The 66,030-nt window shown below is 36.2% G+C and overlaps 3 protein-coding genes across 6 annotated transcripts; 2 read left to right on the top strand and 1 right to left on the bottom strand.

Moving 5' to 3' along the window:
- Positions 1-7,751: 7,751 nt before the first annotated feature.
- LOC124356053 (UMP-CMP kinase 2, mitochondrial-like) lies at positions 7,752-24,750 on the bottom strand. Of its 2 annotated transcripts, none has more exons than XM_046807214.1 (6): positions 24,486-24,749; positions 22,221-22,300; positions 20,838-20,967; positions 20,013-20,208; positions 9,836-10,030; positions 7,752-8,267 (listed from the first exon to the last, which is right to left on the bottom strand). In XM_046807214.1, exons 1-6 carry the CDS (start codon positions 24,685-24,687, stop codon positions 8,108-8,110), a joined length of 963 nt encoding a protein of 320 aa, XP_046663170.1. In that variant the 5' UTR covers positions 24,688-24,749; the 3' UTR covers positions 7,752-8,107. The 2 variants fall into 2 exon arrangements, with proteins under 2 accessions (XP_046663170.1, XP_046663171.1); XM_046807215.1 differs by having other exon boundaries at positions 8,161-8,287; positions 24,486-24,750.
- A 4,411-nt stretch (positions 24,751-29,161) lies between these two features.
- On the top strand, positions 29,162-49,634 carry LOC124356055 (UMP-CMP kinase 2, mitochondrial-like). 2 transcript variants are annotated; one of them, XM_046807220.1, is made up of 6 exons: positions 29,162-29,362; positions 30,374-30,453; positions 30,538-30,667; positions 34,739-34,934; positions 46,612-46,810; positions 49,395-49,634. In XM_046807220.1, exons 1-6 carry the CDS (start codon positions 29,191-29,193, stop codon positions 49,410-49,412), a joined length of 795 nt encoding a protein of 264 aa, XP_046663176.1. In that variant the 5' UTR covers positions 29,162-29,190; the 3' UTR covers positions 49,413-49,634. The 2 variants fall into 2 exon arrangements, with proteins under 2 accessions (XP_046663176.1, XP_046663175.1); XM_046807219.1 differs by having other exon boundaries at positions 46,612-46,806.
- A 2,719-nt stretch (positions 49,635-52,353) lies between these two features.
- Positions 52,354-57,291, top strand: LOC124356054 (UMP-CMP kinase 2, mitochondrial-like). Of its 2 annotated transcripts, none has more exons than XM_046807216.1 (6): positions 52,354-52,859; positions 54,248-54,345; positions 54,561-54,705; positions 55,659-55,854; positions 56,177-56,368; positions 56,906-57,291. In XM_046807216.1, the coding sequence occupies exons 1-6, from the start codon at positions 52,601-52,603 to the stop codon at positions 57,093-57,095; spliced, it is 1,080 nt and encodes a 359-aa protein (XP_046663172.1). In that variant the 5' UTR covers positions 52,354-52,600; the 3' UTR covers positions 57,096-57,291. The 2 variants fall into 2 exon arrangements, with proteins under 2 accessions (XP_046663172.1, XP_046663173.1); XM_046807217.1 differs by lacking the exon at positions 52,354-52,859 and adding an exon at positions 52,886-53,939.
- Positions 57,292-66,030: the final 8,739 nt, after the last annotated feature.

Below are 66,030 nucleotides of genomic sequence, written 5' to 3' on the forward strand. Positions count from 1 at the left end.
TCTTTAAGTCCATGTTCTGTGAGTATTAAGATCCTTGGCTGTACTTCTTCAAGAAGGTGGACTAATCTGTTAGTTTTATTCTTCAGTCCTTGGATATTTTGATGTAGAACAGTGATTTTTAGGTTAACTTGTTTGCAGGGTGATGGGGATTTACAAAGATTCTGGTTTTGTATTTTTGTTTGAATATAAAGTACTTTGTCTAGGTGGTGAATAGTCATTTGGAAAATGTACCTGCGCTTCAACAACTATCTTATTGCTATTTAGTACTGGAGTGTCTGGTGTTTTCAGTTTTTGTGACGGGGTTTGTCTGGCTCCCCCACTCTTCTGTTTATGCTGGTCAGGTATTGGGCCGGAACCCTGTGTCGCAAGAGAGCTGGATTTCAATTTTCTGTATATGTTTAATTTCTATGGCTGAGAGTTCTTCAACTTTTGCTTCCATACTAAGTGAGTTGGCTTCAAGTATAGAAATTCGACTATTTAGATAGTGGATGTTATTTTTTAATTCATTATTCTCCTGTAGTAAGATTGTTCCGGCCTCTGCAGCTAGGGTCAGAGATTTTTCTAAGTCCTGATCTTCTAGCTTTTCATGGTCAATCAGTTTAGATTTTACTTCGTCTAGTTTTAAGTCAGTCAGAGAGGGAGGGAGAGAGGGAGTTGTGCTTCCAAAACTAACACATTGAGTAAAACTATTTTCAAGGCCTTGAAAAGAACGGTCTGGAGTGATTGGAGTTGTATTTAAATTTGGATCACTATGTTCTTGATCAAGCTGTTGGTCTCTTCTACAGGTAATACATTGCCATTTTGCAATTTCAGAATCGGTCCATTTTTTTAAGCTTTTTTTCTGGAATGTTTTGGCATCCTGAGTGGTACCATTTTTTACATTTTCCTGTACATTTTATTCCTGAAAATCTGACACCTATATCACAATTGCCACAAGGATATTTTATGGGCATTTTGTACAGCTAGGTACAGAGTAGAGCAGGAGTATAGCTTAAGCTAGGTCAGTAAGTACACAGCTGCTAGCAGTTGTCAGCAGGTTGCGTAACAAGTGCTGAGCTGGTTGTAATGAGGTCAGGCGGCAGTTGTCAGTTCAACATATGTTGACGATAGACTGCACTTGTATTCATCATTAAAATTGTGTTTGTGATTAGTTGACCTCTGTTGTCATGTTATATGAGAAAAGATTTACTTTTAGCTTTGGTTTCTAGATATGATGTGGCTGCAATGATTCAGCCAGATTGCTATGTGGTATTTGTGACATCATCATCCAGGTCAGTTGTTGGAAATCAGTTAATTGAATGTTTCTCTTAAGTCTTGAAATTAAGATGTGAAATAATTGTGTGAGGATCACTTACAGTACTTCAGGTAAGGCGTAGTTTGTAGGTAATTTGTTGAGTTTACCTAAAACCATCACTATTTCACAGTTTCCTGGGATCACTTATCACTTTGAGTATTGGCAGGTAGCCATGTTTTTTGGATGTTTTGGAAATGCTGCTTGATCTTTGTTTTTGCCTGAAATTATTTCCAAGTGTAAAGATTTTTCAAACGTAACTTTCACATTTTTAATTAACATGAGTTGAAATATCTCCGTGGTACGATTAACTTTCCTATTTCATCATCAGATATTATGAGGTAATATAATACTCAAGTGAGACTACTCCTAGAATAATGTTCAGAACTTGAGTGTTGAGTTTCTCACAGTCGTTGAGCAGACAGATAATTAATTGCCTTTGTCGCTAATGCATCAATGTTTTCACTACCAAAATCCTTTCCATAAACATATAAACTCTTGTTTAATCTGAACCTAAGTCGGTACTCAGTTATCCATTACGTAATTGTATTAACCATTTAGCAAATTCTTTTCATAATCATTTGCTCACATATTATACTAATATCTGGCCAAATGTTGCTTCTTTGAGAATACGATTCAGTTATTTGAACATTTACTGAGTGTGAGATCACGGGTAAGTCTCCAACCATCGGCTTTGTAATGTGTTGAAGCCTCGTCAGTTACAGTTATTGACAATCTATACTCTGTCATCAAATGTTTCTGTTAATGCAGCAGAAAGTCCAGATTATCTGTGGATTATTGTAAAACTATCACAGTCCACGCTGCACCTAGCCCAGTCATACCTTGTATAAATAAACACACCTATTGTCTACAACCTCCAGATTATCTGTGCATTATTGTAAAACTATCACAGTCCACGCTGCACCTAGCCCACTCATACCTTGTATAAATAAACACACCTATTGTCTACAACCTCCAGATTATCTGTGCATTATTGTAAAACTATCACAGTCCACGCTGCACCTAGCCCACTCATACCTTGTATAAATAAACACACCTATTGTCTACAACCTCCAGATTATCTGTGCATTATTGTAAAACTATCACAGTCCACGCTGCACCTAGCCCACTCATACCTTGTATAAATAAACACACCTATTGTCTACAACCTCCAGATTATCTGTGCATTATTGTAACACTATCACAGTCCACACTGCACCTAGCCCACTCATACCTTGTATAAATAAACACACCTATTGTCTACAACCTCCAGATTATCTGTGGATTATTGTAAAACTATCACAGTCCACGCTGCACCTAGCCCACTCATACCTTGTATAAATAAACACACCTATTGTCTACAACCTCCAGATTATCTGTGCATTATTGTAAAACTATCACAGTCCACGCTGCACCTAGCCCACTCATACCTTGTATAAATAAACACACCTATTGTCTACAACCTCCAGATTATCTGTGCATTATTGTAAAACTATCACAGTCCACGCTGCACCTAGCCCACTCATACCTTGTATAAATAAACACACCTATTGTCTACAACCTCCAGATTATCTGTGCATTATTGTAAAACTATCACAGTCCACGCTGCACCTAGCCCACTCATACCTTGTATAAATAAACACACCTATTGTCTACAACCTCCAGATTATCTGTGCATTATTGTAAAACTATCACAGTCCACGCTGCACCTAGCCCACTCATACCTTGTATAAAAATAAACACACCTATTGTCTACAACCTCCAGATTATCTGTGCATTATTGTAAAACTATCACAGTCCACGCTGCACCTAGCCCACTCATACCTTGTATAAAAATAAACACACCTATTGTCTACAACCTCCAGATTATCTGTGCATTATTGTAAAACTATCACAGTCCACGCTGCACCTAGCCCACTCATACCTTGTATAAAAAATAAACACACCTATTGTCTACAACCTCCAGATTATCTGTGCATTATTGTAAAACTATCACAGTCCACGCTGCACCTAGCCCACTCATACCTTGTATAAATAAACACACCTATTGTCTAGAACCTCCAGATTATCTGTGCATTATTGTAAAACTATCACAGTCCACGCTGCACCTAGCCCACTCATACCTTGTATAAATAAACACACCTATTGTCTACAACCTCCAGATTATCTGTGCATTATTGTAAAACTATCACAGTCCACGCTGCACCTAGCCCACTCATACCTTGTATAAATAAACACACCTATTGTCTACAACCTCCAGATTATCTGTGCATTATTGTAAAACTATCACAGTCCACGCTGCACCTAGCCCACTCATACCTTGTATAAATAAACACACCTATTGTCTACAACCTCCAGATTATATGTGCATTATTGTAAAAGTATCACAGTCCACGCTGCACCTAGCCCACTCATACCTTGTATAAACACACCTATTGTCTACAACCTCCAGATTATATGTGCATTATTGTAAAAGTATCACAGTCCACGCTGCACCTAGCCCACTCATACCTTGTATAAATAAACAAACTTATTTTCTACAACCTCCAGGTTATCTGTGCATTATTGCAAAACTATCAAAGTCCACGCTGCACCTAGCCCACTCATACCTTGTATAAATAAACACACCTATTGTCTACAACCTCCAGATTATCTGTGCATTATTGTAAAACTATCACAGTCCACGCTGCACCTAGCCCACTCATACCTTGTATAAATAAACAAACCTATTGTCTACAACCTCCAGATGAATCCAAGACAACACTCAAATTATTATCACTATTAGTAGCTTTAATTCTGTATAAAATGTCAACAATATATTTTTGTTCTGCACTCAATATTTATACATTTATTCAACACTGTTAAATTGCACACAATTAATATAAAGAAATTGGAAAGTTTGCTTTTGAGTGCTCTACAGGGTATGTTTTGTGTCTTCTACATGGATTTAACGGTGGTGTGTGTTCAGCCATCGAGGCACATTCACAGTTACCCATTCTTGATTGGCATCTTTACAATTATGTACCATGGTATTTTCTATTGTAATATTGTAGGTCTCTGAGAGAGTTTGCTCTTTTGACATGAAACATTAGCATTCTAACGTAGAAACACTGTAAATCAACTGGTGCAATAGTATAAATTTCTCACTGTAATTTTGTTCGCACCTCTTTGCCTTTTGTCCATTTGTTACTCTTGAATGTGTAATGATTAGGAATATATTAATGAGCTTTTGGATCTTTTTTGTTAGTGGCATTTTCAAAAGCCACGGCCTCTTCTCCAGGTTTGAAATACAGGTTATGCAATTCCTCTTCCCACATCATTGTCCTTAAAACAATTCCATTAAGTTTTGGAAACTTGTGGGTTGAATATCTCTTGGCAAACTCAATTGTCAATATTCTGTAGTTTGTGAAATTTTGCACCGTCTTCAAGTATTAAAGACACGTTTTAATAAGGTAAACCTCTTTACTGATACTCAATAATGTACAAATACTCCACAACTTTTCCAAATACATTACATTTTAAAATGTTTAGTTTTATTTGGCTTAGTTCTAATTTAAATACTCTTAAGTACAATATCTGGTCTGTCAGATAGTGTTTCAGTGAGAGTAAATCTCAGTCCACTTAGGGTTGTAGGTAATCGTTATACAAATATCAGGTTTTCAATATTCACGTACTACAGACACAGCATCTTGATATCACTGCACACTGTACCTAAATACTCTTAAGTACAATATCTGGTCTGTCAGATAGTGTTTCAGTGAGAGTAAATCTCAGTCCACTTAGGGTTGTAGGTAATCGTTATACAAATGTCAGGTTTTCCATATTCACGTACTACAGACACAGCATCTTGATATCACTGCACACTGTACCTAAATACTCTTAAGTACAATATCTGGTCTGTCAGATAGTGTTTCAGTGAGAGTAAATCCCAGTCCACTTAGGGTTGTAGGTAATCGTTATACAAATGTCAGGTTTTCCATATTCACGTACTACAGACACAGCATCTTGATATCACTGCACACTGTACCTAAATACTCTTAAGTACAATATCTGGTCTGTCAGATAGTGTTTCAGTGAGAGTAAATCCCAGTCCACTTAGGGTTGTAGGTAATCGTTATACAAATGTCAGGTTTTCCATATTCACGTACTACAGACACAGCATCTTGATATCACTGCACACTGTACCTAAATACTCTTAAGTACAATATCTGGTCTGTCAGATAGTGTTTCAGTGAGAGTAAATCCCAGTCCACTTAGGGTTGTAGGTAATCGTTATACAAATGTCAGGTTTTCAATATTTACGTACTACAGACACAGCATCTTGGTATCACTGCACACTGTACCTAAATACTCTTAAGTACAATATCTGGTCTGTCAGATAGTGTTTCAGTGAGAGTAAATCCCAGTCCACTTAGGGTTGTAGGTAATCGTTATACAAATGTCAGGTTTTCCATATTCACGTACTACAGACACAGCATCTTGATATCACTGCACACTGTACCTAAATACTCTTAAGTACAATATCTGGTCTGTCAGATAGTGTTTCAGTGAGAGTAAATCCCAGTCCACTTAGGGTTGTAGGTAATCGTTATACAAATGTCAGGTTTTCAATATTTACGTACTACAGACACAGCATCTTGGTATCACTGCACACTGTACCTAAATACTCTTAAGTACAATATCTGGTCTGTCAGATAGTGTTTCAGTGAGAGTAAATCCCAGTCCACTTAGGGTTGTAGGTAATCGTTATACAAATGTCAGGTTTTCCATATTTACGGTACTACAGACACAGCATCTTGTATCACTGCACACTGTACCTAAATACTCTTAAGTACAATATCTGGTCTGTCAGATAGTGTTTCAGTGAGAGTAAATCCCAGTCCACTTAGGGTTGTAGGTAATCGTTATACAAATGTCAGGTTTTCCATATTTACGGACTACAGACACAGCATCTTGATATCACTGCACACTGTACCTAAATACTCTTAAACAATGTTCACACCAGCTGGCATATTTAAAACAGCCGATTAATAAACCACTCTATCGATACAAAATTTACTTTGAACATGTGACTAAAATTCAGACTGTTTATTCACCAATGTATTTCTTCAACTTTGAAGGCCAGTGGGGCAGAACCTAGTTAATTTTTGTCATTTTTTCCACCACCTTTGGTACCCCAGCTTTAAAATTAATCTAAAGCCATCTTATTTTTATCTTAAGAAATTTCTTGGGGACCAATTCACATACAGAACTAAATAATATACTGATAAAAATGAAAGTATTAACCATCCAATTGCCTTGTTGATATCTTAACACTCAATCCTAATGGTATAAATGCCTTTACTAATTATATCACAGTCATGTCTGTTTATACACAGAATTTTTCTCTATTTAAAATTATATCAAGCTCATTAATACCAAACATGTTTATTTACAAATAAAAGTATACAAAATGAACTGGGTTCAAGTCCTAAAAGTATTGTTGGTTTTTATTGTTTCCGACTCAAGTTTCAGCTTTTGTAAAAGAGAGTTCTGATCAGCTGACTTGGATTTTCACTAATCTCTCACAAGTTTTTCTTATGCTAAGATGACTGTGTTGGTGTAATTATTTATCCTGATGATACGGTACACTAATGCACCAAACAGTGGGGTGAATGTTTATCATTATCAACACAGTTAATATCAAATACATTGTAGTATCATAAGACTTTTTGTGTATAATCAATTTTATTTATGAAATGTGATAAATTATCCTAAATGATATGCAATTATAATAACACATAATTGTATTTGTTGCACTTGTTTTTGTCTGTTCACAGTATAAATGTAGAGACAACATTGTTATGTTTAACACTTTGACAATATCTGTAACAGCAATGACCTACATGTCTTTCTCCAGTGGACTGGACATATCATATTTTGCCCTGGAATACAAGCACAAAACTACTACACTGACAGAATAATGCTTAGACTGCTGTGGATTGGGGATTTAGATGTGGTTTATAATAATGATGTGAATATTTTTTCACAGTCATATATTCAAAAAGATGAATAACCACAGTAAATGAAAACATAATTATTTTGAAACCTTAATACAAAAATGAAAACATCTCAGTTTTGCTTTACAAATACTGACTTTATAATAAAAATATTTTGGTATTTACAAAGTTTTTAATTCTTATTCACCTCGGAAATTGTAGCAATTTATCTGTAATTGCATAATTGCATGTGGTTACAGTGAGTATTAAACACATGTCCTTGAATTTTTGAACTAAATATTAATGCTTAATGTTCAATGTTTTATGTTTAAATTTTATGTCTTAGCTATACAATTTATATTTATTTACATTTTAATGTAGGGTAAGTGGTTTTTACAAATTTTTATGTCATCTACCTTATGGTAATTAATTAATTATTGTACATGGTGTTATGTGACAACATGAATAAAATAAACCAAACCTTAACACATTAAAATCATTTATTGGAACACAATGATCACAAACAACGAATATGTACGCTGTTTTTCTTTAATATCAGAGACTAAAGTCTGTTTATATATCCATAATTAAAAAAATTTTAATTCTGAAATATCTTGTGTTCAAAGAGTTTCTTCTTTACCTGAATCGTGTTTGATAAGTTACTTTCATAATACAAAATTAAAGTCGAATGTCGATAAAGTTTTCATGACATTAAACAAATAATTAAAATTCTTTAAAAGTCCTATATGAATTTTGTAAGTAACACAAAAGTATATACCAGTTATAAAATCCTGTTGGATTTAAAAACTTAAATATAAAATCTTCAAAGAATCATTTATTAGTTTTCTATTGGTTTACGATCTGGTTTAGGGCAGAAGTTGCCTTTCATTTTTTCCTCTAAAATGTCCAGCATCTTCTGACCCATGACTTCAGGCATGCTAGGAGGAAAGATTTCAATTGGGGCAGGATTCCTCATCCTTCTGTAAACTTCAACCATTCTGAAAAATGTGTTTAACAACTGTTGTACAATTAGACATATGCTACAAGTAAGAAGAATACACATTTTAACACACATTTTCTGTAGTACCTGAAGATGGATTCATAGTAGAAAATAAAACCTAAAAAAGTGTTAAAAGCTGTATTCTTCTTATTTATATTAAACACTTTTTGAGACTACATTATTAATGTGTATGCTATAATTGTTCAATTTATCTAATACAATAATTGAATTCTATGCTACTAATAATTTAAATTGTACATTTTATTTGTTCTTACAACTAACTTATTTATAGGATAAATCTCAAAACAAGATATTTCCAGAATCAGAGATTCAACATTTTCTGGATAACACTTCGACAAATGTATCACTAGCGTTAGATCAATATTAGCCCTTCTACTGTCTTCCTTAACTATCATCAATCACTGTCCACAATGACTGTCTATTAGTTTATGTTCTCAAAGCCTGTTTACCAGTCAGTGAACATTAAAGCTAAATACCTTGAAATTTTCTTGTATAATATTTTGGAGTAATTTGGAGTTTTGTGCATTTAATTTAGTTGCTAATAGGGTTCAATTTTAATTTCATAGAATTCAATTATGCGCTCACAAAGTTGTTATGTTTAAAGAGGGCAAAAAGTAGGTTTTAACTTGAGAGTTTCGACAGCTAGAAATATCAGGCTTACCTTTACAATACTGAAATGATATTCCTCTTCTTAACATAGCATAAATATTTTGAGCTCTTTGGACACTTTAGAAATAAGTAAAGAGGTTCAGTTTGAAGTACCAACTTGAAAATTCAGATCATCAAACAGAAACTTGCCTTTGTAAAGGTAAACCTGACCTATCATAACTTATATGGACACACAAGGTAAAATGTAAACATTTCAGAACTAGTTTAAAATATATAACAATATAAAAACCAAATACAAGTAAATACACTTCTGGTTACATAAAAGAGTTTGTTTCTATTGCTAAGAAAGCGTATATTGAGTAGAATAATTAGGTATATATTGTATACAAAGTCAGCATTATTTTACAATAATTATTAATTATTGTTCTCGTAGTAGCACTTACAGTTTGCATATTGTGGAAACAACAACTAGGCCCAAGCAAGGTGAAAATTCATAAAAAATTGTTTTATAAATATCTTTGCTAAGTTCATTGGCCAGGTTGGTATACCATTATGGCAACAGTTTAAACTTTATACAAACTCTCAACTCCGTTATTGGGCTTAGAAGAAAGTTTCTTTTATTTGTATATTGTTACTACATGTATATAATAATAACTACATTTGTATGTAGTTAGAATCTACAGCACATTAACCACAAATGTTAAGATAATGGGATTACTGTTACAATGGGTGGGGCTACCTCAATGTTAAAACCTAAAAGTGAGGTACCCTGTCTGCTTGGACCGGAAGAGGCTAGAGCAGAGCTATGCTCCCCTTGCTCCAAGGTGATATGAGTGACGTATGTCCGTTATCCATCCTTAAGAGATCTCAATAAGATGGTAGCCCTGCCCACCATCTTGCCCATTCTGATAGGACTAGAGATAGGATTGTACTCACTTGACTGTAAGAGCATTGTGGATGTGACGACTTGCTGTGCTCTCGTTATACAGCTTAGGGTTGAGAGCTCCATTGATGAAAAATATGAAATCTGGCCGTAGAAGATCCTTGGGAAACTCGTAGACTGTGGACTTAGCCGGGATCAAGCCCTCAAAGCTTCTAGCCATCACATAGACTGCTTGGTCATGCCAGTATCTGCGATTATAACACAAAACACAACTTACTATTGTGAACGATATTAAGGTTTGGGATCAAGCCCTCAAAGCTTCTAGCCATCACATAGATTGCTTGGTCATGCCAGTATCTGAGATTATAACACAAAACACAACTTACTAATGTGAACGATATTAAGGTTTGGGATCAAGCCCTCAAAGCTTCTAGTCATCACATAGACTGCTTGGTCATGCCAGTATCTGCGATTATAACACAAAACACAACTTACTAATGTGAACGATATTAAGGTTTGGGATCAAGCCCTCAAAGCTTCTAGCCATCACATAGACTGCTTGGTCATGCCAGTATCTGCGATTATAACACAAAACACAACTTACTAATGTGAACGATATTAAGGTTTGGGATCAAGCCCTCAAAGCTTCTAGTCATCACATAGACTGCTTGGTCATGCCAGTATCTGCGATTATAACACAAAACACAACTTACTAATGTGAACGATATTAAGGTTTGGGATCAAGCCCTCAAAGCTTCTAGCCATCACATAGACTGCTTGGTCATGCCAGTATCTGCGATTATAACACAAAACACAACTTACTATTTTGAACGATATTAAGGTTTGGGATCAAGCCCTCAAAGCTTCTAGCCATCACATAGACTGCTTGGTCATGCCAGTATCTGCGAGTAGGACACAAAACACAACTTACGATTGTGAACGATATTAAGGTTTGGGATCAAGCCCTCAAAGCTTCTAGCCATCACATAGACTGCTTGGTCATGCCAGTATCTGCGATTATAACACAAAACACAACTTCCTATTGTGAACGATATTAAGGTTTGGGATCAAGCCCTCAAAGCTTCTAGCCGTCACATAGACTGCTTGGTCATGCCAGTATCTGCGATTATAACACAAAACACAACTTCCTATTGTGAACGATATTAAGGTTTGGGATCAAGCCCTCAAAGATTCTAGCCATCACATAGACTGCTTGGTCATGCCAGTATCTGCGATTATAACACAAAACACAACTTCCTATTGTGAACGATATTAAGGTTTGGGATCAAGCCCTCAAAGCTTCTAGCCATTACATACACTGCGAGTAGGACACAAAACACAAATTAGGATCTGAACTGGTAGAAAACGCCAATCTGGGGATTTGCTACAGACTGTTCGATGAACAAAAGAAGATTTGAGAAAATAAGAGAAGTGAGAAATATAAGAATGTTAATTTACCGTTAAAGTAATGTTGTCATATAAGGAACTTTAAAATTTAAAAAATGAAATAAAAATAAATAAATAAAAAATGATAAAGAGACTGAGACGAAAACAATATTTGTTGGCTTAGTTATACAGGGTGATTCAAAACTAAACGGCAATCTCTCGGGAGCTTATTCTATAGCTAAAAACAAGTAAAAAAGTTCATATAACCATATGCCTGGAAACGCTTCGTTAGCGAGTTACGCCTAGCGAAAGATTTCGCCCGGATTTCAGAACCCTTGGTGAAGTCAGGCCGTATAAAAATAGTAAAGGTAGTTACAAAGATACAAATACGATTGTTTTTTATGTTTTTATATCTGACAAATTTATTAAAATTCGTCCCTGAGCTGTAAATGCAATACTTTCAGAGATATCTTACGTAAAACACAAGAATTGGTGCAACGAAATAACACATTTTTGTGTTTAACGTAAGATTACTTCCATAAATGTTAAATAAAGGTCATTTTTTTCTTAAACAGATTTGTAGAACATTTAATTCTGAAAAGATTCATGTGAATTACTTAGGAAAAAAATTAATAATAGGTATTGAAATTTAGCTTTATTTAAAAATAAAACAGACGCACAAAAATGCATATTCTTATCTGCATAAAATAATAACTAATGTTTAGGTTGTGAGTAACAGCTGATCATTTATTCAACACCTTTTATCGTCATATTTTCTTTGCAAAGGTTGGCAATATCAGCTGATCAACAATTAAGTTCATGAAGTAATATTTGAATAACCTTTATGGAGGTTTTTGTATTGTGGCGTGTGAAGATTGTATTTTGTGAGATCCTGTGATTATTTGGAAATATTTTATACAAGTGTATAAAATATTTTATTAAATATTTATTTTTAAAATATTTTATTAAATATTTTTATAAAAGTGTATGTAATTATCTTAGTAAATAATGGCAGATAATGTAAATGGTATGTATTCGGTTGAAGAGTATACGGACATGATACTGATTTACGGCAAAGTTAACAAGAATGGTTTAGCTGCAGTTCAGGAATATCGTGATACTTTTCCGTATCGAAGAACACCTGATCGCAAAACATTTGAAGCTGTGGAGAGACGACTTAGAGAAACTGGTAGCTTTAAACCGAAGCGAATAGACAACTGTGCTTCATGAAGTGTCCGCCATACGCTTGACTGGCAAATATTTAACTGACGTGATAATCGTCTGGTGCTTGTGGTTGGTGATAATTCTACAGCATTTATTATTGCTTGTTCATTATTATAGTTCCTCGCGCTACGTTGACGACCAGTATCTATTCGCTTCGGTTTTAAAGCTACCAGTTTCTCTAAGTCGTCTCTCCACAGCTTCAAATGTTTTGCGATCAGGTGTTCTTCGATACGGAAAAGTATCACGATATTCCTGAACTGCAGCTAAACCATTCTTGTTAACTTTGCCGTAAATCAGTATCATGTCCGTATACTCTTCAACCGAATACATACCATTTACATTATCTGCCATTATTTACTAAGATAATTACATACACTTTTATAAAAATATTTAATAAAATATTTTAAAAATAAATATTTAATAAAATATTTTATACACTTGTATAAAATATTTCCAAATAATCACAGGATCTCACAAAATACAATCTTCACACGCCACAATACAAAAACCTCCATAAAGGTTATTCAAATATTACTTCATGAACTTAATTGTTGATCAGCTGATATTGCCAACCTTTGCAAAGAAAATATGACGATAAAAGGTGTTGAATAAATGATCAGCTGTTACTCACAACCTAAACATTAGTTATTATTTTATGCAGATAAGAATATGCATTTTTGTGCGTCTGTTTTATTTTTAAATAAAGCTAAATTTCAATACCTATTATTAATTTTTTTCCTAAGTAATTCACATGAATCTTTTCAGAATTAAATGTTCTACAAATCTGTTTAAGAAAAAAATGACCTTTATTTAACATTTATGGAAGTAATCTTACGTTAAACACAAAAATGTGTTATTTCGTTGCACCAATTCTTGTGTTTTACGTAAGATATCTCTGAAAGTATTGCATTTACAGCTCAGGGACGAATTTTAATAAATTTGTCAGATATAAAAACATAAAAAACAATCGTATTTGTATCTTTGTAACTACCTTTACTATTTTTATACGGCCTGACTTCACCAAGGGTTCTGAAATCCGGGCGAAATCTTTCGCTAGGCGTAACTCGCTAACGAAGCGTTTCCGGGCATATGGTTATATGAACTTTTTTACTTGTTTTTAGCTATAGAATAAGCTCCCGAGAGATTGCCGTTTAGTTTTGAATCACCCTGTATAACTAAGCCAACAAATATTGTTTTCGTCTCAGTCTCTTTATCATTTTTTATTTATTTATTTTTATTTCATTTTTTAAATTTTAAAGTTCCTTATATGACAACATTACTTTAACGGTAAATTAACATTCTTATATTTCTCACTTCTCTTATTTTCTCAAATCTTCTTTTGTTCATCGAACAGTCTGTAGCAAATCCCCAGATTGGCGTTTTCTACCAGTTCAGATCCTAATTTGTGTTTTGTGTCCTACTCGCAGTGTATGTAATGGCTAGAAGCTTTGAGGGCTTGATCCCAAACCTTAATATCGTTCACAATAGGAAGTTGTGTTTTGTGTTATAATCGCAGATACTGGCATGACCAAGCAGTCTATGTGATGGCTAGAAGCTTTGAGGGCTTGATCCCAAACCTTAATATCGTTCACAATAGGAAGTTGTGTTTTGTGTTATAATCGCAGATACTGGCATGACCAAGCAGTCTATGTGACGGCTAGAAGCTTTGAGGGCTTGATCCCAAACCTTAATATCGTTCACAATAGGAAGTTGTGTTTTGTGTTATAAATTGTTTTTAGCTATAGAATAAGCTCTCGAGAGATTGCCGTTTAGTTTTGAATCACCCTGTATATACAGTGTTCACAAAAGGGTGCCATAAACTCTGTAGCTGTTAGTACTCATCATTTGAAAAGAAAAATGTCATATAAACATAGTTTTGAAAAATGTCTTTTTTAGCCGCTTGCCACAATTTTGTATTTTTTTATAAAACAAAATATCTCTAAAACTTGTTAAGTAAATAAACCAAATTTGCCACATAGATTGGTATGGAGAGGGAAAGCTAGAAACAGATTTTACAAAATATTAACTATTTTCAACACAGATATGCTTGCACAAGCCAGGTGTGACAAACAACTGATAACTCTCAATTGTGCCATGTTAGATGTTCCCGGCTTGTACAAGTGTACCTTTACTCAGATATGCTTGCACAAGCCAGGTGTAACAAACAACTGATAACTCCCAATTGTGCCATGTTAGGTGCTCCAGGCTTGTGCAAGTGTACATTTACACAGGTATGCTTGCACAAGCCAGGTGTAACAAACAACTGATAACTCCCAATTGTGCCATGTTAGGTGCTCCCGGCTTGTGCAAGTGTACATTTACACAGGTATGCTTGCACAAGCCAGGTGTAACAAACAACTGATAACTCCCAATTGTGCCATGTTAGGTGCTCTCGGCTTGTGCAAGTGTACATTTACACAGATATGCTTGCACAATCCAGGTGTATCAAACAACTGATAACTCCCAATTGTGCCATGTTAGGTGCTCCCGGCTTGTACAAGTGTACATTTACTCAGATACGCTTGCACAAGCCAGGTGTACTCCCAATTGTGCCATGTTAGGTGCTCCCGGCTTGTGCAAGTGTACATTTACTCAGATATGCTTGCACAAGCCAGGTGTAACAAACAACTGATAACTCCCAATTGTGCCATGTTAGGTGCTCCCGGCTTGTGCAAGTGTACATTTACTCAGATATGCTTGCACAAGCCAGGTGTAACAAACAACTGATAACTCCCAATTGTGCCATGTTAGGTGCTCCCGGCTTGTGCAAGTGTACATTTACTCAGGTATGCTTGCACAAGCCAGGTGTAACAAACTACTGATAACTCCTAATTGTGCCATGTTAGGTGCTCCCGGCTTGTGCAAGTGTACATTTACTCAGATATGCTTGCACAAGCCAGGTGTAACAAACAACTGATAACTCCTAATTGTGCCATGATAGGTGCTCCCGGCTTGTGCAAGTGTACATTTACTCAGATATGCTTGCACAAGCCAGGTGTAACAAACAACTGATAACTCTCAGTTGTGCCATGTTAGGTGCTCCCGGCTTGTGCAAGTGCACATTTACTCAGATATGCTTGCACAAGCCAGGTGTAACAAACAACTGATAACTCCCAATTGTGCCATGTTAGGTGCTCCCAGCTTGTGCAAGTGTACATTTACTCAGGTATGCTTGCACAAGCCAGGTGTAACAAACAACTGATAACTCCCAATTGTGCCATGTTAGGTGCTCCCGGCTTGTGCAAGTGTACATTTACTCAGATACGCTTGCACAAGCCAGGTGTAACAAACAACTGATAACTCCTAATTGTGCCATGTTAGGTGCTCCCGGCTTGTGCAAGTGTACATTTACTCGGATATGCTTGCACAAGCCAGGTGTAACAAACAACTGATAACTCACAATTGTGCCATGTTAGGTACTCCCGGCTTGTACAAGTGTACATTTACTCGGATACGCTTGCACAAGCCAGGTGTAACAAACAACTGATAACTGCCAATTGTGCCATGTTAGGTGCTCCCGGCTTGTGCAAGTGTACATTTACTCAGATACGCTTGCACAAGCCAGGTGTAACAAACAACTGATAACTCCCAATTGTGCCATGTTAGGTGCTCCCGGCTTGTGCAAGTGTACATTTACTCAGGTATGCTTGCACAAGCCAGGTGTAACAAACAACTGATAACTCCCAATTGTGCCATGTTAGGTGCTCCCGGCTTGTGCAAGTGTACATTTACTCAGATACGCTTGCACAAGCCAGGTGTAACAAACAACTGATAACTCCTAATTGTGCCATGTTAGGTGCTCCCGGCTTGTGCAAGTGTACATTTACTCGGATATGCTTGCACAAGCCAGGTGTAACAAACAACTGATAACTCACAATTGTGCCATGTTAGGTACTCCCGGCTTGTACAAGTGTACATTTACTCGGATACGCTTGCACAAGCCAGGTGTAACAAACAACTGATAACTCCCAATTGTGCCATGTTAGGTGCTCCCAGCTTGTGCAAGTGTACATTTACTCAGATACGCTTGCACAAGCCAGGTGTAACAAACAACTGATAACTCCCAATTGTGCCATGTTAGGTGCTCCCGGCTTGTGCAAGTATACATTTACTCAGATATGCTTGCACAAGCCAGGTGTAACAAACAACTGATAACTCCCAATTGTGCCATGTTAGGTGCTCTCGGCTTGTGCAAGTGTACATTTACACAGATATGCTTGCACAAGCCAGGTGTATCAAACAACTGATAACTCCCAATTGTGCCATGTTAGGTGCTCCCGGCTTGTACAAGTGTACATTTACTCAGATACGCTTGCACAAGCCAGGTGTACTCCCAATTGTGCCATGTTAGGTGCTCCCGGCTTGTGCAAGTGTACATTTACTCAGATATGCTTGCACAAGCCAGGTGTAACAAACAACTGATAACTCCCAATTGTGCCATGTTAGGTGCTCCCGGCTTGTGCAAGTGTACATTTACTCAGGTATGCTTGCACAAGCCAGGTGTAACAAACTACTGATAACTCCTAATTGTGCCATGTTAGGTGCTCTCGGCTTGTGCAAGTGTACATTTACTCAGATATGCTTGCACAAGCCAGGTGTAACAAACAACTGATAACTCCCAATTGTGCCATGTTAGGTGCTCTCGGCTTGTGCAAGTGTACATTTAAAGTCGCGTTCTCACTTATTCGTTGAAAAAATATTTTTGGGATTGTAAAAATATTACAAAATAGTTAGTATCTTGTGAAATTTTTATAACTTATGTAAAACAGTTGATGCCTGTCAAAAGGCAATACGTTTGCTGTTTCTGCCTTGTGCAAGCCTGCCTTCAAAGTGGTCGTGCTTGCTCATACTTTGAAGGATTTCATTGAAAAAAAGGACCGTTGGAATTGTAATGAAATTGTTAAAATTGTCGTTGTCTAGCTAATGTGTTATGACTAGACTGATTTTTTCTTATTTAATTTTGCAACACACGCCATTTTGTTAATTTCAAAGAAAATAATACAATTCTTTTTCTCTTTTCTATTCAAACCTATGTGTCAAATTTGGTTTCTTTAGCTTAACTAGTTTTAGAGACAATAATTTTAAAAAAATACAAAATGGTGACTAGGAGCTAAACGAGACATTTCTTGATCTATGTTTACAAGACATCTTTTGTTTCAAATGATAAGTACTATCAGCCACAGATGTTTGTGAACACCCTGTATATATTACCAACAATAAGATATAGAATATAGAATTGAGGAATGTTAAAAAGTGTTCTGCTTGGTTCTCATCTCCATTGAAAAGACATAATATATCATCCACATATCTAAACCAATAAATTATTTTGTCTTTAAGTGGATTAGTGTCACTCATTATTTTGTTCTTTTCTAAATGTTGCATATATATTTGCAAGAAGGCCTGAAAGATCTTCTTGTTTGTAAAAGTCCTTATTGTATTGAAAATAATTTTGATTAACAGTTGATTTTGTCAATGATAAGATATCGTCAATTTCATTCATATATAGTTTACTGTATTTTATTAGAATATCTTTTAGGATTTGAATTGTTTCTTGTTTTGGAATGTTTGAGTACTTGTTGTTAACATCAAAAGAAATGAAGAAAGAGTTTAATGGAATTTGAATGTCTCGAATTTGATTTGCCAGATTACTTGAACTTGATATACTGTAATTATTTTCAAAATGTATGTGGATTTTTATTTTGTTATTTAAAAATTTACATACCTTGTAAGTAGGAGTTACAAAAGTTTACTACTGGTCTAATTGGATTATCCGGTTTATGTGTCTTTGGTTGACCTTTTAGTGTAGGAGCTTTTGGATTTGTCATTTTGAGTTGGTATTGCTCTGCTTTTGATAAACTTTTGCATTTAGTTATTGTGGCATTTTGTTGTATTCTTGAGTTGGGTCCTTATTTAATTTTTAAGTTTGTTGCTGTCAATGAATGTTTCACCTTTTTCTTGATATCTTTGACTGTCGATAACTACTACAGTATTCCCTTTGTCAGCCTTTGATATTATACAATTATTTTCTTTTAGTTTTCTTGATATGGATGTTACTAACTTGATATCATTGTTTGACGTTTTTATTGATTTAGGATTTTGTACTTTTAAATTATTTTTGTTTAATTCATGGGCAAGATTATATCGGAAAGGTTCTTGGAGTTCTGTGTCTGTTTTCTTTATGGCTGTTTCTACATTGATTAGATCATCTTTGATTGTTTGAATTTTACGGTCAAGATTTATAATTTGAGTGATTTGAGTTGGTTCAATAGGGCCAACTCATCATCATTAAATTGGATAGATGATAAGTTTTTATTCTTGGGCAGAAATCTTCATTATCATTAAATGTATAATTGTTTTTTTTTTAATTATTGTCTTCCTATGAGTTAATCAATTTATTAATCTTCTTAAGATGAACTTGTGTTTTCTTTAAAATGATAGGTTTAATCCATTACTGTGTATTAATATCAATTTCTTCAATGCTATCTTGGTGAAATGTTAATTTGATGTCTGTTCTAATTTCTTCAATTAATCTGACTATTACATACATTTTTGCATATAAACTGTTAATTTCTTCTTTTATCCATATTATTTTCCTTCTTTTTAATGCTTTTAGTGCAGCTCTTGATGTAGATTTAGTTTTTAATTGAACATAATTTGGAATAATATTTTCACTCAGGCATATCTTATTAAACTGTATATCTTCTCTTACCTTCGCCAACTTAAGTGAGAGGTATTTGTATTTGTGGACAATGGATTGGTTGTTAGTCATATTTGTAGTGTTATTAACTCCACTTATAGGGTTATCTATGTATATTAATGTAATGAAAAGTAACTAAAACCCTTTTAAAAATCTTTTTATTGACATACACGTGTTTCGGTTTTTAACCATCATTAGTGTACAAGCTTGGTTCTCATCTCCATTGAAAAGACATAATATATCATCCACATATCTAAACCAATAAATTATTTTGTCTTTAAATGGATTAGTGTCACTCATTATTTTGTTCTTTTCCATCTTTTTGTTTGTAAGAGTCCTTATTGTATTGAAAATGTGATTTTGAAAGCTATTATATTGGGCAAACTGGAAGAAATTTTAATAAAATGTTTAAAGAACACATACAAGCTTTGAAAACAAATAACATGTCTACAATAAAATCAAATGTTGCTGAAGACGTATTGGAAACTGACCATAACTACACAAATATTGAAAAGAACATGGAAATTTTAGATATCAAAAGGAAAGGAGAGAAATTAAACACAAAAGAAGAATTACATATCTATCTAAATTATAATAAAGATCCTCATAACATTTTAAATAGTAATCTGAAAAATAAGACAAATCCAATTTTTGAAAAAATTAAAATATTAAATACAGATTACTAATAAAAAAATTACAACTGTGTCATTTAAATTTAACATATGTTTAAAAGATCCATATGTGTATACTTAATTGTTTATTATTTATTTATTTATTTAGAGGTTAATGTACACTGATGGTGGTTAAAAACCGAAACATGTGTACAGGTATGTCAATAAAAAGATTTTTAAAAGGGTTTTAATTACTTTTCATTACATTAATGTATATATATATAAATTGTGTATGCAGTGTGATGAGAGTACCTCTCCAAGATAACAGGCGCTGTTCTACAATAGTGCATCGCAACATGGGCTCCCAAATACTTGGACAAGGAGTAAAAATGCTTCCGTAGAACATCATTGTTAAAGTACTTCCGTAATCGATTGATGTTCCTTGTCGGCAACTGAAGTCTTCTTCCATTCAGGCTGTTGGAGATCATCTTCGTTATCATGGCCCGACCTACAAATCAGTTCAAATTTGATTTTGTGAAAATAATGAAAATTTATAATTTTACTTTCATTAAATACTTAAATGGTGAACACAATATATATGTAATAAAAGTAAAACAAATTTTTTACTCTACGCTAAATATACGAGTATATTACACAAATCTAACTGAAACCCGATACTAGAAATGAAGATTCTAAGAGCAATCTCAATGAGCTTTTTCAGGGAATATTGGCTTATAACCACCTACTTGAATAAGTTCATGTAATTGACTTCATAACCTTATTAATTATAGGGGAAATCCAGTAAGTCGATACCAGCCACAAGATTTTCTAATCTATCAAGACTTTTGCATATCCATTATTCATTTTTGTGTCATTTTAATTTGTTAGTGTTTAGTGTTTAGTGTTTAGAATTCATTAAAAAGTTTTTATTTTTCAATACATTCTTACTTTCTATGATTTAATTATGTGATCAGTTCATTGAAATTATTAGGAAACTCTTCTCTTGTATATTAATAATTTTTTTCTGTATTACAAGTTTTCTTAACTTATTACTTTCCTTTGAAGAATTGTATGAAACCAATGTTGTGAACAATATTCTGACAGCCGTTCACCAGTGCCGACTGACCGGACAGTTACCGTGAGTGAAGAAGCCATCCACAGCGATGATGGGGTGTCGCCGCAGCGGCTCAGGCAGGAACTTGGGGGATACTTGCTTTGCTTCTTCGTACTTCAGCATCAACACTTGGACAGCTTCATCCGAACGGAACTACACAGTGTCACAGTGAATGTATAACTAAAATATAAGTGCACAAAAGTTCATGGAACATGATTCATACAACACGTATTATACAATTCAGATGATGTCTGGTTCATACAATAACACGCGTTATACTGTACACCAAGTATTTATGATATTGGAAGTGTCTTCTTGTTAGTTGGTTGGAACCCGCAGACTGCTGTTGGTCAACTTGGAATTCATGGCTTTTATTTGATGGGTATTCTGTAAGAGGTACCTCAGGTACGAAAATCTCCGCTGAAGAATATAGATTCAGTCATTAAAATTTCTACTGTATGATTTTTTAGTTTATATTACTATATAATTTGTATTAGATTATATATATATTATAGAGGAAAGAATTTAAAAACAAAGAATTAATATCTATTTATTTTAAATGACTAATATAATTTGCAAGCGATGATTGATTTTTTGTTCTTTCAATTCATTCTCTAGTGTTCATTTTTAGTGAAGGAGTCGATAACCAATTTGCCTTGGAAGTATATTTGTACACAATTTGGTTTTTTTAATCAATAGAAAACTTATCCAAATCGAGAAATCAACCATTTGCCTTGGTAACTTTGGTTGAAGTCAAAATGGCAGTACATCAAAAAGGTTAAAAATATAAAATGATAATTTTTGTCTCAGAGTACACACTTACACTAAACACCGACATATAGAATGGCAAATAACAAATGGCTATATTATCATCAGACACTTAGATAGAGTGTGAAACTGCCACTTTCAATGTCAGTGTTTGGTTGGTTTTCAGTTTGTCACGCTAAGAAAAGTTTGAATTGACACAAAAATGGCCAATTCATATTATTAACCCTTTTGATACTCTCCTATTTAATCCCTAACAAAATTAGCTCGGCTGATGATGAGATTTTTTTAAGGGAAAATTTCACTATCGGTTTCAAGCAAACCAGGTCTCAGTTCCTGGACCATTTGTGCATTTAACATCATATGGTACCAATACCCTTCATCTGCTGAAATGTGTACTAATACATGTAACCTCAACAGATAAAAGTTGAAAAACAGGTTCACATTGAAAAAGCTGCAAAACCAAATTAATCAGGTTATACATCCTGATGAGTGTATCAGGTACGAATATCTCTTGGTGTCTTAAATTCATCTAAAATACTAACAGATTGGCTCAATTGCTTAATTTAGATTGATGTAGCATGTTCATGTAGAGGTGGATTGTGCATTAGAATAGAAACTACGACCAAGTTGAATTTTACCTTAGAATGCCGTAAGACATCTAATACAGACTGGATGTTGTAGTGAACACCATACTGTTGGAGTCTATTCTTCAACACATCTGTAAAGATTACAAGTCGAAATATCTTGTGTTCTTTGAATGGAAGAAATCATCCAAATTCTAAAATTATTTATTTCTAGTTACAAATCCTTCAGTACCTCCACATTTTTTGCACATTCCATTTTCTACCAAGCCATATCTAGTTACCTACTCACATACCTCAAAAACGGACAGACAAAAAAGTTTCATACAGCTCAGATAATTCAGTTTCTCATATAACTCAGAACTTTTTGACATATACTCTATTGGTATATTACATATCCACCACAGTAAAAAAATTTGAAGAGTAGGAAATCAAAGCCCCAAAACTCTAACCAGCTTAAAACATTTTTGGACCATTCATGAGTGGTGTTTCTTATGCACAGTTTTACTGTGTCTGCAATTGACAAACTTCAGTCTTCAAGACGACATAATAATAAGAATCTCTAAAGCAAAAAACGAGAATCTTCGTTGTTGAAAAATCGGACAATCCATATAATAAGACTTAAGTTTCTTTAAGCCTCAAAATGACAGCTTAAGTTTTCAGAATATACCAGCTTTGATTCTTTGAGATTACTAGATCCTAGAAAGAAAGGATTAGTTGTATAGTAGTAACTATCACCCAGTTTCTGTGGTGTATGGTCAATTCCAGCCTACCCTACTAAAAAAGATCATTGATAAACAATATAAAACATCAGAGGTCCAAAATTAGAGCCTTGGGATACTACTAAACATTTTATAAAAATTTCAGATTCACTGTACTCCACCATATTCATTAATAATAACACAATTGATTGTGCATTTAACATAATATTCAAGTGACCATTGTGAATTTTTTACTTCAATAGTCTTTTTTGTCCTTTAGCTAACATCTAAGCCATTTCAAAAAATATTTTGATCTGATCTGTTTAAGTCAGTAAATAAATAGTTATAATACCTGTAGGAGCTTCCATTATCGAATAAGTATATTTTTTTATCTCGAAAATGCTCAAATTCTCTTAATTTTAGACATTTAATACAGCTCCATATACTCTTACAAAAAAAATGTTCATATCACAGTTTGCATTTCACATCCTTTTTAGCAGAACAAAATTTAAGTAGAAAAAATGCCAACCGTTTAAGTTTTGTGAATAATGGTTTTGGTATATTTCTTCCTGTAACAAACATGCCTGATTGCCGTACTTTCAACATTGCAATAAAATAAATATTATGGACAGCTAACTATTTTTTAAAGTAATCACAATGCCTGATGTAAAATCTTGCCAGTAGGTTTCCTACCAATAATTTTATCTGCACTTAAAATTAAAGAAAAGGCTATAAGCCTAATGTAATTGGTCATTTGAATAATTACAACTTCTTTAAATTAGGTTGCTAGTGGAATTTGTATATACTTACCTTATGGATATTTCAATGCATTTATTCATTTAAGTATACAGTTATTTTGTTTTGTGTTAGTTTATATTTTTATATGCAAATAAATTTACCATCATTTTTCATAACTACCTCTTATTTCGTGTATTACAAGATAAATTTAACTTTCTAACAAGTGGTTTATGAAAAAGTAAATAGTATTCAACTTACTAGCACTTTTAATTAGTACAAAAGTTGTCTGTTATTTTTTATGTTATTTATTTATTTTACCAAAAACTTATTATAACTCTTTGTCTTATGTTTTACTGCTTGTCAGTATGGACCTTACTACTTATACATACTAATACTGTAATTATGATAAAACAAAAAAGAAAAGTTGAAATTGAGTATGATTTTGTATCTAGTGACTTTATGTTAATCATAATAATTTAAAAGAGCGTATAACAAAATATTAAAATACATTTAGGCCTATAATAATGTAATATAAATGATAAAAAGTATTAACATATTCATTCTAAATATTACTGACTATATTTGATATGTCTTTTTCTTTAATTTTCAAAAACTTACATACATTTCTAGGACGTTTAGTGTATTTGTAAAACAACATTGAATGATAAGAGATTACTGTAACTTTTTTATGACCAGTTATTCCCTTAATACTTTTAAAATGTATACAAAGCAATTGCTTTTTCCAAATGTTACCTATAACATAAAATTTTATTGTTTTATATTCTATAATTTAACAATTATGTGATAATTTCAGACATTTTCCAATCTTATACTTTACAATGTTGTTTTGTTTTAAGATTAATGGAAAGACTAACTAACAAACCGTCTGAAAGATGAATCAAATTTGTCGAAGTGCAATTCTCAAATGGGATCGTGTCAAGTTCATCATAGTTAGTGACGGTTGCCACAATGATCACAAAACTTCCCCATAGTATAACAGATGGCAACATACAACGTCTGAAAATCTCCGGGCATATCCAACTTCTGATATGCTTGGCACGGAAACACAAATGAAACAATGACATGTCTCTGCTACCATCGTGGCAACATGGTATCCATCTGCAAAACAAACATTTAACTGATCACATTGATAACAGTAACTAATCAGTAGCCAGCACATTTATGTGTGACGATTGTCATGGACACTAAATAATACATCAACTTACCCAACAATAAGACAACAAAGCAATTCAGTTTATGAACAAATTTTCATTTTTTTTTTCAAAAATTGTATTTTGATATGTACATGAATTCTTATATGAAACATTATATCAAAGCGATTGTGAAAGAATAGATTATCGTACAACAAAAAACTATGACACAACCCTTAACAACAGTTTTAAAATGTTTTCATGCATTTTTTTATACAGGACATGGTATAATCCGGTCTGGGATTCAATTCTCAAGTATAAGTATAAACTTGTGTAATTATATACACATTGTTTTGGAGATCTTTGTGGGCCAAACATTTTGGAGAAAACGAAACTTGTCTTTTTTCATTTTGAAATCGCTGCAGAAAAACATTGAAATGTAAAACTTTACAAAGAGTGCAATTTTTTATATACATATTTTTATTTCCTTTCATTATTTTATGAAACAAAGGCTCACTGTGGTGTGCAACATGACCATTCACCTGCACATAACATAGCTACCTATCGTGGGAAGGGTTGATTCAATGTGAATGTAGAGTTTAACCTCACACACTGCATGTAACGTACCTATCGTGGGAAGGGTTGATTCAATGTGAATGTAGAGTTTACCCTCACACACTGCACGTAACGTAGCTATTGTGGGAAGGGTTGATTCAATGTGAATGTAGAGTTTACCCTCACACACTGCACGTAACGTAGCTATTGTGGGAAGGGTTGATTCAATGTGAATGTAGAGTTTACCCTCACACACTGCACGTAACGTAGCAATTGTGGGAAGGGTTGATTCAATGTGAATGTAGAGTTTACCCTCACACACTGCACGTAACGTAGCTATTGTGGGAAGGGTTGATTCAATGTGAATGTAGAGTTTACCCTCACACACTGCACGTAACGTAGCTATTGTGGGAAGGGTTGATTCAATGTGAATGTAGAGTTTACCCTCACACACTGCACGTAACGTAGCTATTGTGGGAAGGGTTGATTCAATGTGAATGTAGAGTTTACCCTCACACACTGCACGTAACGTAGCTATTGTGGGAAGGGTTGATTCAATGTGAATGTAGAGTTTACCCTCACACACTGCACGTAACGTAGCTATCTATCATGGGAAGGGTTGATTCAATGTGAATGTAGAGTTTACCCTCACACACTGCACGTAACGTAGCTATTGTGGGAAGGGTTGATTCAATGTGAATGTAGAGTTTACCCTCACACACTGCACGTAACGTAGCTATCTATCATGGGAAGGGTTGATTCAATGTGAATATAGAGTTTACTCTCACACGTTGCACGTAGCTATTGTGGGAAGGGTTGATTCAATGTGAATGTAGAGTTTACCCTCACACACTGCACGTAACGTAGCTATCTATCATGGGAAGGGTTGATTCAATGTGAATATAGAGTTTACCCTCACACGTTGCACGTAGCTATTGTGCGAAGGGTTGATTCAATGTGAATGTAGAGTTTACCCTCACACACTGTACGTAACGTAGCTATTGTGGGAAGGGTTGATTCAATGTGAATGTAGAGTTTACCCTCACACACTGCACGTAACGTAGCTATTGTGGGAAGGGTTGATTCAATGTGAATGTAGAGTTTACCCTCACACGCTGCACGTAACGTAGCTATGTGTGAAGGGTTGATTCAATGTGAATGTAGAGTTTACCCTCACACACTGCACGTAACGTAGCTATCTATCATGGGAAGGGTTGATTCAATGTGAATGTAGAGTTTACCCTCACACACTGCACGTAACGTAGCTATTGTGGAAGGGTTGATTCAATGTGAATGTAGAGTTTACCCTCACACACTGCACGTAACGTAGCTATTGTGGGAAGGGTTGATTCAATGTGAATGTAGAGTTTACCCTCACACACTGCACGTAACGTAGCTATGGTGTGAAGGGTTGATTCAATGTGAATGTAGAGTTTACCCTCACACACTGCACGTAACGTAGCTATCTATCATGGGAAGGGTTGATTCAATGTAAATGTAGAGTTTACCCTCACACACTGCACGTAACGTAGCTATTGTGGGAAGGGTTGATTCAATGTGAATGTAGAGTTTACCCTCACACACTGCACGTAACGTAGCTATTGTGCGAAGGGTTGATTCAATGTGAATGTAGAGTTTTTACACCTCACAACGTAGCTTCAACGTAAGTACGTATTAATGGAAGATTGAGTTTACCCTCACACACTGCACGTAACGTAGCTATCATGGGAAGGGTTGATTCAATGTGAATGTAGAGTTTACCCTCACACACTGCACGTAACGTAGCTATTGTGGGAAGGGTTGATTCAATGTGAATGTAGAGTTTACCCTCACACACTGCACGTAACGTAGCTATTGTGGGAAGGGTTGATTCAATGTGAATGTAGAGTTTACCCTCACACGCTGCACGTAACGTAGCTATGGTGTGAAGGGTTGATTCAATGTGAATGTAGAGTTTACCCTCACACACTGCACGTAACGTAGCTATCTATCATGGGAAGGGTTGATTCAATGTGAATGTAGAGTTTACCCTCACACACTGCACGTAACGTAGCTATTGTGGGAAGGGTTGATTCAATGTGAATGTAGAGTTTACCCTCACACACTGCACGTAACGTAGCTATTGTGGGAAGGGTTGATTCAATGTGAATGTAGAGTTTACCCTCACACACTGCACGTAACGTAGCTATCTATCATGGGAAGGGTTGATTCAATGTGAATGTAGAGTTTACCCTCACACACTGCACGTAACGTAGCTATTGTGATCATGGGAAGGGTTGATTCAATGTGAATGTAGAGTTTACCCTCACACACTGCACGTAACGTAGCTATTGTGGGAAGGGTTGATTCAATGTGAATGTAGAGTTTACACCCTCACACACTGCACGTAACGTAGCTATTGTGGGGTTGATTCAATGTGAATGTAGAGTTTACCCTCACACACTGCACGTAACGTAGCTATTGTGGAAGGGTTGATTCAATGTGAATGTAGAGTTTACCCTCACACACTGCACGTAACGTAGCTATCTATCATGGGAAGGGTTGATTCAATGTGAATATAGAGTTTACTCTCACACGTTGCACGTAGCTATTGTGGGAAGGGTTGATTCAATGTGAATGTAGAGTTTACCCTCACACACTGCACGTAACGTAGCTATCTATCATGGGAAGGGTTGATTCAATGTGAATATAGAGTTTACCCTCACACGTTGCACGTAGCTATTGTGCGAAGGGTTGATTCAATGTGAATGTAGAGTTTACCCTCACACACTGTACGTAACGTAGCTATTGTGGGAAGGGTTGATTCAATGTGAATGTAGAGTTTACCCTCACACACTGCACGTAACGTAGCTATTGTGGGAAGGGTTGATTCAATGTGAATGTAGAGTTTACCCTCACACGCTGCACGTAACGTAGCTATTGTGGGAAGGGTTGATTTAATGTGAATGTAGAGTTTACCCTCACACACTGCACGTAACGTAGCTATTGTGGGAAGGGTTGATTCAATGTGAATGTAGAGTTTACCCTCACACACTGCACGTAACGTAGCTATCTATCATGGGAAGGGTTGATTCAATGTGAATATAGAGTTTACTCTCACACGTTGCACGTAGCTATTGTGGGAAGGGTTGATTCAATGTGAATGTAGAGTTTACCCTCACACACTGCACGTAACGTAGCTATCTATCATGGGAAGGGTTGATTCAATGTGAATATAGAGTTTACCCTCACACGTTGCACGTAGCTATTGTGGGAAGGGTTGATTCAATGTGAATGTAGAGTTTACCCTCACACACTGCACGTAACGTAGCTATCTATCATGGGAAGGGTTGATTCAATGTGAATGTAGAGTTTACCCTCACACACCTTTATCTTCCTTATGGTCCAAGCCCAAATTGAGAAATTTCATTTCAAAATTATCATATGTATACATTAATACTGGGTTATTATATATAAATCAACATTGTTAAGGCACATTACATAATTTTGTTACTGTTGGCAAATGAGAAAACTACTGAATTAAAAATTTAATTCAACTAAATTATTATTCTCTTTACAATAAAAAAGCTGTATCAAAGCTATAATATATTATAATATATGTACTTTCCACTTTGCCCTACTTTAACTAATTCAAAAGTACTATAAAATAACCAATTTAGGACTTAATATATCAAAGATTTCCTGGGGGCAGCCTTACTGGTCTGTGGTTGTTGAGCCACCCCCAGGCTCAACCCCCAGAGGAGATTTCTGGGTGCGCCACTGGTTAGTGATGATTGATAAGATAAGATTGATAATCATGTTTGTGTAATCTTGCCATCTTAACGATAGTGATGTCGGGATTATTACAAACGCATTATATAAACATGAGACACTCAAGTCAGTATGTCGATCTGTCACAAATGGCGACCAGGAGAGAAGACTTGGAGTCACTCTCTTCTAACTTTTATCTTTCTCTCGTCTATCGTTACAGCAGTGAGCCCTGTGGATGAAGAAAACGTTTATCCAGAGAACAAGTCCGTTGAAACACTGATGGATGTGAACAATGCACCAGAGGGTATTTAGAACGATTCCTTATTAATACTTTTCTTTTAACAATATTTGTGTGTATTAAACTTTATTTCAGTGTTGAGGGTTCCCGTGTTTGATATATTTTTAAATAACATAGAAATAATAAATTCAAATCAAATTTAATTTATTATATCTATTTTATTGCTTACTTGAAAAGCAACTAAAAATAAGTGTTAGAGTTGTTCAGTGAAGCGAGGCCGACCCCCCTCATGGACCACAGGCCTAAGCAGTCACAGTTTTGTAAGATGGCAAGTTAAACGTATAAATTTTAAATGTTCAACCTATCATTTTAAAATAAACATTTCAGTTTTTATGCACAACATTTAAATTAATTAAATTGAATTCAGAAGGATGTTAAAGGCATCCTTTATAGTTCCGTATGTTGGTTAATGTTAGGCCTAATGTTTATTTTGCAGTAGTCATTATCTAACTAAATAGTTCACAAAAGTAAGTTTTAGTTAATAATAATAATAATTTAAACATAAAATGTTATGCGTAATTTAGAAAGGAATTTATCTACTCATTGTAAAATTACATACTTATATTCAGAGTAACAAAAGCACGATACAATAAAAACGAGTAATTCGATTTAAAATACATTAAATTAATGGCTATGTTTGTTTACACGTTCTGTTAAATCAACAAGAGTAAAACTCAAACAGCATAAAAAAAATAATTTGTTGTATAATATAAATAAGAATTTCTATAAATTATTTGTTTTAAACCAGTTTTCGTGTACAAACTAAAGAGACAGAACGGACGTACATGTTTAATGCTTTCTATACTCTTGTGTGATATAATATTTCATGTAGTGCAATTCCTCTAAATTGATAAGCTTTTTATTTTTTTTATTCAGGATTTTTTAAACTAAAAGTATGCATTGTGGCAGTGGTGTTTATGCTATAGATCACTTATAAATTGAGTTTGGTACAATTTTACACACTTTCAAAATCCACTATATCAGAAATTACATTGTTAAATAAACATACTTTTCTAGATGAAATCAGAAAGCGCCTTTGTCAGTTCGGCGTCCACTACAATATCGAATCGATCATGGACGTCTTGAAACATCCTGATGTAAGTAAACAAACACGTTCTCCATAACGTGTGCCAAGCTTCCTTGTGCGAACACAAAGATAACACAGTTGTTACGTGTCTCAGAATCGCAAAGAGGAGACGGTGTACGTGCTGTTAGTCAAGTACGAGGAGACCAGGCAGAAGGCTCCGGTGTTTCTCCCAGAACCGAGGAACCGACATCCGATCATCTCCATCGATGGATTCTTCACTCACGGTACCGTACGTAACGGCAGTCAGGCCGACATATATATATAAACTATGGGTATATGGGTATGAATATTCTTCACTCACGGTACCGTACGTAACGGCAGTCAGGCCGATATATATATATAAACTATGGGTATGAATATTCTTCACTCACGGTACCGTACGTAACGGCAGTCAGGCCGATATATATATATAAACTATGGGTATGAATATTCTTCACTCACGGTACCGTACGTAACGGCAGTCAGGCCGATATATATATATATAAACTATGGGTATGAATATTCTTCACTCACGGTACCGTACGTAACGGCAGTCAGGCCGATATATATATATAAACTATGGGTATGAATATTCTTCACTCACGGTACCGTACGTAACGGCAGTCAGGCCGATATATATATATATAAACTATGACTATATGGGTATGAATATTCTTCACTCACGGTACCGTACGTAACGGCAGTCAGTCAGGCCGATATATATATAAACTATGACTATATGGGTGTACGTAACGGCAGTCAGGCCGACATATATATATAAACTATGACTATATGGGTGTACGTAACGGCAGTCAGGCCGACATGTATATATATATATATATATATATATATATATATATATATAAACTATGACTATATGGGTGTACGTAACGGCAGTCAGGCCGACATATATATATATATATATATATATATATATATATATATATATATATATAAACTATGACTATATGGGTGTACGTAACGGCAGTCAGGCCGACATATATATATATATAAACTATGACTATATGGGTGTACGTAACGGCAGTCAGGCCGATATATATATATATATATATATATATATATATATATATATATATATATATATATATATAAACTATGACTATATGGGTGTACGTAACGGCAGTCAGGCCGACATATATATATAAACTATGACTATATGGGTATGAATATTCTTCACTCACGGTACCGTACGTAACGGCAGTCAGGCCGATATATATATATAAACTATGACTATATGGGTATGAATATTCTTCACTCACGGTACCGTACGTAACGGCAGTCAGGCCGATATATATATATATTTAAACTATGGGTATGAATATTCTTCACTCACGGTACCGTACGTAACGGCAGTCAGGCCGATATATATATTTAAACTATGACTATATGGGTATGAATATTCTTCACTCACGGTACCGTACGTAACGGCAGTCAGGCCGATATATATATATATATAAACTATGACTATATGGGTATGAATATTCTTCACTCACGGTACCGTACGTAACGGCAGTCAGGCCGATATATATATATATAAACTATGACTATATGGGTGTACGTAACGGCAGTCAGGCCGATATATATATATAAACTATGACTATATGGGTGTACGTAACGGCAGTCAGGCCGACATATATATATAAACTATGACTATATGGGTGTACGTAACGGCAGTCAGGCCGACATGTATATATATATATATATATATATATATATATATATATATATATATATATATATAAACTATGACTATATGGGTGTACGTAACGGCAGTCAGGCCGACATATATATATATAATATATATAAACTATGACTATATGGGTGTACGTAACGGCAGTCAGGCCGACATATATATATATATATAAACTATGACTATATGGGTATGAATATTCTTCACTCACGGTACCGTACGTAACGGCAGTCAGGCCGATATATATATATATATAAACTATGACTATATGGGTATGAATATTCTTCACTCACGGTACCGTACGTAACGGCAGTCAGGCCGATATATATATATATATAAACTATGACTATATGGGTATGAATATTCTTCACTCACGGTACCGTACGTAACGGCAGTCAGGCCGATATATATATATATATATAAACTATGACTATATGGGTATGAATATTCTTCACTCACGGTACCGTACGTAACGGCAGTCAGGCCGATATATATATATATATATAAACTATGACTATATGGGTATGAATATTCTTCACTCACGGTACCGTACGTAACGGCAGTCAGGCCGATATATATATATATATATAAACTATGACTATATGGGTATGAATATTCTTCACTCACGGTACCGTACGTAACGGCAGTCAGGCCGATATATATATATATATAAACTATGACTATATGGGTATGAATATTCTTCACTCACGGTACCGTACGTAACGGCAGTCAGGCCGATATATATATATATAAACTATGACTATATGGGTATGAATATTCTTCACTCACGGTACCGTACGTAACGGCAGTCAGGCCGATATATATATAAACTATGACTATATGGGTATGAATATTCTTCACTCACGGTACCGTACGTAACGGCAGTCAGGCCGATATATATATATATAAACTATGACTATATGGGTACTATGAATATTCTTCACTCACGGTACCGTACGTAACGGCAGTCAGGCCGATATATATATATATAAACTATATGGGTATGAATATTCTTCACTCACGGTACCGTACGTACGTAACGGCAGTCAGGCCGATATATATATATAAACTATGACTATATGGGTATGAATATTCTTCACTCACGGTACCGTACGTAACGGCAGTCAGGCCGATATATATATATATAAACTATGACTATATGGGTATGAATATTCTTCACTCACGGTACCGTACGTAACGGCAGTCAGGCCGATATATATATATATAAACTATGACTATATGGGTACTATGAATATTCTTCACTCACGGTACCGTACGTAACGGCAGTCAGGCCGATATATATATATATATATATAAACTATGACTATATGGGTATGAATATTTTTCACTCACGGTACCGTACGTAACGGCAGTCAGGCCGATATATATATATATAAACTATGACTATATGGGTATGAATATTCTTCACTCACGGTACCGTACGTAACGGCAGTCAGGCCGATCTATATATAAACTATGACTATATGGGTATGAATATTCTTCACTCACGGTACCGTACGTAATGGCAGTCAGGCCGATATATATATATATATATATATATATATATATATATATATATATATATATAAACTATGACTATATGGGTATGAATATTCTTCACTCACGGTACCGTACGTAACGGCAGTCAGGCCGATATATATATATAAACTATGACTATATAGGTATGAATATTCTTCACTCACGGTACCGTACGGTACGTAACGGCAGTCAGGCCGATCTATATATAAACTATGACTATATGGGTATGAATATTCTTCAGTCAGAAGACTATTGTTATGCTATTAGGGCGTACGTAGGCCTAAGTTGCAGCAGGCTAACAAAACTTATAGTGAAAAATTACAGAATAAACTATCTTCTTTGGTATTACTTATTTCTAGTGTTTCAGTCTAACGCTTAAGATTTAACGTTTGTAGGTCCAACAGAAAATTATGAGAGGAATGTTCTCTGTGGGGCTACTTTCTGCAAATAGTACCACATTTGACATGTTGCCGATCCTGCCATCAAGCTACCATTGTGTGTTATTACTGTGTATTGTAACTATAGACTTGACCGGTCTGTGCTGCAGGGAGGACCAAGATCGCGAAGATGGTGGCGACCGCTCTGTTCGGCAGGAGGATCCTGGTGCCAACTAGACATGTTGCCAGACTAAGGACATAATTTGCCGATCCTGCCATCAAGCTACCATTGTGTGTTATTACTGTGTATTGTAACTATAGACTTGACCGGTCTGTGCTGCAGGGAGGACCAAGATCGCGAAGATGGTGGCGACCGCTCTGTTCGGCAGGAGGATCCTGGTGCCAACTAGACATGTTGCCAGACTAAGGACATACTTTGCCGATCCTGCCATCAAGCTACCATTGTGTGTTATTACTGTGTATTGTAACTATAGACTTGACCGGTCTGTGCTGCAGGGAGGACCAAGATCGCGAAGATGGTGGCGACCGCTCTGTTCGGCAGGAGGATCCTGGTGCCAACTAGACATGTTGCCAGACTAAGGACATACTTTGCCGATCCTGCCATCAAGCTACCATTGTGTGTTATTACTGAGTATTGTAACTATAGACTTGACCGGTCTGTGCTGCAGGGAGGACCAAGATCGCGAAGATGGTGGCGACCGCTCTGTTCGGCAGGAGGATCCTGATGCCAACTAGACATGTTGCCAGACTAAGGACATACTTTGCCGATCCTGCTATCAAGAAGCACTACTATTCCTTATCTAAGTACATGGGCGCGCACCTAGCCATGTCGTACAGCCGCTCGGCACCGGTAGTGCTTGAAAGGTAAGTTGGAACTTTCAGATCAACTTCATTATTACGGATCTTAGTCATCAATATTCCATACTACAGAAATTGATGTATGTTCTCTTATTTAGATTGATTACATATAAACCCGATAATTCGAGTATAACGACCAGGACACCAAGGAACATCGACAAGGAACTTTGAGCATGTCTCGTATTTGAGTTTTCCATTTGAAAAGAAAAGTAGACACGTCTTGAAATGGCGTGTTTCATTTCCACATGTAAATTATTCTATCATACAAATTAGTGAAAATATTATATTTGAAACGATAGAATTCTCATTGATATAATAAAAAAATGTGTTTTCGTAGTAGATCTAAATTTGGATTTGTGTATTGTACATTATAACTCCCTGCAATTTGATCTGTTTTCTAAGGAGAAGTCATTATTGAATTTTTATTTATCTGTTTAATTGTACTACAATACAATACAACATTCTTTATTCATGGACATAGAGTACAGAATAGGCGTCACAGTATGCTAAGCTATGCAATAACAATAATAATAACAATACATAGATAGAAAAGAAAATGATTTTTTGGTTGTTCCAGGTCACAAATTCGTCAATTGAGTAAAATGTCTGTTTGATGAGCCATGTTTTCAGTTGAGATTTGAAGTTCTTCACTTTACTGCTTTTCTTTAGATGGCCAGGTAGATGGTTGAAGAGTTTTCGTCCCATGTAGCTTGGCTGCCTCTCGTACTTTGTAAGGTGATGGTTGGGCAGGGTGAAGTCGTTTGCATTTCTGGTGTTATAGTTGTATGTCTGTCCCAGTCTTGTAAGATTTTGCGAGACAGCATAGCAGATTACTTCCAAAATGAACAAGGACACAACTGTCAGTATGTTTAGATCTTTGAAAGCTAATCGACAGGAGTCCAAAGCATTTAGGTCTGCTAATGTTCTCACTGCTTTTTTCTGTAAAACTAATACTCTTTGCCGATTTGTTATTGAGGAGTTGCCCCACACTGTCACACCATATCGTAAATGTGACTCGAACAGCGAGAAGTATGCAGTTTTGGCTGTGTCCAGGTTGCAAGTAGTTTTTAGCCTTTTTATAACTATAAACTGCTGTTAAGTCTTTTACATAGTTGATTTATGTGTGAGGTCCAGGTTAGTTTACTGTCAATAATAATTCCAAGGTATTTTGCTTCAGTTGTAAGTTCCACTTCTGGAAGACTGGAGGTTTTTATAGTTTTCAGCCCAAAATTTATTTGCTGTGTTTTACTTGAGTTTAGCACAAGCTCATTCTGATGGCAGTATTGTTTTGCCATACTCAGGGCAATAAAAGATGACACCTCAAGCTCCGAAGGTTGTTTGTCGGCTACAATTAGAGCAGTATCGTCTGCGTACATCATCACCCGGCTGTAGTCCTGAAGCTCTTTCGGTAGGTTGTTTGTGAAGAGGATAAACAGTACAGGGCCAAGTACCGAGCCCTGTGGGACCCCTCTATCGATCGATAGTGGTGTAGATGAGACCTTGTAGATTGTATTGTTTCTTGTGTATGAGATTTCTACTATTTGTGAACGCTCCTTCAGGTAGCTGGTCATCCATTTCATAGTTTTCCCTGTCACACCCATTTTCTCCATTTTCTGTAGAAGAAGTGCGTGGTCCAAGCAATCAAAAGCTTTGCTGAAGTCCAAGAAGAAGGCACTGGTGGAATTCCCTTCTTCCAGTAGCTCCAGTATATTCTCAGTGAAGCTTATGAGAGCTGAGGCTGTTGATTTGCCCCTTAGGAAACCATGTTGCTGGGTTGTAAGGAGGTTATGAGTTGTAAGGTGGTTCATGAGACGGGAAAGTACAATTTTCTCAATTACTTTTGAGATGGTAGAGATAAGGGATATTGGTCTGTAGTTATCTATTAAAGTGGATGGGTTCTTTTTTGTTTTGGATAAACTTTTGCCAGTTTTAGCGCTTTTGGAAAACAGCCTTGCAGAAATGATTGATTTATAACAGAAACAAAGGGAGGTGCTAGTTCTTCCTTACAGTGTTTGAGAAGAATTGAAGAGATTTCATCTACTCCTGATGATGGTTTTGATTGTATGGAAGAAATGATGTTTGTGACTTCCAGTGTTGTTGTTGGGAGGAGGATGAGATCAGGTACACCATTATGGGTTACAGGTTCTGCGTTATTCAGTTTTGTAGATTGTCCTGCCTCTTTGAGTGTTTTTTCAGCGATTGAGACAAAATATTCGTTAATATACTGTGCTACGAGGAAGGGATCTTGTATTACTTGATTGTTTACTTCAAGTGTGATCTGATTTGTTTGGTTTGAGGGTTTACATCTTTCATAATCGATCACTCTCCAGAGAGCTTTCTGTTTATTGGCAGCCTTGTTGATATAATCAGCTGTGGCCTCTCTCTTTGTCTGTTTTAGTTTCAGATCATAATTTTTCTTTTTGGCAGCAGTTCGTGCTTTAGCTTCTTCGGTACCTTGAAGTATCTTATCCTGCAGTGCTTTGAGGTAGTCTTTTTTAAGGTTTTAACATTTCTTCACTTGATATTGCAGTGAGTTTCTTTTTTGGTTTTGTTCTAGTCATCTTTTGGGGACATGCAGCGTTCAGGGCAAGTCTTAGTGTGATGTTTAAGAAATTATAGGCTTCATCTACATTGTCTGATTTGAAAACATCATCCCAGGATTCTCTTGCTAATATGTTCTTAAGATGGTTTAGATTTTCTTGAGTGTATTTCCGAGTAGTTGAAATTGGTGATGGGGTGGTATTGGTCTGAAAGTTAACTGTACAGAGCTGTGCTTTATGATCCGATAGTCCTGTAGTAATCACATCTGTCATAATTTCTTTATCATTTAAGTTAGAACATATCATATCAATAGATGTTGCAGTGTCAAGAGTAACTCTTGTCGCCGGAAGCTGAAGTCTTCTGATGTTGTGGCTTACTAGCATACACTCCAGTTTCATGTTGTCTTGTTTTCCTGACAGTTTGTCCACATTTATATCGCCCATGATAATTGTGGGACATTTCCATGTAGAGATTTTCTCCAGAGTTTCTGATATAATGTCCAGGGCTTCTTCAAGGTTGCTGTTAGGTGGTCTGTAGACGCCTAGTAAGTGCACGGTTTTTTTCTTCAATTCAATTTTTATCGAGTGGAGTTCACACACCAGTTCTCTAGATAGGTTGCAGTGCTCTTCGATGTTGTTTAAATTACTTAGGTCTTCCTTTGAATAAATAGCTACACCTCCATTCTTAGAGTTTTCCCTCGAAAAGCCTCCGACTAGATTGTATCCTGCTAGTCTGGTGTTTTTTAGCTGGTTATCTTTTAATCCATGTTCAGATAGAATGAGTATGTGGGGTCTTAAATTTTCAAGTGTGTGTTCCAATCTTAGTGTTTTATTCTTTACAGAGTTAATATTTTGATGGAAGATGGTTAGGCTGTTTCCGGTGTTTGTGGTTTTAGACCATTTTGTTGCTTTAGGTGATTGAAAACAGGTTGAGAAATTTGTCGAGAAGTCTTTTTGAAGGAGGTATTTAAGATTACTCTGGTTTGGTATTCTCTGTAACGTTTCTTTCGCTTTTGAGGTTGCCCTAAAGATTATAGAGTCCGGACGATGGATTCTTTGGTCGCTCCTCCTTTGCTTGAGGTGTTTGTGACCTTAAAAGTTTTATATCGTTGATCTCATCACTTGATACTGTAATGATACGGTCAGGGTCTTCTGTGGGCTGAGTGTTAGATGTATGTACTGCTGATTTCTTCTTAATATAGTGAGGGATGGGTATATCTGTTCCATCATCATATTTGTGAATCTCAGGGAAGACAGTGATGCTATGAGGGTAGGAAGTCAAGGTCTCTAATGTTTCCCGTCCTCTAATGTTCCTATAGTCATCTTGATTTATTTGTGGCTGGTAGTCGAGGGTATCGTGAGGAGTGGCTAACTGTTTAACTTGGTTGACAGTTGAGTCATTTAATGCTGATGAGGCAGATTGCTTTTCTGGATGAACTGTAGATAGAGAGTGTTTTGAGAGAACTTCATCGGAATACTCACCAGTCATTCTCACCCACTTGCCGAGTGTGTCATCTCTCACTGGTGTAACGTATACAAATGATTCTGTATGCCTGGAAATAGCAACAGTGCAGTGTGGTAGGGACTCGTAGATATCCTCTGATGTTCTTGATGTTCGAACTACCACCACGTGCTACCACCAGGTAGTTTTCCCTGGAATTCGTGTATTGTTGACACATTAAAACCCAGTTCATGCAGCTCCCTTTTTCAGATTGTTTGAAAACGAGAAATTCATTTAGATCTAAATTAACTCCTCACCACTCAAAAATCCCCCATATGTATGGCCTTCCCAAAATCCACAAACCTACCATCCCTCTTCGGCCCATCATTAGTTCTCGTGATTCACCTTGCAGGGAATTGTCTAAAGTCCTCTTGGACATCTTAACGCCATTGGTAGGAAAAACTGACTCTTTCATCAAAAATTCCAGGGATTTCGTAGAGAAGTCAAAATCCCTAAAGTTGACTGAAACTGACAAACTGGTAAGTTTTGATGTCGAAAGTCTATTTACAAATGTACCAGTTCCAGAAACTCTCGGAATTATTAAATCACGTCTCAAAGAAGACCAAACTTTAAAGGATAGAACTAAACTTCCCGTGCCAGTAATTATGGAACTGTTAGAACTATGCACTCAATGCAATTATTTTGAGTTAGAGGGTAAAATTTACCGTCAAGATGAGGGGATGGCAATGGGTTCTCCACTGTCTCCTATTTTCGCCAATATCTTTATGGAGGAATTCGAGCGAAAAGCTTTGGCTTCAGCTCAGTTCAAACCGAAGATTTGGTGGAGGTATGTGGATGATACCTTTGTTATTTTTTCTCATGGAGACATTGAATTAAATAATTTTTTGAATCACATTAATAGTATTTCTCCTTCCATCCGCCTCACAATGGAAGTGGAAGTCCAAAACAAGCTTCCCTTTTTGGATGTGTGTGTATTAAGAGATAGGGATGTCCTTAAGACAACTGTTTTTCGAAAGATAACACACACAGGAAAATATTTAAATTATCAATCCAACCATCAAAAATCTGTCAAAGAAGGAGTAGCCTACTCGTTGTTTGATAGAGCAAAGAGCTTGTGCTCAGATAAAGATGGACTAAAATAAGAATTTAAGAAAATTGAATCGGATCTCAGAAGCAATGGATACCCTCAATTAGTAATTAATAAGTGCAAACGAACCAGAAGAATCATTCCTGAGTCAGAAAAACAGAATTGTGATAAATTTGCGTTTATGTCAATCCCTTATGTGCCGGGATTATCGGAGAAAATTAGAAGAGTAGGTAGAAAGTACAACATTAGAACCGCGTTTAAAACACACAACACTCTTAGACAAAGTCTCGTAAAAACAAAACCAAAAAATGGCACACAGGATTCCAAAAACTGTGTTTACAGTATAAAATGTAGCTGCAATAGGGAATACATAGGCGAGACAAAAAGACCACTAAACGTAAGGATAAAAGAACACAAAGAAAACACGAGAAAGGGTTTCACAGAAAAGTCAAAAATTGCACACCATTGTTGGTCCGAAGACCATCATATGAATTGGGATGAAGCCCACATAATACATCGGGAACCACATTTCTTCAAAAGGAAATTAATTGAGGCAACATACATTAAATTGGCAGACCAACCAATCAGTCAACCATCAGTCGAGATTAGGCCGCTTTGGTTGCCAATTCTAAAAAATGAACTAAAGAGAAAACCAAAAGTATCAAACGGATCGGATATTTGTAATAAACCAATGCGGAGTCACAATATGGTTTTAAGAAGTTCATCTCGCATGAACCAATAATAACGAAAGGGCCCATTCCTGTTCCCCTTCCCTTGTATTTCCGCCATCTTGTTTTAGCCAGCCGTCACGATTGCCATTGGCTAGTCCCTCTGGTCAGTCGTAGGTGGTCAGTAGACGAGTGAAGACGCATGGTGACCTGTTTCCGTAGTTTACTTTTAATGATTAGTGTTTTGTATAGTTTTGTATTAAGTGCATGTCTTTAGTGTTAGTGAAGTTGACAACAACATGTAGGTTGTGATTCCTGACTTAGGCGTGCCACAACGCTTTAGTAAGATTTGTTTATTTTAACTTAGTTTGTAATTATGTATTAGGTTAGTTCTTTACCTGAAGAAGAGATCAGATTGCAGATCTCGAAACGTAGTGTTACTGTTTTCTTGTTTCACTGAACGATGGCAAATGTCCGGAAAAATCCTGTTTCCTTCTCAATCCTTCCATCGTCAAAAATAACCTTTAAACAGAGAAATTCATATTTATCTTTGTTTGCTTGCAAGTCATTCAGACTAGTCAAGTTTAAAATTTTTTGTTTCTTTTTTGACAGCACTGCTAGTGATCATTCCATGTTCGTAGTATGAGGATAAAATAGTTGCTACACTGAGTGTGCAGCGGTATGATGTGCTCAGGATTTGAGTAACTTTGGCCATATCAAGGATATTGTGGTGGGTCACATCGTGAGTGGTCCTATTTATGTATGGGATTTGTTGCTTGTCTCCAACTAATAGTGCATTAGATATTCCAGCGAGTGCACAAGCAAAAAGGATCTCACCGGCGTGCAACATCAGAGCCTCATCCATAATGAGCCGTTTGTAATGCCCTCCTCTTTTTAGGTGATCAGTTGAATTTATAAGAAATGAGTGAACTGTCCGACATGAGTCGTTGGTACTAATGGGGTCGTATTTAGGATATTCTCTTTTCAGTCTTAGTCGGAAATCAGACGCTCCTTCACGAGTAGGGAAAAGAATGAGATCACCCTCTTCGTATGCGTTGACAATGAAGGTGGTTTTTCCACAGCCTGGGACTCCCTGTGCCAGCTCGAGGTTGATCTCTTTCATATTGTCTATGTCCACATTCTTGACACTGCTATACAGTCTGAGTTCGTTCATAACTTCAGTGTTCTCAGATACTAGCACAATCTCATTAGTTGATTTTAGGTTGTGAGATATTGTGTATCTCAGCTCGTTGGTAAATATCAGTTCAAAAAAAACGTGAACCGTCGTAGTCAAAACTGTATTTTTTCTGTAATGACTTTCCAAAGAGTAGTTCTCCTGTGTTCAAGTCAATAATGTTGAAACCCCCACTTAGATCAGTTATTGAGTCTCTTAGTTCTTTTACTGTCCTTTCGTTCAGTCGGTGGGCTCTGTAGAATTGGGAAAACTTTTGAAGCAATTTGCTTTCTGCAGTTTTCCAAATCAGCCTTTGTTCTTCCATTGCTGAATGTTGAGGATTCTTCAGGTGAGTCTGAGTAGGTATGGTTGAGGTGACAGCAGGCTCTACTATGGCTATGTAGGATTCTGCGTATCGGTACACCGCTCCAGTTCTCCTCCAGGTGCTGTAGATGTCAGAACAGCCATCAGGTGTTATGCGGGACAGCTTCAGATGGTGCTTGTGTGATTTATCTAGTACCAAGTCTATGGCTTTCTTGATCTTTCTATCGTGTGTATAGAGCCTGTATCTATGAAGGTAAGCACTGCTGTCAAATTGTAGCAGGACTTGAAGAAACTCTGTAATGCCGGTTTCTTGTAGGTGCAGTGATGCCAGTACATTATGTATGTCAAGTGAGAATAGTAAGGGGAATTTCAAGCAATCATTTACTACTTCCATAAATTTGAAGATTTTTAGTTTCTAATTCTTCTGGGAGGATGCGTAGGGAATTATGAAAAAAGTCTTTGCCTTGTACTCAACTACAATGAAGTTGTTGAAAGAAAGACCTTTCTTTGTTGATCTTTCTGAGATTGTTGACAGCAAGTCATTAGTGAGAGATAGTGAGCAGAGTCCTGTGTCAATATCATAAAACTCCACACCGCAGGATCTCTCCCAGTCCACGTCGGAGAGAAGTTGTGATGTTACAAGAGGTGTTTCGTCAGGCACAAATGTAAATGATTTTAAATTTTCGATCTTACTAGTATCCAAAGGGTTGAGGAAAGATACTCTGCCAGAGTTGGAATTGAACGCAGTGTCACGAATCATTCTCCTGCACACTAATCTTGTTTGATGTATATCCTGCTCCTCATTGTCACTCAGTTCAAGGTCATTCAAGTTCAGTATGTTATTCTTGTCAATGCTTAATAGGTTGCTGTCTGTTGGTGGTAAATTGCATGTTGGTTGAAAGGAGGCTGTGTTTAAGTTATTTACTGTTTGGGTAATCAAGAACTGATTTTTGGTTTTTTGTTGTTTTCTTTTTCGGAGTTTTTGAGGCTGTGACCTCACTGACAGTTGATGAGGGGTTCCTTTGTCCTATAACAGATTCCTTCTTGATAAAGTGATTGTTCCTGATTTTTAATTTCTAACACAGTTAGTCTTGTTCTCAAGTCATTTTGGTTGTTTTCCAACTCTTGCAGTTTGCAAGTAATTGAGAGGGATGTTTTTGTGGTTGGTCATGATTACAGCAGGAGCTCCCTGAGATAACGGGCTGGGTTACTACATCGTCTGATTTAGTGTTGTCAGTAGTATCATCTCTCTCTGCTTTATTCTTGAGTTCTGTTACAACCTTTTTAAGTTTGTTCAGTTCCAATAAGTTGTTCTCAATGACTTGTGTTTGGTCCCTGTCATGTTCCTCAAAAATGTTTTTGAGTTCAAGACAGTGTAATTTTTCTTTACTAAGCTGGACACTAAGATCGTCTAATTTTCCTTGTAAGGTTTCAATTCTGCTGAGGTATGTGTTTTCTTTGCACTCTAAGTCCTCTTCATGGCTTCTGACGAGGCTAGTCTAGCTTGTAGTATGCTATTCTGTTGTTTTAAGAGAGTGTTTTCTTCCAAAAGGGCTGCTCCAATTTTGGATGCCATGGCTAAAGTGTCCTCATCGTTCTGAAGGTCCTTCTCAAGGAGCTCCTGTACCGAGTTGTTAAGAATTTCACTATTAAAGCTACTTTGGATTTGGCCATGGGGTGATAAACTTTCTGTGCTTAGGTGTTTGACTGTATAGCTAGAGCCGGAGGATTCATTTAGAGGCTGAGATTTCTTAATACAGTAATTGCAATACCAGCTTTCAATCTGCGCCTTAGACCACTTGCTCGTGTTTTTATTTAGTAGTCCTAGATCTTGACAAGCTGAGTGAAACCATTGTTGACAGGGACCTGTGCATTTGATTCCTGAAAATCTCACTCCAGTTCTGCACTTTCCACACGGAAATTTTGACATTATTATTTTGTAAATTGCAGTTTTTTATATGCTGGTTTGTCTGATTCCAGTAGTGAGGGAGGATAAAAATTACGGTTTTTTATAAGCTGGTTTGTCTAATTCCAGTAGTGAGGTAGGATAAAAATTACAGATTTTTATAAGCTGGTTTGTCTAATTCCAGTAGTGAGGTAGGATAAAAATTACAGATTTTTATATGCTGGTTTGTCTGATTCCAGTAGTGAGGGAGGATAAAAATTACGGTTTTTTATATGCTGGTTTGTCTGATTCCAGTAGTGAGGGAGGATAAAAATTACAGTTTTTTATATGCTGGTTTGACTGATTCCAATAGTTGCTGTAGATAAAAAAGTACAGCTTTTTGGATAACGTGATTTGTAAACAGCAGGACTGATATTTAATGTAAGATGTTAAAATTAGTATGTGTTGAAGCTAAAATGAATTTCAGGTCTTGTACAGCACGGACAGCTGGCTGACTGTAGTGCTGAGTGCCGAGGTGTCAGGTAGTGCTGATGCAATGTCAGGGTCAGTGGCAGAGGTCACAGCGTAGTGATGTGGAACACTTGCCACCTGTTGGTGTGAGCTGGTGATGATGTCACTGATTAAGTGATGTACATCTGGCAAGTGTGACGTCATATATTTGACTATTATACCAGAGGAATTGGCTTGAGAATTAATTATTCAAATCATCTGGTTTCTCAATGTCAAATAAAGAATCTCTTGTTGAATATGGTCAAATTTACAGTGTTATTGTGCCATTAAGGAAAGGAGTAATGCATAATAATTGATAATGCATAGCTTCTTGAAGTTGGGTCAGTTATTTGTGTTGTCATATTATCTTGAAAACTCAGTTTTCTTGGATCTTATTATAAGTGAGTGGACTTACAGATGTTCCAGGTAAGTTGTGTGCACACATATAGCAATGTTTGTTGGATAATTACCACATAATATACACTTTTCACTGGAGCCACTTCACTGAGACTGTAGTCAGTCAGCCATGTTGTTGTTTTCTAAAATTCTTTTAAAATAGAATTGACCTTTCTAATGGCTGAAGTAGGCTAAATTAATATTTGTTTTATAAAATGTGAACAAACTTACCTTACACAGTAATTATATGTAATTCCTAGAATTCAGCTTTTGTTATGAATAAAATTACGAATCGAGGATGTTTTTGTGGAAGTAAAATAAGAAATAATGATGGAATCAATTAAATATTCCGAGGACCATATATAAGCAGGGATGTGTGTTTTACAGACAGGCACAGAACGTTACATGGATGTGTAAGTATTGACATGATGTGTATTAAAGCTTAGAGAAATATTATGTAAATACGTAACAAGGTCTAGGAGTACGCCACACCACGTGTCGCGTAACAAGGTCTAGGAGTACGCTACACCACGTGTCGCGTAACAAGGTCTAGGAGTACGCCACACCACGGGTCGCGTAACAAGGTCTAGGAGTACGCCACACCACGTGTCGCGTAACAAGGTCTAGGAGTACGCCACACCACGGGTCGCGTAACAAGGTCTAGGAGTACGCCACACCGCGTGTCGCGTAACAAGGTCTAGGAGTACGCCACACCGCGTGTCGCGTAACAAGGTCTAGGAGTACGCCACACCGCGTGTCGCGTAACAAGGTCTAGGAGTACGCCACACCGCGTGTCGCGTAACAAGGTCTAGCAGTACGCCACACCGCGGGTCGCGTAACAGGCTTCGCTCAGGTTCAGTGCAAAATTTCAATCCTACAGCTCATTTCATTACTAACAGATAGAATGGCAGACGATCACGCGACGAGGCACGTTTAGATTGTTCGGTAAACCACAGAGAACTGTGTAGGGCTACTGAGTGATAAGCTTCAATGACACTGAGTAGTGAGTTCAATTCCATGATCGAACATTCCACATCACCGAACTCATCTGTCTATGTAAAAGTGAAGTTTCAAGTCTACAGATGAATCTTTCTCGATATAATATCTTGCCACATGATACATTCACATTTTTGTTCATTACATTGGTTTCAGTGATTAAATACGGAAAGTCGCTATAGAATGATGTTGGACTTGGTATACGTGTTGATATGTCATATGTTAAAATCTTTTATGAGTATACTGAGTTTGTTTACGAGTTTATTTATTATACTATTATTTATTCTGCTATTTATATTTAGTTTTCGGTGGCATCATGGTAATCCATAAAACCGATGTAAAAGTATTCGCTAATGCTCAGCCGAATCCCATAGAGACTTCCAGATAATCGAACTCAAAACTCATGATATGGAAATGAAGCTTCTTGCACAATTTCTTGTCTACAGGTCTGTTTCTTTACCAGATATCGTGCGGACAGACAGGCAGACATCAAATTTGTCCAGCCCCACAAGTGATTCAATTTTGTACTGTATAGCATTGAAGGATGAAAGTTAATGTGTCTTCAAAAGGAATAAGTATATTTTTACACATACATAATTATATAAATAGTAACCTATAAATGAAGCATTTCTCTGCTTCAGGTATTGGCACGATCAAGCATCCTATGTGATGGCAAAGTCTTTCGAAGGCCTCATCCCTGAGAACTCCAGCCTCTACGAATTCCCTAAGGATCTGCTGGTGCCTGATGTCATGTTCTTCGTGAACGGCGCACTCAACCAAAACATCCATAACGAGACCACTGCTGAGAAATACGCCCACAATGATCTGGCTAACAAGTCAGTTAGTATAGCCAAACTTAGACATACAAGTCTATATATATATATATATATATATATATATATATATATATATATATATATATACGAGGGGTATTAGAAAAATAAGGTTCCCAAGATTTTTTTAAATAGACAGCTATTTCTACTTAGTATTATACTTCAATTTAAAAGTTAAAAGTTAAGCTATTTTTTCATATAATCACCGTTTCTGTCCAAACACTTTTGTAGACGATGCTCCAATTTTTCTATCCCCATGTTGTAGAATCCTTTGAGGAATCGAGTAACCTCTTCCTTGACTTCATCATCGGTACTGAAGCGTTGGCCACCCGTGTTCCTTTAATTTTGGGAATAAGCGATAATCACTTGGGGCTAGGTCTGGCCTGTAGGGGGGATGGGGCACAATAGTCCAGCCAAAATTTGTCAGCAGTTCTCGAGTTTGACGTGAGACATGAGGTCGAGCGTTGTCATGGAGAAGCCTCACACACTTTGTGATAGCCTAATTTTTGTGTTAAAATCTTATGAATTGTGGCGCTGGAAATCTCAGGAATAAGCAAAGCAAGTTCGTGAATGGTGATTCTCAAAGCAATGTTGTCTCAACTTTTTCAACAACTCCATCTGAAACTGAAGGCCGTCCACTTCGGTTTTCATCGTGAATTTCCACGCGGTCTTCACTGAATTCTCTACACCATTTCCGAACGTGTTGAACAGATATGCAGTTTTCCCCATAAACTTCGATTAACTGACGATGAATTTCAATAGGTGAAATCTATTTTGCATTTCAAAAACGTATCACAGCACGAATTTCGCATCTGGCGTTAACAACGATAGGAAGCTCCATATTCGGAGACAGTGAGGCCGGCACTGTTGGACGTAGCGGGGCGCGAGTGGTATGGATGGAGAGAGGGACAGTTGATGAGTAAGACAGTGTAGCCGAATTTCTCCCAACATATCGCATTCTGTCTCGGCGGCATAGGGAACCTTATTTTTCTAATATCCCTAGTATAAAATATTGAAAAGTTCATAGGAGTCAATGTTGAAATACCTGTACTAGATTAAGAAACTTTCAAAATAGTTGTCTCTTTAAAAAGACAAAATTTAGTGACGATATTAATTAGCAGTAGTACTAAGAGTGGCCTAATAGTGTTTCAGAAAGTATTGTAATTATGAAATATTCATCAATGTGTACGCTTTATTAAACAAAATGTCCTGTGTGTAGATTAGTTACCAGTCTCGATCTAAAGTGGTAGTGAGGGGGTTGAGTAGAAGCAAATCTTGCCTCACACATTAGAAGATCTTCTCGTATGTGACGATTTTCCATTCATGGGCCCCACTTTAATACTTTCACATAACCAATAATGGTGCATTAGTTAGTTTCATCAGTTTAACTGTTAGCATGAGGCCTCATTCTACTTTCGTGCAATAAGGTGATATAGTTTATCACCCATTAAACAATGTTTATTGACTAGCCGTGTCCTCTTAATTAGAGAGCCTCGGTGTTAGGTCTAGGCTAAAGTGAAAATTAACACTACTACAGTGAATCTATTGTGTTCCCAAGACAGGATCATCCCGTAAGCACTAGGGCCAATGTTAGGTCTAGGCTAAAGTGAAAAATCAACACTACTACAGTGAATCTATTGTGTTCCCAAGACAGGATCATCCCGTAAGCACTAGGGCCAATGTTAGCTCTAGGCTAAAGTGAAAATCAACACTACTACAGTGAATCTATTGTGTTCCCAAGACAGGATCATCCCGTAAGCACTAGGGCCAATGTTAGCTCTAGGCTAAAGTGAAAATCAACACTACTACAGTGAATCTATTGTGTTCCCAAGACAGGATCATCCCGTAAGCACTAGGGCCAATGTTAGCTCTAGGCTAAAGTGAAAATCAACACTACTACAGTGAATCTATTGTGTTCCCAAGACAGGATCATCCCGTAAGCACTAGGGCCAATGTTAGCTCTAGGCTAAAGTGAAAATCAACACTACTACAGTGAATCTATTGTGTTCCCAAGACAGGATCATCCCGTAAGCACTAGGGCCAATGTTAGCTCTAGGCTAAAGTGAAAATCTACACTACTACAGTGACTCTATTGTGTTCACAAGACAGGATCATCCCGTAAGCACTAGGGCCAATGTTAGCTCTAGGCTAAAGTGAAAATCAACACTACTACAGTGAATCTATTGTGTTTCCAAGACAGGATCATCCCGTAAGCACTAGGGCCAATGTTAACTCTAGGCTAAAGTGAAAATCAACACTACTACAGTGAATCTATTGTGTTCCCAAGACAGGATCATCCCGTAAGCACTAGGGCCAATGAGTCCAAAGTATTATTACGAGTAGAAACATTCTATCAAACTGTGTTGAACCTCAATACAGTACTACAGTATATAATACTAGGCTCAAAATAACACATAAGAGGTAACGCTTTCGGTATTTCGTGGACTTGTCTCCATTCGTTTGATGAAAAAGTATTTGTTTGTGGTTTGTATCTGTATATTATATTATCTTCTATGTGAATGGAAACCTTTTTAATTGTATTTTCTTTGAGAAAACTAGTAAATCTGCTAACTAAATTTTGATTTCTCCAGGATCGCCACAGTATATAGAAGAATGAGAAACCCTAGCCTGATAGAGATTGGACCTCCGGGCCTTCCTAAGCCAATGGTATGGAACATCCTGAAGGTCATAGACAAGATCAAGTACCAGTTTCTGCCGAAGCCTGTACACAGACCCATATGGCGTAGCTGACAATATCACTTCAAAACTTTAGCAACAAAACTCCTCTTTTGTAGTTAAAGAAAAATAATAAATACTTTTATTTATAGCAATGCTATTGTTTTTTTTTTTTTAACTTTGACATCTTTACATCTTTTGCTCCCCATTTTAGATGTTGAAAAATCACCATATTAATACTTTTTATAAGAACAAACCGTATTTGTATATATTAAAATGTTTACTCAGATTACGTAACACAAAACTTGGGAAGGCTTTCTTATCACTTAACTTTCCTATCACTTATCGTGTTCCAACCCTGTGGATAAACAAGATTATTTAGTTGTAATACGGAGTTGAAACTAATAAAAACGAGTTAAACTAATTAAAAAAGATTCCTCTCAGATAGAACGATGATTATTAATCGCAAGTATCAATAGTTAAACCTTTGATCTTAAAAGTTTATTCGATGGCAATGAAGAGGTTAGACCCAACTATACAGGAAACAACCACACAATATATAAGTTATGTATCTTAATACTCCTTCTTACGTACATTTAGTCGAGAAGTTTAGAGTATTGAAAAATTACCTATCGTACTGACACATATCAGGCAAAGATAACTGGAATGCACAGAAAAGAACTTCTGCAAGATATTACAGGGAATGGGTATCCTAAAGTCTTTTCAACACAAGTCATAAAAGTCTGAAATAATAACTATGAAAGTGAAGTGAAGCGTCAGATTGTACCACAATTATATCCAAACCGAAATGAAGAAATTCCAGAACTGGTGTAGCTTTTTACGTCACAAATTACGATTTACAGAATATTACAAAGCATAATATGAAAACTGTAGCCTAACCAAGTAAACATTATTCAATACTAATTGTTTGAAACGAAATGGGGGCTCGATTCCGCAGTTATAGTTCTGTCTACATTTTAGAAACAAAACGTTTAATAAGAGTTAGTGAACATACTTGCCACTCAGAGCGTCAGGAGACAGACGATCGCTTACAGCAACATCAGTACAGTTACATGAGACAGACGATCACTTACAGCAACATCAGTACAGTTACATGAGACAGACGATCGCTTACAGCAACATCAGTTCAGTTACATGAGACAGACGATCGCTTACAGCAACATCAGTACAGTTACATGAGACAGACGATCGCTTACAGCAACATCAGTTCAGTTACATGAGACAGACGATCGCTTACAGCAACATCAGTACAGTTACATGAGACAGACGATCGCTTACAGCAACATCAGTTCAGTTACATGAGACAGACGATCGCTTACAGCAACATCAGTACAGTTAAATGAGACAGACGATCACTTACAGCATCATCAGTTCAGTTACATGAGACAGACGATCGCTTACAGCAACATCAGTACAGTTAAATGAGACAGACGATCACTTACAGTATCATCAGTACAGTTACATGAGACAGACAATCGCTTACAGCAAAATCAGTACAGTGACAACACCAAATATGCAAAATAATGCAACAAAACTAAACTTGTCGCAATACTCCATTACTGTTATTGTTGAACGTTAGTAACAAAGAAACCTTAGATATTATAATCAATAAATAAAATAACGTTAGCATAGAGAAAGAAGGTAGTTTAAAGAAAACGCTTATCTGTGATAAAGAAACCGGGTTGATCGCTATTACGTCATACTGGTCATTGCTTCGTTAAGCTTCAGCAAATCAGGATACAGTTCCGCTCCATTCGACTCCAATACATAAGCAGATATGTATTGTTGGCAGTGTCAGTTTGACATGTGCTGCCCACAACGAGGGCGAAATACAAGAATTTAAGTGTGTTGACAACACCACAGCAAGGTGTGAATTAGAAAACGTATATGATAGTAATTAAACAAAAAAAATATAAATATTACCATTCGACGACGGCAGGCACTTAGAACGGACAACTTGAACATTTTAGAAATTATGCATGAACAGAAACTGTTGAAGACAAAAATGTAAACGTTTACATTATGTACATGAACTCATTTTCAAGGAGTGAGATGTTTCTGAATCATTTAGGCTACGATTTAAGGAAGTGACATATTTTGAATGAGATATCATTTAATAAAATTGGGCTTTTTAATTTACCAAAAAGTTGTATGTGAAAACAACTTTGTTATAACATTACTTAGGGAAATGCCATTATTATACATTATAATCTGCCATTTTCTCCAATTTTCAATTACATACGTTCGTTAAAATATTCATATATTCAGAAAATATTCAACCATTTTCTTTGGATCTGTTAGAAGGTAATCCTAAACATTAAACTCCTAGTGGAATGATCCAAAACTCTTTAGATTTCTTGCCTACAAAAAAACCTAAGGATCTGTGACTAAAATTAGTTTTATTAAAAATTACTCAAAGGCACCACCTTAAACCTTATGCCATTATCTATATGACATTATCTTACAGTAAAAACTGTTAGCTATGTATCTAGGTTTATTATAATGGTAGTATTCTGTTACAAGTAGTATATCTAAGTAGGTTCTAATATTAGTAGGCATTGAACTCTTAACTACTTATGAAGTTACGCAAGCTATTTTTAACACAAAAAGGATCAAGAAACAGTTTCATTCATATAAAATTAATCTTTAAAGTAGAGAGTTTCGATGGATGATTGCTATTGTATGAGGAACTACTGTAATCTTAGATGATTGATCACAAAATGTACACTCATTACTGTACACAAATGTACATGTCTTACTCATTGGCAAAATAAAACTAAAAAATTGTCAACTCTCAAAGCAAAATTATAAATAGCGTATAATAGAAAATTACTGTAACGTTTGCTGTGTGATGAGGCTGTTTTGTTTACTAAACTTAATAAAAACTAATTATGGTTTCTACCAAAAGCTGATTGTAACAGAAGAAGACAAGCGGAGAGGGCTGATACTGATCTAGGCCTATCAGACATATCATTACTCAACGTTAACTACTGTATAATTGAACTGTTACACAACGGAATAGTTCATAGACACCAAGCTGCCAGAAATAATTTCTTCCAAATAAATAAACGAATTTTATTTTCTACCGTAGTTTATTTACATGAGTATGAGTGGATATAGTTTTAGCATTTTAAATCCAGTGTTCACTAAACTTAGTTTTTATTGTGTTGTTTACCCTTCTGTGATATCTAATGTATACGGCCAAAATGACGATATAACAAACGTAACAATTATTGGTAGTGATTTGACAACGCCTAAGTGCATTCATTCTGTCACCGCGAACAGTTCTATAGAAAACGATGTTAGGCCTATTGATGTCACTTTCCACACATCGCCGCCTCACGAACTTCATGAGCAGGGTATATAATTAGTATATAGCGACATAGCCCTTGCTATAACATGTGATACTATAGTAAACGATGTTAGGCCTATTGATGTCACTTTCCACACATCGCCGCCTCACGAACTTCATGAGCAGGATATATAATTAATATATAGCGACATAGCCCTTGCTATAACATGTGATACTATAGTAAACGATGTTAGGCCTATTGATGTCACTTTCCACACATCGCCGCCTCACGAACTTCATGAGCAGGGTATATAATTAGTATATAGCGACATAGCCCTTGCTATAACATGTGATACTATAGTAAACGATGTTAGGCCTATTGATGTCACTTTCCACACATCGCCGCCTCACGAACTTCATGAGCAGGGTATATAATTAGTATATAGCGACATAGCCCTTGCTATAACATGTGATACTATAGAAAACGATGTTAGGCCTATTGATGTCACTTTCCACACATCGCCGCCTCACGAACTTCATGAGCAGGGTATATAATTAGTATATAGCGACATAGCCCTTGCTATAACATGTGATACTATAGAAAACGATGTTAGGCCTATTGATGTCACTTTCCACACATCGCCGCCTCACGAACTTCATGAGCAGGGTATATAATTAGTATATAGCGACATAGCCCTTGCTATAACATGTGACACTATAGAAAACGATGTTAGGCCTATTGATGTCACTTTCTACACATCGCCGCCTCACGAACTTCATGAGCAGGGTATATAATTAGTATATAGCGACATAGCCCTTGCTATAACATGTGATACTATAGAAAACGATGTTAGGCCTATTTATGTCACTTTCCACACATCGCCGCCTCACGAACTTCATGAGCCGGGTATATAATTAGTACATAGCGACATAGCCCTTGCTATAACATGTGATACTATAGAAAACGATGTTAGGCCTATTGATGTCACTTTCCACACATCGCCGCCTCACGAACTTCATGAGCAGGGTATATAATTAGTATATAGCGACATAGCCCTTGCTATAACATGTGATACTATAGTAAACGATGTTAGGCCTATTGATGTCACTTTCCACACATCGCCGCCTCACGAACTTCATGAGCAGGGTATATAATTAGTATATAGCGACATAGCCCTTGCTATAACATGTGATACTATAGAAAACGATGTTAGGCCTATTTATGTCACTTTCCACACATCGCCGCCTCACGAACTTCTGTTGACAGCTCCACATCCCCGGTTCCCTGTAACGTACGAGTACACTACCGCTCCTCCTAGCAGACTTTTAGAAAGCAACTGTGAGATAAAATATGCGTGTTACGAGCACTGTACTCGTACATTTAGGTAACGCATCATAAGTATCTCCGTAAAAATTGCTATTGCTTATCTTTTTATTTTGTTGCAATTTTTCTAGAGTTGGCTCCCGATCAGCTAGAGGTTTTGAATGGTCTCAGACAACAAGGGCTCTATTACAGTCTTAAAACAGTTATGGAGGACATTAATATCCATAAGGTAAAGTAATTATTTATAATTAAATATAAAATAACAATGTAGAGCGAAAACCTGTGTTCTATAACAAAAAAGGTTAGGTTCGTTTTCAAGCAAAAAGTGTGTTTATTTAAATATCAAAGCTATAAATCTATGGTGGTTTAAAATTAATGTTTGCCAATACAAGGTAGCAGTGAATATCTCTGTAACAAGTTCAAGCTGGATGTTACTGGTTCCAGCTAAAGACAGGGATCGTAGACCTGATGTCAGTCCACAATCGCTCTGAGTGGATATACCGAGTGAGGCAGAGCTACCAGGCTCGAGATCAGATCAAGAAGAAGAAACGGATGATCTTCATTAATATCGAGACGGTCTATAGCTCCAGTAAGTACTGTATTAGGTCTCTTCTCTAACCGATGTAAAATATTAAAACTTTTAGATAATAACGTGTTAGTGTTTTAACTATTTTATTACTTAAATGGCCTACTAATAACGTAATGTTTCAAAAATCAGTAATGACTAAAAAAAATATAAATTCAAAAATATAATGTTTTACTGTACATAATCTTGTATTTAGAGTTGTATTTTATTTTCTTTCCGCTCGGAATTTTATTTATTAAACCTTTTAAGTCTTTTACATTTTTCTTTCTACCTTGTCTAAGTTATTTCAATATACTTTGTATAATTTAACTGCCACCTTCAAAATGTTCTATATTCCTTAATTACTTTTTCAAAACAAACAATCTACAAAGTCTAAAACAAATATTAATATTTCATGTAGAAATGTTGGTTTCAATTTTAAATTTTACTTCGTTATCAAAACCTCTTCTAACATATTCTGTCCTCATTACCTCAATAGTTTTCAATAAATTAGGAATTTTAATCCTATTCTTCCAAATTTCTAAACAGTTTTTTCATTCTTCCTTTATCTAAAAGTCACAATTCTATTATCACATTAACTTCACTCTTCTCTTATTACTCTTTTTGTTCATTCTATATTACTTAAAAAAAGCTACTTCTACATTACTTATTTGTTTTCTTAAGCTTCTTTCAGACCTCTTTCTTAATAAGCCCTCCTTCTTTATATTTCCAATAACTCTTCTTCGCTCATCCCAACATAACCGCAGTATCTTCTTCATTTCTTCTTCTATTCTCCAAGAACATGCCACAATGTCTTCTGAAATAAGCGTCCCCTTCTTTTTACGTTTTCCTCATTCAATTCTAGCTAACTCCTCAACTTCGTAAATGAAATCATAATTTGATTCCATCTTCAACTCTCTTATTACATTTTAACTCCTCTTTGAAAGGTCATGCTTACTGATTCAATAATGATACAGAGCGAGAGCAGATCACAAAGGCAGTGGCTCGGCGCCTGAGAGGCAAGCAGATGACCTGTCCGCCCAAGTTTATGGGAGACATCAGAGTGATCTTAGGTCCAGGTGTTGCGAGAAAACTCTATTACAGCCTCACCAAGTACTCCACCTCCCATCATGTACAGCAAGTGTTGTCTACCCAAGCTGTTGTACTCGAGAGGTATGTGCTCATTGTCACAGACATCAGAGTGATGAAGGATATTTGTTGTACTTTAAAAAAGAGAGAGAGAAAGATATACGGATTTTATTTTAAGCCTTATTCTGCCCGTCCTCATGAGCCACTGGCCTGTGCGAGGATTTTATGAAACAGAATAAGGGAAAGAGTCTATAAAGTACAAGGTCGAAGATACTGATAAAAATTGCGGTAACGAACATGAGTTATCTCTTACTCAATATCCAAGTCCGACCACTCAAACATTGTCACTCCCAATAAACTGAAATGATACTTAAATGTTAACAAGAGACTCCTGATGTGTCTATAGGTACTGGCTCCACCATGCCGCTTTCACTATTAGTAAATTCTACAATGAGACAGATCTGCCGCCAAGAGGACATCACATGTACCGGTGGCCCAGAGATCTGCTGGCTCCTGACGTGTTGTTCTTTGTCAATGCGACCAAGAACGTAGGACTCGCTACGGGATTTGACCAGCCTTACACCGCATTCACCGAGAGGTACATGCACCTATTGACAGAATATATATAATGTTTTTGTTTTCGTAGATACCAGTAAAATATTTACAACTGCTATTTTATTTAGCATTAGCTATTGTTATTACGAAGAAAACCACATAATAACAAATACGAGTACGAGAACTGAGAAGCATATTATAGAATTAAAATATTTTGTTCTTCAATTTACTTAGGTTTCAAAATGTTGAAGATGGATCATATTTCAAATCATCTCTTTGATTTCCTGTTAAGGCACAAAAGCTTCAACAAAGAACTAAAGCTCAAAGAATAGGCTTTACAATTTTTCTGTCGAAATTTTGTATTTTAAAAATTACTATCAGAATGAAATTTAAATTTAGTTGGAGACAGTAATACGAATAGAAAGCACTATTTTATTTTGTAGACTACATTTTAAATTGTTGTTTTCAGTTTTACGGCTAACAGCCCAAACTAAACATTGTGATTAATATCTGTAATTTACCAGAAAGGAGTGAATACTCCTTCCTAATTACTGTTCCTCCAGGTTCCATCTTGTTCTAGGTTGATCCAGGTGTTTAGGAGAGTTGACGGAGTGAAGGTGGTCGAACTGAGCCCCTCTAAGAACTACCTGGTTGTGGTGAAAAACATCATCTCCTACATAAGAGAACAGTTTAGAGACCATCCAGACATAAATCTACCAGGCCTGGATCTTCCAGGGGGCGTGCTGCAGAAAGATATCACCAAGAGATAGCATGGAATAAAGAGAAATAATGTACTACTAGTGAATGACACCCTTAAACAATGTCTACTCGTACCTTTTCACACTAACTAGATTGTGGAGGACAGGACTAATATATACCGGACAAATGTCGGGTAGAAATGCGATCCCTAGGTTGAAGGAAAAGGCAAAACGATATGCCTTGTCAAATAAAGTAGATGGAAAATAATCTGTCATTTTTGAAAAAATACTTCCTTATCAAGTCTAAGGTTATATACGACAGTCATCATGCCACACTTACTTCAAATACCACAATGGATGATTGGGATGACAAGGCGACTCTAACAGTCGTAGTGAATCGTCCCGTCTTAAATCTTGCATTTCCATAGTCAAGGTAGTAAGGTTATCGCTATAGATTGCGAAGAACTGTCTCGGAAGGACTGGAGTAGAAGTGACCTAGGTGTTGTTAACTCTTGGTAACTAAAGAGCTATCCAGTACCGATCTATAACACAATTCTTTGGTCTGTACTCTTGTTTATATTTTCTGAGAGGTAAATCTCGGTGCAGACTCCATAGTCAAGGCAGTAAAGTTATCGCTATTTATTGCGAAGAACTGTCTCGGAAGGACAGGAGTAGAAGTGACGTAGGTGTTGTTAACTCTTGGTAACTAAAGATCTATCCAGTACCGATCTATAACACAATTCTTTGATCTGTACTCTTGTTTATATTTTCTGAGAGGTAAATCTCGATGCAGACTCCATAGTCAAGGCAGTAAAGTTATCGCTATAGATTGCGAAGAACTGTCTCGGAAGGACAGGAGTAGAAGTGACGTAGGTGTTGTTAACTCTTGGTAACTAAAGAGCTATCCACTACCTATGTATAACGCAATTCTTTGATCTGTACTCTTGTTTATATTTTCTGAGAGGTAAATCTCGATGCAGACCCCATAGTCAAGGCAGTAAAGTAATCGCTATAGATTGCGAAGAACTGTCTCGGAAGGACAGGAGTAGAAAATGACGTAGGTGTTGTTAACTCTTGGTAACTAAAGAGTTATCCAGTACCGATCTATAACACAATTCTTTGATCTGTACTCTTGTATATATTTTCTGAGAGGTAAATCTCGATGCAGACTCCATAGTCAAGGCAGTAAAGTTATCGCTATAGATTGCGAAGAACTGTCTCAGAAGGACAGGAGTAAAAAGTGACGTAGGTGTTGTTAACTCTTGGTAACTAAAGAGCTATCCACTACCTATGTATAACGCAATTCTTTGATCTGTACTCTTGTTTATATTTTCTGAGAGGTAAATCTCGGTGCAGACTCCATAGTCAAGGCAGTAAAGTTATCGCTATAGATTGCGAAGAACTGTCTCAGAAGGACAGGAGTAGAAGTGACGTAGGTGTTGTTAACTCTTGGTAACTAAAGAGCTATCCACTACCTATGTATAACGCAATTCTTTGATCTGTACTCTTGTTTATATTTTCTGAGAGGTAAATCTCGATGCAGACTCCATAGTCAAGGCAGTAAAGTTATCGCTATAGATTGCGAAGAACTGTCTCAGAAGGACAGGAGTAGAAGTGACGTAGGTGTTGTTAACTCTTGGTAACTAAAGAGCTATCCACTACCTATGTATAACGCAATTCTTTGATCTGTACTCTTGTTTATATTTTCTGAGAGGTAAATCTCGATGCAGACCCCATAGTCAAGGCAGTAAAGTAATCGCTATAGATTGCGAAGAACTGTCTCGGAAGGACAGGAGTAAAAATGACGTAGGTGTTGTTAACTCTTGGTAACTAAAGAGTTATCCAGTACCGATCTATAACACAATTCTTTGATCTGTACTCTTGTATATATTTTCTGAGAGGTAAATCTCGATGCAGACTCCATAGTCAAGGCAGTAAAGTTATCGCTATAGATTGCGAAGAACTGTCTCAGAAGGACAGGAGTAGAAGTGACGTAGGTGTTGTTAACTCTTGGTAACTAAAGAGCTATCCACTACCTATGTATAACGCAATTCTTTGATCTGTACTCTTGTTTATATTTTCTGAGAGGTAAATCTCGATGCAGACTCCATAGTCAAGGCAGTAAAGTTATCGCTATAGATTGCGAAGAACTGTCTCAGAAGGACAGGAGTAGAAGTGACGTAGGTGTTGTTAACTCTTGGTAACTAAAGAGCTATCCACTACCTATGTATAACGCAATTCTTTGATCTGTACTCTTGTTTATATTTTCTGAGAGGTAAATCTCGATGCAGACCCCATAGTCAAGGCAGTAAAGTAATCGCTATAGATTGCGAAGAACTGTCTCGGAAGGACAGGAGTAAAAATGACGTAGGTGTTGTTAACTCTTGGTAACTAAAGAGTTATCCAGTACCGATCTATAACACAATTCTTTGATCTGTACTCTTGTATATATTTTCTGAGAGGTAAATCTCGATGCAGACTCCATAGTCAAGGCAGTAAAGTTATCGCTATAGATTGCGAAGAACTGTCTCGGAAGGACAGGAGTAAAAATGACGTAGGTGTTGTTAACTCTTGGTAACTAAAGAGTTATCCAGTACCGATCTATAACACAATTCTTTGATCTGTACTCTTGTTTATATTTTCTGAGAGGTAAATCTCGATGCAGACTCCATAGTCAAGGCAGTAAAGTTATCGCTATAGATTGCGAAGAACTGTCTCGGAAGGACAGGAGTAGAAGTGACGTAGGTGTTGTTAACTCTTGGTAACTAAAGATCTATCCAGTACCGATCTATAACACAATTCTTTGATCTGTACTCTTGTTTATATTTTCTGAGAGGTAAATCTCGATGCAGACTCCATAGTCAAGGCAGTAAAGTTATCGCTATAGATTGCGAAGAACTGTCTCGGAAGGACAGGAGTAGAAGTGACGTAGGTGTTGTTAACTCTTGGTAACTAAAGAGCTATCCAGTACCAATCTATAACACAATTCTTTGATCTGTACTCTTATTTATATTTTCTGAGAAGTAAATCTCGATGCTACATTAGTATTAAACTATTTCTGCTGACTTACAGTTTACTATGGATAAAGACTTGTGGAATGTTCGACATTAATGAGATTGCGGCTGTCGTATAAAATGTCCTTTCGGCCCAGAACTTCCCATATTATCTGAAGATTTTAATTGAGAACTATTATTTATTTAATCCAAACTAAACATTAATCTCCAGGTAGTATGTTTGTTAATTTGAAATTTATTTTGACGATGGCTGACTTGAAAGGAAAACAGGATTTACCATCGTTACGTGTTACGAGGACAGAAAACCACAAATTTGTTGTTGTGTGTTTCACGGATCAGAATTTACCATCTTCTTCAGGCATAAAATAAACTTTATACATAGCGTTAAGCCAGCACAAATTTGGCAAATTAATATATGCCAATAAAGCACCGATGTTAAGAAAATTAGCAACGTCAGAAAAGTTGTAAAAGAATTATTAAGCATATACCTAAGGTTCATAGCTGAAAGAGGATTATGAACCATAGACTACATTTTGGTTCTAGGTTTTCAGGTTACAGTGTGTGCTCGAATTCGGATTTTTGAGATCGTTTTAATTGTTACAAACTGTCTATATTTTACAGTTTTTAATGTTGGTATTTTTGATACTTTTTTAAATATTTGTAGGCAAAGTGACCTAACTTCAACAGAAGTTGTTCTCAACTCAGTAGCTGTTCTGTAGTTTAAAACCTCAACTGGTTTACGTTGGAACAACATCTTTTCACTGTTTATTATATTGGCTTTATCCACTTTATGTAATGGAACTAGATAATATGTGTACCGTAGCTTATATAACTTTTTATTAGTTTGTACAACAAACAGACTAATAAATGACTAATGCACTATTAATTAAGCTAAATTTTAATTACAATAAAATATTCATTAGAGCAATTTTTAATATTGTCTAAAATGTATCTTATTACGATATATGCTTTTATATTTTATAATCAAATAATAATATTTAGGATATTCGTCTACAGTTCTACCAGTTTTGTACAGATACATTCAGTTTTCGAAAATAGTAATTTGATATCTAAAAAACTGCCTTCAGTCATTTATTTTTTCCAAGACAATAGCTAAAATATATAAAAGGTGGCAGACTGCAATAAAGAAGCCTTATTACTCGCTACTTGATCTTTTATTGATAATGTTTTAGCCAATGGCCATACACAACAAAACCCTGTGATATTGAACACTGAAATAACAACTAATACGTGCAAGTACTAATTTTGTACCAAATTAAGTCTAAATATTTTAAACATTACAGCAATTATTGTGTCCACAAGCTTGCCTTACATTTTATAACCTCATGCGTACATATAACAACTAATACGTGCAAGTACTAATTTTGTACCAAATTAAGTCTAAATATTTTAAACATTACAGCAATTATTGTGTCCACAAGCTTGCCTTACATTTTATAACCTCATGCGTACATATAACAACTAATACGTGCAAGTACTAATTTTGTACCAAATTAAGTCTAAATATTTTAAACATTACAGCAATTATTGTGTCCACAAGCTTGCCTTACATTTTATAACCTCATGCGTACATATAACAACTAATACGTGCAAGTACTAATTTTGTACCAAATTAAGTCTAAATATTTTAAACATTACAGCAATTATTGTGTCCACAAGCTTGCCTTACATTTTATAACCTCATGCGTACATATATAAATATATACATTTTCGTATAATGATGGTTTTGGATTCTAAAGGTCGTGATCTTAGAAAAATTAAAAAATCCTCCGTATTGCGATTGCAATGCATCTATGACATTGTCCTAAAATGAACTAACCCATTTTTGAAGTCTTTAAAATGGTCTCATAGCAATTTTTATGATTTTACATAATCAGACCGTTAAATCTACTGAATTTATGTAATTGTTTTATGGCCCCTGCCTGTCCAATGGCATTCATTCAGAAGTTACCTTGAACCTGTTGGTCCTCAAGTTGTTAAGGTTTAAGAGGGCTTATTAGCTTTAACTTAGCCTGGGAAATTAAGACATTCCTTGACCTTAACTTTAGGGGAGAGTGGGGGAACTTCGCGCAGTGGGGTAATTTCGCGCACATAATTTCTCGTGGACTGAAGCTAAGTTTTCGGTCTCGATTGGTGCTGCTCCCAAGCGGTGACATCGGTAACTATTCCTGTTCAGCGCCCTGCGCCATCACACGAGTTTTGTTACTGGTAAACCTTTGTTTCGACGTTGTTTCTTGTTATTTTTGAGAGTTATTTAATCAGTAACTGTGATTTGATCCTACCATCAATTAACACGCTTCTTTTAGCGGTGAGTAGCTCTTTTCTCCCCCATCATTTTAGTATATTTGGTTTGTTTATTTCTCTAATCTGAGAATGTACAGTAGGTTAGAAAAGCACTCGCTTCCTTGTGGGGTAATTTCGCGCGCGCTCCGCCATAGTGCGTGGATTTCCCCCTCGACTGTTTTTATGGTTGTTTACATTATTTTTAATTTTTTAGAGATGCCACGGACGTCTTGGACTGAAGATCAGCTTAATGAAGCTATGGATTCAATCAAGGACGGCTCTTCAATAAGAAGAGTCGGAAAAAGTTCGGAATTCCTGAATCGACTTTAAGGGATAAATTGAAAGCCAAAGATAGTTTAATGTCGAATTTGGGTCGTAAGCCTGTTTTTGATAAAACGCAAGAAACAGAGATCGCCAATCACGTAGTAAAGCTTGCCAATTTATTCTATGGCCTTACTCCTATAGAGCTGCGAAGACTCGCTTATGATTTTGCAACAAAATTAAATTTGAAAAATAATTTTGACACTGAGAAAAAACTTGCTGGTAAAGACTGGCTCTATGGTTTTCCTGAAGAAATCCTGAAATACGCTTAAGGGAACCAGACAACACAAGCCTGAACAGAATATCTTCATTTAATGAGGAAGAAGTTAGCCGCTTCTGTACAAACTTTCAGAAGGTTTTTGAGAAGCATGCTTATCCTCCAAGTAGAATTTTCAACCAGGATGAAACTGGGATATCTAACGTCCAGAAGAAATCAGCAAAAGTGTACTCTAAAAAAGGACAAAAGAGAGTTGGTACGGCCACATCTGCTGAACGAGGACGGATCATCACTCTTGTTTGTTGTGTCAGCGCATCATGTTAATATGTGCCTCCATTGATTATTTATCCGAGGATGAGAATTGCCGCTCACCTAAAGAGGGGAGGCCCAGCTGGTACCGTTTATGAGTGTTCAAAGAATGGCTGGAGCAACGAACAGTTTGTCAAATGGCTTGAACATTTTTGTGCTCATACAAAGCCTTCTAAGGATGACCCCGTCCTTTTGATTTGTGACAACCATGGAAGTCACATAACTCTTGAAGCGTATGAAGTGTGCAAGAAAAACCACATAACGTAGGTTTCTATCCCACCACATACAAGCCATCGCCTCCAGCCTTTGGACCTGACGTTTTTTGGACCACTCAAAAGTGCACTCTCAAGAGGGTTTGGTTTGTTTATGACACAGCATGCTCACACCAAAATCTTGACGTCTGATATACCTTCATTGCTAAATAATGCATATGTAAAAGTGGCCACTATGGAAAAGGGGATCAAGGGATTTTCTGCCGCTGGAATCTACCCGCTGAACCCGGACAAATTTACATCGGAGGATTTCGCCCCTGCAAACGAATTCCGGGAACTAGTCGTAGAAGATGATCCAGAAACACCATCCAGGAAGGAGCAGCCCGTAAATGATCTGAGAATTGTTCCAGGGCCTTCAGGTCTTCAGGATGAACTTGTTAACAAGCCTAGACCTTCATATATATATATATATATATATATATATATATATATATATATATATATATATATATATATATATATCAGTTGCAGATGTAGCACCAATCCCTAAACATAATGTTACCAAAACAAAGTTACAGCCTCAAACTAAAAGCTACATTGAGAGATTCTCACCAGCACCCCTATCAAACTCTATCTTGAGAAAAAGACAAGGAAAGTAAGGAGAGAAATAAACTTGAACGAAAAAAGAAAGACAAACGAAAAGAATAGCAAGAAAGGCTCTTTTAAAAGAAAACTGGACTTTGAAAGCTACAAAAAAAGAAAGTTGACTAAAAAACGTAAAGCAGATGATTCATCTGATGAGTCAGACGTATCCCTGCAGGATATCTGCGACAATGATGAATTTAATGACGATTTAAATCCAAAAGATCAAAATAATGAGGTTTGTTTTTACTGTGAGGAGGGGGGAAGGGACAATGAACTTTGGTATAGATGTGTACTCTGTGGTTTTTGGGCACATGCCGATTGTGGTGGGTGGGACAGTGCAGAGGACTATGAAAGTGATATGTGTGAGTAAGAAAGGCAAAAAGGAAAAGAAAAAGGAAACATAAAGCCTGAAAATAACTAAAATGAACAATCAAATCTTTTGTAAATGATTTCAAAAGTAATTTCTCAATATTTGCATATGTAGTTTTAGATATGTATCTTATAATTATATTAATAACCATTTTGTATTTCAATAAATCTATTTAAAATGTAAAATTTGTTTAATAAATCCTCAACAATAAATGCGCGAAATTACCCCACATGTTGCGCGGTATTACTCCAATGGGTGGGGAATTCCGCGCAAGTGCAATGTTTTGCAAATTATTTTTTTATGAACCTTCCACATGTATATTAAGATTCCTAATTATTACATTAAATTAAACAAGTCTTTTAGTTATTATTGATAATATTTCAGCTGTCACAAATATGCAAATAGCCTATATTTAGTCAAAAGTGTGTTAAGTGCGCGGAATACCCCCACTCTCCCCTACTTTTAAGTAATATTCATGTAAATAAACATAATTACGGATTTTTGTTATTACTTGTATTCAAACTATGTTATATATTACAATAATATCTATTAAAAGGTATAGTAAACATTTTAAATCTGGTTTTCATTGTATTAGTTTTTCTAATTGTCTATAAACTTCAATTATGGCAATAGCAAACATTTACTAGGCTTACACAACCAATTACCTGGAAACTAAAGTAAATTCCTGTGAAAATCTTTGTAATTCCGCCTTCCGTTCTTTTTCTATTCGGTTTCGTTAATTCCATTCATGATTCATATGAACGTTTATTTCACAGTTTGTTTTATAAGATTCTAAAATTGTGGTAAGGAGCAATGAGCACAACGTGAATAAAGTTTTCATTCAGCATTGTTTGTGTTGTGTATCATCTAAAGCTCCCTGTTATCATGTAGAGCGCGCCAAAATATTGTGGTAAGGAGCAATGAGCACAACGTGAATAAAGTTTTCATTCAGCATTGTTTGTGTTGTGTATCATCTAAAGCTCCCTGTTATCATGTAGAGCGCGCCAAAATATTGTGGTAAGGAGCAATGAGCACAACGTGAATAAAGTTTTCATTCAGCATTGTTTGTGTTGTGTGTATCATCTAAAGCTCCCTGTTATCATGTAGAGCGCGCCAAAATATTGTGGTAAGGAGCAATGAGCACAACGTGAATAAAGTTTTTCATTCAGCATTGTTTGTGTTGTGTATCATCTAAAGCTCCTGTTATCATGTAGAGCGCGCCAAAATATTGTGGTAAGGAGCAATGAGCACAACGTGAATAAAGTTTTCATTCAGCATTGTTTGTGTTGTGTATCATCTAAAGCTCCCTGTTTATCATGTAGAGCGCGCCAAAATATTGTGGTAAGGAGCAATGAGCACAACGTGAATAAAGTTTTCATTCAGCATTGTTTGTGTTGTGTATCTTCTAAAGCTCCCTGTTATCATGTAGAGCGCGCCAAAATATTGTGGTAAGGAGCAATGAGCACAACGTGAATAAAGTTTTCATTCAGCATTGTTTGTGTTGTGTATCATCTAAAGCTCCCTGTTATCATGTAGAGCGCGCCAAAATATTGTGGTAAGGAGCAATGAGCACAACGTGAATAAAGTTTTCATTCAGCATTGTTTGTGTGGTGTA

This window comes from Homalodisca vitripennis, chromosome 2 (assembly GCF_021130785.1).
Source record: "Homalodisca vitripennis isolate AUS2020 chromosome 2, UT_GWSS_2.1, whole genome shotgun sequence".
In the NCBI taxonomy this organism is placed as follows: domain Eukaryota; kingdom Metazoa; phylum Arthropoda; class Insecta; order Hemiptera; family Cicadellidae; genus Homalodisca; species Homalodisca vitripennis.

Excerpts from the sequence above, each read along its gene's own strand:
- LOC124356053 (XM_046807214.1), bottom strand. The coding sequence starts at position 24,687 with ATGTCATTGTTTCATTTGTGTTTCCGTGCCAAGCATATCAGAAGTTGG. Across the intron at positions 20,968-22,220 it reads ATGTCTTACGGCATTCTAAG|TTCCGTTCGGATGAAGCTGT; the intron begins GTAAAATTCAAC and ends GACACTGTGTAG. Across the intron at positions 20,209-20,837 it reads GGATGGCTTCTTCACTCACG|GTCGGGCCATGATAACGAAG; the intron begins GTAACTGTCCGG and ends ACTGATTTGTAG.
- LOC124356055 (XM_046807219.1), top strand. The coding sequence starts at position 29,191 with ATGTCGATCTGTCACAAATGGCGACCAGGAGAGAAGACTTGGAGTCAC. Across the intron at positions 30,668-34,738 it reads CGATGGATTCTTCACTCACG|GGAGGACCAAGATCGCGAAG; the intron begins GTACCGTACGTA and ends TCTGTGCTGCAG. Across the intron at positions 34,935-46,611 it reads GCACCGGTAGTGCTTGAAAG|GTATTGGCACGATCAAGCAT; the intron begins GTAAGTTGGAAC and ends TCTCTGCTTCAG.
- LOC124356054 (XM_046807216.1), top strand. The coding sequence starts at position 52,601 with ATGAGTATGAGTGGATATAGTTTTAGCATTTTAAATCCAGTGTTCACT. Across the intron at positions 54,346-54,560 it reads AGGACATTAATATCCATAAG|CTAAAGACAGGGATCGTAGA; the intron begins GTAAAGTAATTA and ends TACTGGTTCCAG. Across the intron at positions 55,855-56,176 it reads CAAGCTGTTGTACTCGAGAG|GTACTGGCTCCACCATGCCG; the intron begins GTATGTGCTCAT and ends ATGTGTCTATAG.